Here is a 71,037-nt window from a genome sequence, read left to right as displayed (position 1 = left end):
CTCCAACTCAATACGACTCCCACAGTGTCCCCGCAGCCTCGGCTTCCTGCACGCACGCACGCACGCACGCACGCACGCACGCACGCACGCACGCACACACACACACACACACTTACTTTAATATTCTCAGCGATGATTTCTGGATCGTCACATATTGACTCCACAAAGAAAACCTGAGCAGGTGAGAAAAAAGAAATTGAGGCAGAGTTTTTTCAGGTTTTCACTTGTAAAAAAGGAGAAAAACAACAAACCTTGTAACCGTTTTCTTTGGCAAAGCTGAGGATGACGTCTCTGCGCTCGGTGGTGGTGTTGGTGGCATCGAAGACCTTCCAGAGACAAATGAGACAAATGAGTGACCGAGTCTGTTCGGACTGAAAAATAAATGACCCAAAGCTTTCTGGACTTCAGATGTTTAAAAGAAACTACAGGTGCCTTTGAGGGCCAAATGTGTCAAACTCCATCCATCCATCCATCCATTATCTTCCGCTTATCCGGGGCCGGGTTGCGGGGGGAGCAGTCTGAGCAGGGACGCCCAGACTTCCCTCTCCCCGGACACTTCCTCCAACTCTTCCGGGGGGATCCCGAGGCGTTCCCAGGCCAGCCGAGTGACGTAGTCACCCCAGCGTGTCCTGGGTCTTCCCCGGGGCCTCCTCCCGGTGGGACATGCCTGGAACACCTCCCTAGGGAGGCGTCCAGGGGGCATCCGATAGAGATGCCCGAGCCACCTCAGCTGACTCCTCTCGATGGAGCGGAGGAGCAAAACTGTGTCAAACTCAGTACTTGTATATCAGACTTAGAAATAGGATTTTTATTCCGGCCATTCGATGCGGTTGAATCAAGTGTGTCACAGCCGTCATTGTTAGTGATGGAGCCCGCCGTTCCCGCTCCTGCACATGAAGGATTGATGGGAAACGGTGCAGCTCAGTTTTATGTAACTGACATCAGAAACAGAACTCCTCTGTGTATTAAAACAGTGATGGTGTTTACAGACCGAACGGAGGTTTGTTAGCTGTGAATCTGTGAATACCTGAAGTGTTTTTTAGGTTTTGACATATCGTCACCTCTGAAGTCAAACAGCTGCTTCTTTACGTTTTATCCGGTAATCCCGATCATTCATTTTGAGTCCTGTTTGTGTCACCTGATGAGTGCTCGCTCTCGTTTTGCTCTGTTTTCGGTCTCCTCCAGCTCCTGAGGGAACTATCTGACTCTTTAGGGTTAGGCTGCAGATTCAGCTGATCATTCATCACTACGATCGACTCCTCTCGCACTGGTTTCACTGTGTCATCTCATACATTTCTATTGGAAAAATATTGATTACAGCCACGGGAAGGGTTCCACTCACCGCGACCTGGCCCTGCACTCTGGTGAAGTAGTCGCACACGTCTTTCAGGGCAGCGACAGCACAGGCCCTGGGCACGAAACAGACAACAAACATCAATAATGCAACACACACGGTCTGATTTGCATCCCGGTCTCTCCCCCACACGCTCACACTTCCAGACCCGCTTCCTACAGCTCTGACTGGTTTACGTTCTCAGGAAACCAGACGTGTGCGGTCACACGCTGCCGGCTTTAAGCTGCCGTGGTGGTTCGTACTTGCGTATCTTCATGGCCTCTGTGTTGTCGGCTCTGAAGAACTCGAAGCTGTTGTAGGAACGCGTGGCGTCTCGTCTGTACTGGCCAACGTTGAACACTGCAGAAGAAAGACCAGATGAGCTCAGCTGCAGACCAAAGCTTCCAAAACGTGTGCATTCAAAGCAGAAAGAGGCGGCGTGATGCATTAATGTTGCTGCTAAAATTCACCATTTTTTACCTATTTACACGTTCTCTCAGCATGTTTAGGTTGTGTTAAGCTTCTCACATTCACAGAGAGCAAAATAAGAGGAACATCTTCCAGTTTGATGCAAAGCAGCGTCCATCCTGAGCTACTCGTACTTTTGTGTCTACTCACACACTAACATTTTGCTTGTTTTTTAATCGAACTGGTGTATCTCTGTCACAAATAAACAGTGGACCAGTCCAGAGTCTGCATCGCATGATGGTTAAAGGTAGTGAGGCGTCACGTGATACCTTTCGTTGGAACTCCGATCCAGTTCAGGTATCTGGTCAGCTTCTTGGAGATGTAGGTCTTCCCCCTCGCCGGCAGTCCCACCATCACTATCATGGTCGGGGAGTTGGTGAACTGGGGCACCGATGCTGAAACACACAAACACGCACACAGACGGAGCATTAAAACACCTTTTGTGTGTAGGATAACAACACTGATGGCAGAGGACCTTCGTGAAGCGTCTCAGACGTGTTGTCTGACTGACAGGAGGAGTCTGATGATGTCTGTCAGGTAAATCTGAAGCTACAGCCAGCAGCAGCTTAGTTTAGCTTAGCTTAGCACAAAGACTGGGAACAGAGGGAAACAGCTAGCCTGGCTCCAAATGACAAAATCCACAAAATATGTTCCCGAACATATTCTGATAATGGATTAACTTTTGCTCTAATGTGCTTTTCTTTGTCATATTCGATTGCAAACTGAATATCTTTGAGTTTTGGTTGGAAAAAAGAAGCTTTTTGAGTGCTTTTCCATGGGCATCGTGGGAAATTACAAGATCTCAATTTCTTCTGACGTTCTAGAATTAAAAAAAGATGATCAGTCATAAAAATGACGACGAGCTGCAGCTCTCCTCCTCCTCCTCCTCCTCCTCCTCCTCCTCCTCCTCTTTCCTCGTTTAAAGCCTGAAAACTGAGCTGCCGTGACGTCAGTGACACAGTCTGCACAGTGTGGCGTAATTATCATTTCACACGCTGATCATCAGTGTCATTCATTTCCTGTACTGCAGGCAACACACGCCAACCAAACGACATCAACAACACTGCTGTTAAACCACTTCCCAGGAAATACGTCTGCAAACGTTGAGCTTTTATGAGCTTGTTCAAGCATCTCAAATCTGCAAATTTGCTGGTTTTCTTCTCCATCGTAAAACAAATACCTGGTTTGTTAGCTGGCTCCACCTGTACAGTAAAATGCTGCTCTGATGTCACACAGAGTCACACATCAGACACAGGAAGGACACTTTGCTGAAAACAGACCTGAAACGTTTCATGCATTTTTGCAGAAGAAAGGATCTGAATGCCTCCTCCATCGCTGTTAATCCACTAAGAAACTAATCGTAGCACTGTCACGTTGCATCGCCATCAGAGCTGTATGTACTGATTTGAAAGTGTAGGGATCATCACATGAGCTTCAGCAGAGGAGCGTCCTCGTGCTCTCACAGTGAACCTTTGGGGTGAACGGCCCTCCGGTCTCTGACTGGGACTGAACACACCACCAGCAGTGTGAGGAGAGACGCTGCTCTGCTCCTAAAACTGTCCAACACCTCCTTCAATGCACGAGTATCAACTCGTCAAACTGAAAACGACAGAACAATGTGGCATCCGTGTGTGTGTGTGTGTGTGTGTGTGTGTGTGTGTGTGTGTGTGTGTGTGTGTGTGTGTGTGTGTGTGTGTGTACTCACAGCCTCTGCGCTGGCTCAGCCTGCTTTTCATCCATGGGACCCAGGTCTTCTCCAGAGGATTCTGAGTCAGTTTCCTTTGTGTGTCTGACATGGCTTCAACAGCCAGGTGAGTGTGTGTATAAAACCTCTGTACTGTGTGTGCGTGTGTGTGTTGAACAGGAGGACGAAATAAAGAGGAGCTCTCCAGGTGTGCTTACAGATTTTGAACTTACTCACCTGATGTCAGAGGGGGAGGAGATATGAGTGAGTCAACACACCTGTTTGGCTCCTTGCAGAGAATGGACTGCCTCTGATTGGTCTGATAACTTGTCAGTCATGTCAACTGTTCCAGTAAAGCCCAGGATGAGATCATCCACCAATCACCAGCTCTAAACTTTGCCCCGTCATACAGGAAGTGGTGTAGCATGACAAACCAGGAACAACTGAGCTGAGCCGCTTTGTTAGGATTTCATCACTTCTGATGAAGTATCATAAACCAGCTGTGTGTGTGTGTGTGTGTGTGTGTGTGTGTGTGTGTGTGTGTGTGTGTGTGTGTGTGTGTGTGTGTGTGTGCTGCTCACATGTTCAGATCCAGATGTAAGCAGCACGCACACAACTGTGCATAACGAGTACTTCCACTGTAACTACATTTACAACACTTGTGTATTTTTACTGAAAGCTGTTCCACTGATGACCAACAGGTGGCAGCAACACACCAGGAAACACAGCGATGCGCCAACAAAAGGCAGAGAAGAAGAAAACCACCACCACCACCACCACCACCACCACCACCACCACCACCACCACCACCACCACCACCACTACTACTACTACTACTACTACTACTAGTAAAAAATGAATGTAAACAATTCTGGATTTAAAATACTGAGAAAAAAAATGTGTGTGTGCATTTAGGAGGCTAATTAATGTTGCTTGTCAGTTGCATTATGGGAAAAGTAGGCTCTGGAATTGTTGAGTTGGAGACTATAAATCTGCATTGTTCTGGCCTCTGCTGTTTGATTTCTGATCATTCTTATTTTAATCTGTCAAGGCTGCAGCTTCATGCAAGGTCTCCTTCATATGATGCGTTCAAATACATAAGATTGAACAAGTTTATTTGGGCTTTATTTAGGCTTAATTCTAACCTCTGTATTTATTGTTGAATAGCTCATTCTACACCAATACATCAGGGGTTATAAGATGACTTTTACTGCAGTTTAACTGGAGTGAAGTACAAAGTACATCATTGTACAGTATTTGAGTAGATGTACTTTTCCACTGCTGACTTTTACTTGAGTAAGAAGCTGTTCTTACTCAAGAAGTTTGAGCAAGAAGTTTTACTTGCAGTACTTGTAGCTTGTAATACTTCACTTGAAGTTCTGCCTTTTCCACTTGAGGTTTCAGCTCACATCAGAGTTCACGTCATGTTTCCCCCCCAAAAAGAAAAACGTTGAAAAATGCCATGCAGCGTTGCAAGCAGTGTGTGTGTGTGTGTGTGTGTGTGTGTGTGTGTGTGTGTGTGTGTGTGTGTGTGTGTGTGTGTGTGTGTGTGAGAGAGAGAGAGAGAGAGAGAGAGACAGAGAGAGAGAGAGATCAACCTCAGGTTATTCATCTGTCTGCTCTTGAAGCTCTCAGGTCAAACCTCACCTGTGCTCTCACACCGCACGCGCCGCGGCCGCACGTTCTCCTTGGACTCCATTTGTTTCTTCACGCAGAGAACCAGAAACCACGTGGGTCGCTTCTCATCACAAGACACCCTCCCCCTCCCAAAATACCCGCCCGATAACCCCGCAAGACGTTCTTCACCACGCGGCCACACTCTCTCCTCTCCGGTGCGCCTCCCTCCTCCTCCTCACCGGACCGCCGCTCAGCACGTCCGCGGTGCGCGGTGCGGCAGGAGACGCGAACAGCACATGCTGCACCATATGTTGGACAGCTCCCAAAATCTCATAGGCTCCCGCAAAAATACCACATCACTTACATAATGACGCAGACGTGTGTGTGTGTGCGTGCGTGCGGGCTGCAGCAGCGCGTGTGATCGCTCATGTGGCTGAGTGTTTGTTTTTATCCGCGTCAGCCCGGCCGGAGGGGCGGCGACGACAACCACGCGCTCTGTTCACTGATCAATGACAGTGATCAACAGTTTGCGTCACCGGGCCGCGCACGCGCACAGTGTCTCTCTCGCACATAATGAAAAAAAAAGGAGGAAACGTGCGTCCAAGCGCGCGTGCGGGAAGGTGCATGCTTGTATTACATAACTGATGCTTGTTAGTTAACGTGGTCAGCTGTGTGTGTGTGTGTGTGTGTGTGTGTGTGTGTGTGTGTGTGTGTGTGTGTGCGTGTGTGCGTGTGTGTGTGTGTGTGTGTGTGTGTGTGTGTCGCTGTCACTCACCGTGCGGCCGCTGGAACCGGAGCGTCCTCCCCGCGCCCCCCTGCGTCTCCGTCCCGTCTTGCGTAATCTGCGCTCCGTTCATCCTCCAAATCTATTCCTGGCGGACCGTGTGTGTTATATTAGTATGTGTGTGTGTGCCTGTGTGCGTGTATGTGTGTATGTGTGCGTGTCTAGCATGGACAGCGTGTGTGTCCCTGCCTCCGCTCTGTGGCTGCGTGATGGTCGCCGGTTTACAGACAGCCTCGACAGTTTGTCCCAAAATGTTGGTCCTCCTCATCAGTGAGCTCCCTTCGTTTAGTATTCCCCCGTCACACACACACACACACACACACACACACACACACACACACACACACACACACACACACACACACACACACACACACACACAGTCTGCGTCAGGGAAACTGGTCCTCCAGGTTTAACCCCTAATGAAGCGTCTCTGGAGAGCTTCCTGCTGATGCTGCGCACTCTGTCCTGCGCGTGTGTTTTAGCAGATACACTCACATTTACAGAGATGGAAAGTAACAAAATACATTTACTCTAGTAAAGGTACTTTTTAGTACAGTACTCGAGCACTGTACTTAAGCACAGTTTGGAGCTGTGGCGTCCTTGAGGTCCAGCGGTGAGAAAGGGGCACCAGCTGGATGTGTTGGAGCTGACAGGCTACTTTAGGCTAACCTGATGTACCATCAGAGGGCATCATGGGTACTTTCACTCCGCCACATTTATATCTACAGCTGTCCTATACAGTACACGCATACATACAGTTATCCTGTAGATTCAGTATTTATCCTCCTAAGTCCTGAGCTCAGCTGCTCAGCTGTATATAAAGTTAAATGAGATGATAATCTACTACTTATGATTCTGAAGTGGATCATTCTGCACTCAGTACTTTCACCTTTGATACTTACGGTATGATTTGAGGGTAGTGCTTTTATACCTTTTCCTTTTCAGTGGTTCAGCTGTGAGGACGTGTGTGTTGTTCACAGGTTTGGAGATCCTGGTTCTACATGTCGAGGTGCTGCTGCTGTCAGATCAGGACCTCGTGTGGTACACGTCGGAAAACCCCTGAATGCATCGTTCTAAAGGGCTTGGATGGGCAACTGCTTGTTGGTCGTTTGCTTCATGAGGGTTGGGTCTGAAAGAGGCTTCAGGTGAAGGATGAAAAGCGTCCTGTTAGAGGAGGAAATGAGCAGCGAAGCAGCTCAAAGAAGGTGGGAAGGCCGAGCTTCACGACTGAAGTCCAGCAGGGCCGAAGTCTCAGGTGTGGCTTCCTGTTCCACTGCATTCCACCTTCACACACATTGTCTACCGTTGTGACACACACACGCAGAGAAAAGAGGCCAGGCTCAGGTCCGTTCAGGATATGCGTAGTCCATGTTTATTTATTAGTTGACAGTCTGGGGTTAGTTTGTCGGCTACAGTACAGCGCACAATGCAACAAGCAGGTACAACATCAGCACACCTTAATATTGCAGTACACCTCCCACCCCCCATCACACCCCCCCTCGGTATGTGTGTGTGTGTTTGAGTGCTGAACCCCTCGTCTCCCCGGCCCCCCTCCCTCCACACACACACACACACACACACACACACACATCTCCACTGTTATCACGTCCCTGCTAGATCCTGTGATACTGATTAATTTCATCGCTACTGATGACAATACTGACCGCGTCATCGTAACTGATAGTAGCACTGTTGTTGTTTATTGTATTGTTATTTATACCTAAAGTTTTTTGTCTTTTTCTTTTTTAAGAGTTTTTCTGTTTTTTCCCAACGTGTTTATATGTATAAAAGAAGGCTGCGGCAGAGACGGGCGGACAGACAGACAGACAGACAGACAGACAGACAGACAGACAGACAGACAGACAGACAGACAGACAGACAGTCAGCATCAGGAGCAGAGAGACAGACGGGAGCTGGACTGAGACCTGGGAGACGCTTAACAAGGCAACATGTTGGACTGTGGGTTATTACACTGAAGGAGGCCACTTTCATGGTCCTGTGTCCTTTAGTCTGCCAGTTCAGTTCAAACCAGCTGATCCAAAGAAGGCAAACATCCAGCTGTTTCCTGTCATGTCCAGTTTACCGACCAGAAGACATGACAGGCCCTCCACACTAAGGTAACTGTCGTGTCAGGAAGAAGAAAAGGAGATTTCACAGTGGACTGAAGTCTAAACCCACGTGGAGACACTGTGTGGACGGATAACAGACAGCTGAGTGTGGACGTGATCACTGCAGCTCAACACCAAACACGTCAAACTGCACGAACGCGTTCTTTGAATGTGAATGTGAATGAACGTCTCGGCTAACAAGCCTGAAAGCCTGACAGATCTTCCTCCTCTGAGCCATTAAAACACACCGGTGAGACACACTGTTCCTTCATCACCATGAACACACACTCTGTGGTTTATTCTGACTCGGCCACACACACACCGTCCTCGACAGCACCAAACGTGGATTCATCCACCGCTGAAAATAGTCCCGAACAAATGTTCTATTCCCTTCTGTTGGTGTGTGAAAAGCTGCAGAGAGCAGCTCCGTTTCGAGGAAACGCCTGAATCTTTCTACGAGGATAATTTACAGATTAACGTCTTCACCAGGAGCCAATGGGCTTGGAGCTGAGGGCCACAGACAGGAAGTCCGACAGTGCTGAGCGGCGGACTAACACGTTGTTGGTCTCGGTCTTTTCATGGGATTTGCTGACCACTAAAAACAGAAAGCAAACAGCATCATGAGCTGAACCGCTCTCTGCTCATCAGGCTCGTCTCTCCGGTCCGTCTCTGCTCCACAAACATGAGAGACAAACTTCAGCTCCGGGTCCAAACACAGGGGACGTCCCTGTGTGGAAATCCTGCCTCACACAATCTGTCAGACCGAGTTTGTCCGGCGCGGTGAGGCCACAAAAATAAACCCTCTAAGTATTAAGATTGATTTCCAGTATCGCTGCATCCAGGGCTGCAGAAGACATCAACGCATCTCGCCCATGTCCATCAAAACAGCGCCACCCTGGCCAGGTGTATAAATGTTTACATTTCAGCACTTGTTAATAATCAATATCATCTGCTGCATCTCTAAGCACTATAAAGAAACTCGATGAAGGACGGTGCCTGTTCTCGCTATGATTCTAGTCTTCTCTAAATGTCTCTGGGCTACTAATCGACACGAGAGGAAAACCCAAGAGGAGGCGATGGTGTGGGGCGGGGGCGGGGGCGGGGGCGGGGAGGGGGTGTATGATACAAAGGCTGCAGCAGGTCAGCGAAGGAGCGCCGCAGCACCAACTCAAACAGAACAGAATAAAAAAAATTACAATTTGATCATCTTATAAAAGAAGCAATGGAAATAAAAAATGACAATCTCAAGGTTGTATTTACATTCAGAGAACGCCACGTTAGATTCTCTACGTCTGTCAACTCCTCCTCCTCCTCGAGTTCTTCTGTCCTCCTCTTCCTCCATCCTCCCTCTCTCCCTCAGAGGGTCCTCTATGGTTTTGCTACAGAGTTTCCATAGGCCTCCGTTGTGTGCATCAGTTTACGTGTGTGTGTGTGTGTGTGTGTGCATAGGGGTGTTTCTGTCTGTGGTCACATTGTACGGTGGCCCTGATGGCTCTGTGGCGTTCAATAAACGATGATGTTATTGCAGATCTTTAATTTAACCAGACGACACAAACGTGTGAGCTCATCTCACCTGAGTGAACATTTGCAGTGCTGTGAGCCCTCAGGGCCACCGTAACATATGTGTCCTGCATTTTACCTGCTGAGCAAACACGAGGATGATGGAAAGGGAGTGAGTGTGTGTGTGTGTGTGTGTGTGTGTGTGTGTGTGTGTGTGTGTGTGTATGTGTGTGTGTGTGAGAGAGGAGAAATGGATGACTGACAGGCGGATGGACAGAAAGAGGGCGGAGAGGAGGCTCAGCTGGGCTCTCTTAAGGCAACAGATCTCCCATCGCTGCATGTTACAGGGCAGGGATGGAGAGCATGGACAAACACACGTACGAGCGCGCGCGCACACACACACACACACACACACACACACACACACACACACACACAAAGAGTCACTCTTTAAAAGCACACACTAAATATCATCTCAATGACTGTTAAATGCCTCAGGGAGGGGCATGCATCTTAGGTCTGACAGCCGCGCATGTCAATAAATAGCAGGATCATCCCAGACGCATGCACACAAACAAATAAACAGCTCGCAAACAGCAAATAAAAACAACAACACACAGAGGCCACAAAGATGCACAAAAGGTAAAAACTGAACCGGGAGTGGTTTCTCTAAAATATGACTTTAAACGTGTTACTGAGACTTAATGTTTGCACAAGATGAAACAATGACATGATCAGACAGGAAATGACTGTTTTCCACTTTTCTTTGTCCCACTCTTCACCACGTCAGCCATCATCTTCCTCTCCTGGACTTCGTTGCACCAGCTGTTTGTAAATCCATCACTAACCCTTCTTCAGCTGTTAGCAACTGCTAGCTAGTTTCAAATGAGCCCCGTTCAACAGAAGTCTTGATTAAAGCCTTTAGTAATCTGTAACTCAGCTACTAAGTAACCTCTGTGGCAGTGTCCAATCAGGAAGCTTTCAAAAATGTAAACAAGGAAGTCAACTGCAGCATGGACGCAAACGCTCTGTCTGTTGTCAGCTCGTCCGGTCGCTGCAGCCAGGCCACATGTTGTGTTTCTAATCCTGCAGCAGGCAGATTCTCCGTCGCCTGTCAGCGATGATGAGTTGCATCGAGCAGTTAGTTTGAATGTTTAACAACAGCTGGTCTCCACACGACAAATCTTTTGTGTGGTGCAACCCGCTTCAATTCAGCGAAAACTCGACCGAATAAACGAGTTTAGAGGAACAGCTGGTGCAACGGGCTCCTGTCCTCCACGTCCCTCTGTCTGTCTTTCTGGGAGACGAGTGAAGAGTTATCTGATGTCTTCATGTGTTTGCTTGTGTGTGTTTCTGTGTGTGTGTGTGTGTGTGTGTGTGTGTGTGTGTGTGTGTGTGTGTGTGTGTGTGTGTGTAAACTTGTAGAAAAGGAGAGACATCCTGTAAACAGCTTCACTGCATAAACCTGTGGAATGTATTGAGACTGTGTGTGTGTGTGTGTGTGTGTGTGTGTGTGTGTGTGTGTCTTCTTGCACTATAGCATTGCAGGCAGTGGAGTCAGGAGTGGTCTGTCCCTTTGTGTTTTGCTGCAGGCAGGCAGTGTGTATGTGTGTATGTGTGTGTGTATTTTTTTGGATTGTGGTTATGTGTGTGTGTCTAGCTGGGCCGGTTCAGGATGCTCGACATGGATGGAGCGATGGGGGGAGGCGGGACAGCGTTAACGGGGGAGGCGGGACCAGAGCTCTCATTGCCGTGGGGGACGGGCCCCCGGCCGCTGTACTGGCCGATGAACGAACCGTCTTCGTTGAACTGGATGTCCACGCTGTCTCCGTATTCGGCCAGGGAGTCGTCACTGCCCAGCTTACTGTCCCCGCAGAGAGACGGCTGGCTGTCCGAGCGCTTCTCATCTCCGTCACTGAAAGACGACAGAGAGACAAAACACGTCAGCAAGCACCACAAAGTCTAATGCTGGAGTCTCAAATAAAGGCCTGGGCTGCCGCGGCCAGCAGGAGCAAATAAAGAGTGGTGGATGATCAAGGCACACATGGAAGTACCTGTACTCTACTGCAATAAGAGTTTAATAACACATTTCTCATTATTATTATGTACTTGTTATTCTCACCACTCTGCTGCTCTGTTTCTCTTTTTTAACTGAATTATTGTTTTCAGACTTCTTTTTTAATTTTTTCTGCATTCCTGATCAATGCAACACTACCATCAACAAAAACCCAACACTTCCTGATGTTTTTTCACATTAAAAGCCTCCCAGTAAAAACAAGGTTTAAGTGGAAATGCAAAGTACACTGAATATTACACTGAATTTATCAAAACAACGTGGAAACATGGAGGAAAATGGGTGAAATTAGAAATTCTTTCTGCCACTGACGTCATTTAGTTAAATTTAATGACACACCATCACAACACAGTCATGGGCACAAGAAGCAAAACATGCATGTAAGAGTTAAAGAGGTGGTTAACTTCCTCACCTCTCCAGGGATCTGCAGGCAGAGCGTTAAGAAAGAAAGACAAGTGAGATGAAAAGGACGGAGAGCCGGGAGTGTTAGAGGTTTAAAATAGAGGTTTCATTCCAAAATAAAGTCAGTAAAACATGAACCACTGTAGCAAAATCATTATTATTATTATTATTATTATTATTATTATATAAACCACATGACTTCATGACAAGTTGTTCTGATACTGACAATATTAAAATGGATAAATAATAGTGTGTTATTTTGATATGAAGCCATTGACTGAATGAGGGATGCACTGTTATAAAATCATGGGAAGCAGCACACTGCCGGCGGCTGGAAACGGGGTGGGATTAGGAGGTGGGATTAGGAGGTGGGATTAGGAGGAGCACAGTATGAATGGATGTGTTAGTGAGAACGTTCATCAGAGTCAAATCAGTTCGGGCCTGTCCTCTTCAGAAGCGGCGTCCTCGTCTACGTCAGCTCTCTAATGAGTCTCCTGAGATCCAACCCCACGTTCAGACTAACAAAGCATCATAAACGTCAGTACGAGGAACCCCAGATTAACCCCAAAGAGCAGCTTCAGTTCACTTCGAGAACCACACGTTCAGTGCATCATGATATTGACCACTTAGAGGTTAGTTTACTAAAGTGGTGGATGGTGCGTTTACTTAAGCGTGGTGGTACTTCAGTACAATTTTTGTGATTGCAACCACTATCCTTTCTTTAGGTTTCTGTCTGCATAGATGGAGAACTTGTTTCCATACGGCCAATCAAACCTCATATAAAGCAGTGACATCAGCGTTATGTCATAGGCAGAGCAGACGGTCACACTGAGTCTGACTGATGCTACACAGCACAGAAGCTGCAGACTTTGAACAGTGAGCCACAGTGGCTTTCCAGCTAAAGTCTCCTTCTTATCTAAGTTACAAACATGAACACACGTCTTGTCCTCCGCCTTAACTTGATGAACGAGTGACCAAACAAACATTCACCGGGTCAAAGTGCACTGCTCATGTCAGTTTGCAGGCTAGATACTTAATTAGCTGCTTAGCTGTAGCACATCAAACAGCGTGTATTTGCCTACGGTCCAGCTCGATGCTGGCGTGGTCCTTCAAAACCGCCAACAACACTGTGTCTATCCATGGCCATGACCTCGAGTTTGTTTCTCTCATTCTCCTGCCGGTGCTCAGCCTGCCAGCCGAGTTCGGATTCTCCTCAAATGGAAAAAGACTGCACCACCATCTGCTGGCTGGAGGATGTAACACACACCTCATGCTTCTAAAGCTAAGCATACTATTGTTGGATTAATATTCTATTGTATTCATGTTTATGAGTTTTGGACATCCCTTGGAGACAAGTAACGTTGGGCTCTACGGCTCTGTGTGAGCAAAGACTCACCTGTACTCTCCAAAGGTCTCATCTTTCATTGGCCGAGCTTCAGAGTCCACCTCCTTGTCTTCTTTGTCCTTCACTGCAGGAGAGAAAAAACACATCAAACTCTTGATGCTTGGAGTCTCAAAGTGTCTCTGTGTGTATTTAGTTGTGTATGTGAACGTGTCTGTCTCACCTGCGTATTTGCCACCCTTGCTGCGTTTGATCAGGCAGAGGATGAGCAGTATCAGCACCAGTAGCACGATGGCGCTGATGAGTCCTATCAACCAACCCTGGGCAGCGAACCCACCCGCCACCTCCGTTGGCACTGAGGGGTGGAGAGAGACCAGAGATGACTTCAGAGTCAGAGGCCTTTATTAGAGACAGGCCCTTATTTCTGCCGTCCCCTGCTCCTCAGTCATACCTGGTCCTGTGGTCCACGGCGTCGCTTCCCACTGAGTGTCGTTCTCATGAATGATCTTAAGGTGGTACTGAGTTCCCGGTTGGAGGCCTGTCAACGAATAGAAGCCCTGTGTGGAGTTCACCACCTCTGACTCCTCCCACTGAGCCCCGACTGCAGTAGACACACACACACACACACACACACACACACACACACACACGCACACACACACACAGAGTGTCATAGATTAGTAAAGTTCTTGTTCGTCTGTCGTATTCTGTTTCCTCTCTCTTCCTCTCTCATCTCTCTTTCTTCTTCTCTCTTTCCTTCAAACACCTTTTTCCTCCCTCTTCGCTCTGATAGTTCTGCCTCGGGTTCATGTTGATCTTGAAAGTGTTTCCACCTCATAAAGCAGTCGTGACTGAAACTTCAGCAAACATCAAACACACACTCCTGTAAGCAACGTTCACTTCATAATAAATATCGGCTTCCTCTTCTCTCTCTCTTTCCCTCTCTGTGCTCTCCTCCTCCAGTTTTCTCTTAGTCATTAGGCAGAAAAGCGAATTCCTCCATCAGCCCGTCTCTTCCCTCCACCCTTTGCTTACAGCTCTTCTTGAGGTAGTGGATGTGGAAGCCCTGGTTCCTGTCTCGCTCTCCGGGAACCCAGCTCAGGTTGAGAGACGTGTTACTGGGAGCTATGGTGATGTTGGATGGAGGAACTGGAAGGAGAGAGACAGGAAGAGGTTTTGGAGAAAAGGGAAGGAAACAGGCGGCAGGATATGATGGAAGTTATATAATTTGGATATTTCACTGTGTTTGAGAACACTGTAAAGAAACTACTGTAGTTTCACCTCCTTCAAGCAGGGTGGCGCCTCTCCGTGTGATGGGAGGCCCGTCTCCAGCGGCGGTCCGTGCGATCACCTTGAAGATGTAATGGCTGTTGGGGTCCAGAGGCTCCAGCTGAATGTGAGTCACACTGGGATCGCTGATGATCTCCATCTGCAGGGGGCTGTCTCTGCTCTCCACCTCTACAGACCAAACGCAAGCCAGCGAGCATCAGGCAGCGGCTGACGACTTTCACTCAGCTCCAGTACTGCACTTTACTGCAATTTTCAGGTACTTTACAACTTTGCCTAATTCATTTTCAAGCCACTTTTTACTTCCACTCCACCACTTTTCACAGGGAAATACGGTCCCTCATACTCCATTTATCTGACAGCTAATGTAGAGCTACGAGTGACTTTGCAGATTAAGCTTGTACAAACTGTCCACAGTCATAATGTCGTTAAAACTCGCCCCCCTCACCTGCTGCAACGGTAAAATGTTACTTCCACATTAACGCTTTAATAACCAATCACAAAGGCTGTTTGTCTGCATAACAAATACTTTTGCTTTTAATACTTTTGGAGCATTTGGCTGAAAATGCTTCTGTACTTAATTCAGCTTTTGAATGCAAGACTTTTACTTGTATTGCAGTTTTTTTAATAATATTTTGTTGCTACCTTCACCGATCTGAATACTTCTTCCACCACTGGTTGTCTATCATTTGCTACAGCCAGCAGTCAGTTAGCTTAGCTTAGCATGAAACAAGGAAGCTGGCTGTTTTTGTCCTGAGATATAGCTGAGTATCAGTGACAGTCATCTTTGGACAGAGCCCGGTTATTACTTAGCAGCTGAAAATGAAACTGGCTGCATTTTCACCATTTTGTTATGTTTACCATAAATATATTGTTTTGTTCCAATAATCCAACAAAGATCATAATCATGAAAGCCTTTTTGAGCATGCTGTCCTCCCCAGGCTGTTCATTTTTGTACAGCTCCAGCTGCAAACCTTACCCTGTTGATACTGCACCATGTATCCCAGCAGAATGCCGTTGGGTTCAAGAGGGGGGGTCCAGTAGAGAATCAATGATTTTTCTGACGGGCTGTCGAACCTCAGTGATGCAGGAGGACCAGGAGCTGCACAGTCACACAGAGCACATGCAAACACAGTGAGCACGCCTGAGAAATCCACCTCTTCGTGTGACTTTGCTTCTGATTTCGACTCACCTCCCTCTGGGGTGCTGAAGTGGTGGGGTGGGGAGTGGGGGCTCTCGCCTTTGTTGTTAAAGGCGGTGACGGACAGCTCATATCGGGAATACAGCCGCATCCCTGTCACCTCCTCTGAGGTCTTGATGCCGTGGACCACCACCACCCTGCTCTCCTTGTCCCTCTCCTTCCCGCGCTCTGACCTCCCCTCTCTCTCCTCCTCGTGGTGCAGCTTTCCAAGAGACCTCCGGCCTCGCCCCCCCTGGGGACCCAGCCTCCTGATGTAGATCTGACACGGAGGCAGACAAAACTAAATGAATGTGCGCTTCAACCAGTGGTTTGACCAAGAATGATGGATGTCAGTGGCGGAGCTATGAGACGACCAGTGGTGGCCGTGGCCACCATTGGTCACTCTCTGGCCACCCCCCCAGCTGTGGGATAATTTTGACCAACGTGGCTCTGTGGTGCAGAACATTAATGCTCGGACGCATTTCACTGCTGCACACAACTTTCCGAGGGATGAGAGCAGAAGAGAGCTGCCTGTTGTGTGGAGGAGCTGTCATTAAAACTGCTATAAGGTCACACTAAAACAATTGATAAATAAAAACAACTACAGTAACAATCATAATAATGAAAACAGTCATCTAGACATTTCAGGTATCAGCTTATTGCCACCCCTGTGTGAGTGATGGTCTCACCTTGGCCACCCAATGAAAAATTTCTGGCTCCACCAATGGGATGTGTCAGTGTTGTCTGGAGCTCAAACGATTAGTCGTGACTGAAAACTAATTTGCCACGATTTTAATTAAGGATTCATTGTTAAATCTTTTAGCAGTGTCAGAATTCCAACTTCTTAAATTCTCTGTTGTGTATCATTGTGCACAGAATTCTTTATGTCTTACAAAATTAGAAGATTTTAATACATTTCCACATCAATTTAAAACACATTTTCCATAAGATTATGTGGATTTATGTGTCCATATGTTAAAATATTATTTACCAAACTTGATGAAACTTTTGGAAAATCTGCTCAGGTGGAAATGGGCGGGGCCTTCACTGACAGGTGTGTCTTGAACTGAGGAATCTAATGGAGTTCAGGCCTCCTGGTTCAAGAGTCATGATAGAAAGTGGCCACATGGTGGTGCTATCTGCCCCTCATTGTGATCAGCTCCTCCTTTGCTCATGGCCAAACTCTGTTAATGCTGTTTAATCGTACCTTGTATCCCTGCAGCAGGCCTCGCACATTCTGGGCTTCGTTCCACTTGACTCTGACTGTGCTGTTCATCACGGTTACTGAGACTCCAGTGGGAGCTTCCTCAGGTACTGGGGGGGGGGGGGGGGGCAGCGAGAGAGAGAGAGAGAGAGAGAGAGAGAGAGAGAGAGAGAGAGAGAGAGAGAGAGAGAGAGAGAGGAATCAGCAAAATTAAGGCTTAATGAATTTATCAGATGCATGAACACATGGGCCTGTGCCACCCAATCCTGTCACAATGGCACTCATTTGAATGATTGAACATGAGCGTTGGACCAGCAGAGGGAGCACTCCCAACTCATGGCCGACTACCGTGGAGGTATGAGGAGAGCTGAACACCTGACGGTCAGTCAGTCCTGCTGCGGACACACCTGCTGCACTGTCCAATCACAGCCTGTCAGCCCAAACTAAGACAAGATGCTTCTCATAATAATGGTAGTGTTACACAAAACCGACATGCAGTTAACTTACAGCTGCCTGTCCGTCACTCACTGGCGCTTCTGACTCTTGACCTGAAGACATTTTCCCTCAAACAATCAGTGACAGCAGTTATCACGCTGCTCGTGACGAGCTGCACAGCAGATCATCTGTTTTCCATCATTACGAGATCCAAACAACGACTGTTTGTCACCACGCTCATTCCACAGAGGGACAGAGAGGCTGGCTGATGCAGAACAAGGCTCGATGTGATGCTGCGGGAAGACGTTTTACAGGACGACCATTTCACTCTTTTTATATCCAGACTCCTTTTAAAGAGGGGAATTTTACGAGGGATTTAGCCTGAAGCAATTTAGCACTGTTTTCATTTTAATTGGATGATTTTTGTCTCATTTTTTTCCTTATTGGCCTAGAAGAAGTGAAACTGTGCTGAAAGCGAGAGGAAGATCTAAATTTTAAAAACTAAAAATAAAACTAAAATAAAACTTATTTTGATGGGGGATTTCATGACTTTCCTGTTTCCCTGTCTGCATTTATTGTGTATAATTAATGTACATTATGCTTATGTTTGTATTGTTATTAATTTCTTTCTTTTATTTGCAATTATTTGTATTTTCTATTACTTTTAATTTCCAGTTCACATGGCTTGGGGGCATTTTTAAATATTGCTTTAATGACATTTGCACCTGTATAATCACCACACAAATCGTTTGCTGGCTTTTAGACGTCAGCTCAGAATTGCCACGCACAGACAGTTTGTGCAGTAAAGGACCCTCTCATCACAAAATCTGAAATGAACGATCCAAAGTGTTCAGGTGACGTACTGTCCTCTCCTGAGTGTCCGATCTCGGGCTCCGGCGCTGGTCCTTCTCCGAGTGAGTTGACAGCCTGGACTTTGATCTCATACGCTGTGTATGTGCCTGTGTTGTTTACCAGGAACGGTGGGGACTGGATGTCGGCGTGGTTCCAGTGTACATTCGTGCCGCCGGCCTCCCGCCATGACACCTTGTACAGGAAGCCCTGGCCGTTATGTAAGCGCTTGTCCATTTCCTGCAAAGACACACGAATATAAAATGGATCTGTTGTGCATGCATGGGCACACACGCAGAGTATTTTTACACACAGATACACAGACTGAAGTACTCACATTCCACGTAATGAGCAGAGTCGTTGGGTCTGTGGAGTCACTGCGCACACCAGTGGGGTTTCTGTCAGGGACTGGAGGAACGAGGCAGAGAGACGCACAAAGACAGAAAACATCCCATTTTAAAGAGGCAGTTTGACAAATAGTTTGCTTTCTTGCTGAGAGTTAGATGAGAAGTTTGGTGCCACTGTCATATCTGCCCCATAAGTGTGAAATTACAGCCAGCAGCCCATCAGTTAACTTAGCATAAAGACCACAATCAAGCTAAGTTGGCTGTAGCTTCACATTCAAGACATGAGTGTGGTATCAATGTTCTCAACGAAGGCGAGAACCGTGTTTTCTCAAACAAAAGCCTGGTCTCAAATAATAAACAGGAGCGTAGTCACCAAAAACATAAGAAGTAAAGGATGATTAATTTGAAACAGACACAAGGAAGTGCTGAGTTTGTAATAATGGAATAATGCAATAAGAAAAATGTAGTGTATCAGAAAACATATATGACACAATAAGACCAAATAAACTTATCAGAGAGGGAGGATTTGAATTTAAGGGCTGTCTCTTATACAAGCCTGCATCAAATAAATTTACCTTGAATATATTTCAGAATTATCTTATTTTAATGCAGTCAAAATAAATGTGGGAATCAAAAGAAAAAGGCGTCACGTACCAGCTGGTGGCGTGCTGTGGTGCTCGGAGGGCTCGCTGTGGTTGCTGGAGCCGAGCTCATTGACGGCGATGACCCGGAAGCGGTAGGTGCAGTAGGGGTGGAGTGTCAGCTGCAGGTGGTTGAAGTCTCCGGGCACTCTCTTCCACTCCTCCCACTTCCACTTCCCCATCTCTGTGTGTTGCTCCTCCCGGGCCTCCACGATGAACTCTGAGAGGAGAAGGACACGATGATGGTAAAACTACATCCTGTACCGTGTTAGGACCGTGTCCCCTGAGCAGAAAGCCCAGGGACGAGCAGAGGGACTAGCTGATGAGCCAGGCATGTAACTGTGGACAGGACCCTGGATTTTATGAAGGCGGTACATGTTTTAAGTCCTGCGTGTGTGTTCAGTACCAATGATGGGGCTGTTGTTGGAGTCTCCTGGGATCCAGCTGAGAGTGAGGCTGTGGTCTTCAACGTCAGACAGAGACAGATCTTTGGGAGGGTCCGGCCGTGCTGAGGGTCCAACAGAAAACTGTTAACACCTTTAACACTGAAAGTCTACAGTAAACTCACACACACACACACACACACACACACACACACACACACACACACACACACACACACACACGCACACACGCACAGGGTCACATACCTACTACCGTGATGGAGCCAGCGGCTTTCACGTGGTCCAGCTCAGTGATGACCTCACAGGAAAAAGGCGCGTTGTCATTTGACTGGACATCTGTCACCTTCAGGGTGCCATTCTCAAAGACAGTGTACCTACACACACACACACACACACACACACACACACACACACACACACACACACACACACACACACAGTCATGTATATTTTCAGTGTCAGCACATATTTCACTGCCAGACCTTCTGCTAATAACTAGTTTAACGTATCAGCTAAATCACTCCAACGTGGAGTTTCTAGACATCAACGTGTTTCAGTCTGAAGCGTCTCAGGGCGTTTACTTGTCGTCGGGGGACGATTCCTGCAGTTTTTGTCCGTCTTTCCTCCAGATGATCTGGTACTTGTGCAACTGAGGGTCTTTGTAGAAGTGACAGTCCAGCAGAGCGTTGGATCCTCTGAGCGTACGAAGGTCCTGGGGTCCCGTCAGGATCACTGTTCCATCTGACAGGAAATACAGGACAGGTAACCGTGAGCAGCAGCGATGGCCTGTGTGTTGATGTGCACGTCTGGCACGTGATGAGCTGTAGACTGTATCAACTAATGTAAAAGTTATGGCTGAGACTCACTGAAGACTTCCAGGTGAGCGTTGATGGAGATGTTGGTGTGTTTGACAGAGCAGGCGTACACGCCGCTGTCATCGTGACTGACGTCGGTCAGCTCGATCGTCCCATTGGTCAGCAGGGAGATGCGGGGGTCCGACAGCAGGGGAAGCCTGTCTTCACCCTCCCTATGGAGGCCACACACACATATTGATCATCACACACCTTAACCGCTGCAGCTCTCTTTCAGGGTTTATTCCAACATTAGACACCGAGCGGTGAATACCACAGCGACAGCAGTAAACACTCGATCAATGAAGAGTGTTTCCTGGTCCATCAGTGAATGGATGATAGACAGAAGAAGATCAATAACTGATGGACTAGAGAGCGGGGCAGTAACAGTATGAACACTGTGAGCTGGGAAAAACATGCTGTGCAATGCAAACATTGTTTATCTTAGAGAGGAGAGCGCAAAGAAATCTGCCTCAGTATGGTGGAAGTGAATAATTTAACATTTCACGTCTTTATTTTACTGCTAAAGAAGACTCATTAGTGTCATTTTATTTCACTTTTTATTTAGTTTTAAGATATTTAGTCCAAGAAGAACCAGGATTAGCTTAAAAATGTGTGTATCTTAAAATCTAAACTTCCTTTTAGTGATTTGTCCTTTCATAGCTGAGGAGTTTGGCTGCTGACTTCATTTCTTCAGAAATGGCATGAAACCACTGACGGAGTTCAGCTCCTACATGAGACTGCAGAGTGCTGTGTCAGTGCGGCCACCTGAGGGCGCTGCCGCATCGAAAGTCAATACCTGCTGCAGCGCAGACAGATATGTTAAGATCTGAGATTTCCGCCACAGACTGAGGACCTCTGAACATAACGTGAATGACACTTTACCACATTTCTGCCTGCCATGGCGGCTGATTAACAATCAAGACCACAACTCCCATGATCCCACGCTACTAGATGATGTCATCACAGTACATGTTTTGCTTTCGTTGCTTTGCTTTCACCCTCGGTTCATCGCAAACATTCAAAAATCACCAAATGTGGAGATACATGGCTTTCACTGGACAGGAAGGGCATGAAAACTGTGATCTGAAAAGTAATCAGTCACTGTCAGACAAGTAGTGGAGTAAGAAATTATGAGGGATGTAGTAGGATCGAAGTATAAAGTGGCATACAATGAAAATACTCAAGTACAAGTTCTGTGCCTTGGCTTAGTACTGATGTGCAGTACACATCTTACAGGAGCTACAGCGCATTCTGGAGTGTTGGATGGAGGAAGTGGACAACGGACAAAATACCTGAAAGTGTGTGTGTGTGTGTGTGTGTGTGTGTGTGTGTGTGTGTGTGTGTGTGTGTGTGTGTGTGTGTGTGTGTGTGTGTGTGTGTGTCTCACCATGTGACGTGTGGTCGTGGAGAGCCAAAGGACTCACAGTGCAGCCTGACGCTTCCACCCTCGGTGACTCTGTACACCACCCCATCAGAGGACAGGATCTGAGGGGGGAGCTCTGAGGGACGCAGAGGACGCAAATACACACCGTTACTGCATACTCTGAGTACAGAGAGTGCAGTACAGCAGTACAGTAAGACAGGCCGAGCGGCGTGGACGTACCGACGACGTAGAGGTAGGTGTTGATGAGGATGGAGCCGTGTTTGTTCGTGGCCTCGCACTGATAAATCGCCGTGTCAGCAAACTCGACGTCCCTCAGTATCAACACGCCGCCTGAGACGCTCCGACGAGGGTCAGCATCCACCTCTGCATGGCCAGGAGGAGGAGGAGGAGGAGGAGGAGGAAGAGGAGAAACAGGAGGAGGAGGAGGAGAGCCGACAATACTGTGAGTTTGTCAAACAGAAACTCTGAACACAAAGAAGTTTGAAGAGGAGACGACGTCCAACCGATGAAGCTGCAGCTGTGACAGTGTGACCCCTCGCTCGCTCTCTCTCTCTCTCCACTGTTTAACTTTCTTTCTTTCTGTTTCACTTCTTTTGTTCATTCCCTCATCGCTTCCTCCCTTCCATTTTTCCTCTCTTCCCTCTTTCTTTCTTCCCTCCATCATGCTTTGTACCTTTCCATTCTTCTTCCCTTTCTTCCTTTCATCCTTCATTGCTCACTTCTCTCTTTCTTTCTGTGCTTCCTTCAATTCCTTCTTTATATCTTTCCTTCCCTCTTTGCATCCTTCCCTCCTTTCTTCCATCTTTCCAGCCTCCCCCTCTCTCTTTCTTGCTCCCCCCCCCTGTGGGAGTCAGCTGAGGATCTGGTCTTGTCTCAGCAGAAACATCCCGTCTGATTCATCTGAGCTTAAGAGGTTTTCTATGATGGTGGACTGAGTGGAGCCAGGAAGTGACGGCTGCTCTTCCCTGAAATCAAACTTTGTCTCACGTGATTTAATACTTTACCTGAAACACAAGCGTAAAACCTGCTGATCACTGGAGACTGAAAACAGGCACTCGATTAGGCATCAGAGCAGAACGACTTCACTTCTATATACACTTTTATTTATGTTTGTTTATATATTTATCTTTCAATCTAATTTCCAGTTCAGTTCCATGTATTTATCTGGGATATAATCACACTTAATGAACGGGCGTACCTGTGACCGCCTGACCGTTGATGCTCCAGGTGATGATGGGGGTCGGGATGCCTTCAGCCTGACAGTCCAGTCGCACCGTCTCTCCGGGGGCGTACAGCAGGTTCTGAGGTTCCTTCACCCAGTACGGAGACGCTGCAGACAGAAAGCAAACAGCTGTAGTGCTGCAGCCAAAGAACAGCTCAGTTTGACGAGAAAAGCGTGAGAAAGGAATCATCGATCACTGCCGCCGTGGACGCTGTGCGCGACGAGCTTCAGGCTGCAGGCCTGCGACATCAAACACTGTGCACTGACTAATGTGGAAAAATCATCTTTTTATGCTCCGTCGCTCAGTCGATGCTGACTTATGTTTTAAACACATGAATAAAACAGAATGATGAACTGTAAGATTCTCATCAAAAATTATTTTAAAGTTAAAGTACTGATTCCACTGGCCAGCAGGGGGTGCTGCAGCCCCCTCAGCACCCCCTTCTCACAATTGTGGTCTTCCTAGGCCCCAAAAAACAAAAATGCAAGGCTGAACAGCTGCTGGGCCCCTTTAAAGTTAATATTTGTGAAAACCAAAACGTTTGCTGCTTCCTGTGCAAAGAGTTTTTATGCAGTCAATCGTTTACTGGCTTTAATTTGGCCTTGAGTTTTCTTTGGCTTCTCACAGTCATCACGCTGTGAAGGGCAGCATCCTCTTCACCGTGTCTCAGAGCTAACGTGACGGTCACGTGCTCACGTCCAGGCGCCCGGCGGCCTACCTTCCACTGTGACGGTGAAGGAGTGCGTGACGGAGCCGAGGTCGTTGGCGGCTCTACACTCGTACTCGCCGTCATCTTCCAGGGTGATGCTGTCGAAGCGAAGCCACCGGTTGTGGCTGTCCAGCTGGCCGGTTGTTTCCTCCAGGCTGCCGTCCTTCTTCTTCCATTCCACCTTTGGAGTGGGCCTGCAGAGAGAAGAGAGACACGAGGAAGAGGGAAGAAGAAGAGCAGAGAGATGAAGATGTGAGGGAAGGCCGACGGATCGACGTGGAGGAAATGAGAGCTGAATGAACTCAGACGAACTGTGATGGAATACGAACACATTTCATCGTTAACCAAAATTAAAATGACACTCCATTTATCGGCCTGGGCCGGAGCTGTCAGGGGAGGACAATTAGAGCGAACACAGAACAGCAAGAGACACAAAGTTTTTTAATGGAAAGGATTAGTGTCAAGCCTGTGTGTGTGTGTGTGTGTGTGTGCGTGTGCGTGCGTGCGTGCGTGTGTGCGTGTGTGTACATGGTGTTTCACAGCCAAACCTTAATGCTGATGAAGACACGTGCAGCATGTGGAGTTCACTGGCTGTTAGCTTTAAAGGACTAAACCTCTTTAATTAAAGTCAAACCAGCGGATGCTTTAAAGTGCATTCATCTCTGATATGTCCACATGGACGATTCTTTCAGTACGTGACGTCCTGCAGACACCTGAAGGCAGCAGGACACACCTGCTGATACACGTGCAGCCTCTGATGTGAGAGGTGGCGTCACGCCCACCTGTCCACTGCGTTTACCTTCACTGAGCAACATGCACATGCAGGGCTGGTTTTTGCTAAGGGCAATGTGGGCGACCGCCCAGGGCGCAATCTATGCACCCTCAAACAAAAAAAAAAAAAAAGGATTTCATTCATCAATTAATATAGACCTGTATACCTACATGTCATTAACGGGGTTATGTGAAAAATGTAAAAAAAAAGAGAAAAAAATCTGTGCATACATCTATGTGAACGTGTTTACATCACGTGACGTACAAACGTACAAAAGGTAATGATGTGGAGTCTTCATCTTCATCATGGATCAAAGTAAAAGCCATCAGGTGCCCAGTTCAGAAAAAGAAGAAGAGGAGAAACGGGCAAAAGATGAAGGCATGCAGGTTTCTATGAGTGACGTGAGTGACTGTAGCCAATAGGCTATTTATTAGCCTCCTGCTAATATGTTGCTACTTAGCCACAGAAGACGACTGTATTTGGTTTGTAGTTTTGCTGAACTAGCAACTATTAGAAATGAGGCATCATGTCATGCAACTAATTTCACCCACAGGCAGCCTAGCTAGTTTTTAGTAAGTGCAAGTTCACACTCATACAGATTTCGTATGATGATGTAATTGATGATTTTGCATCAAAGAAGGCTAAAAAAGTCAGGTTTTAGATTGCACTTTACACCTGTTGTTCATGTTAATGCCAGCTGTAAACAGGGTGAAAGACCCAGGTTGAAAAATCTGCTGCAGTCTGAGCACTGAATTCAGATGATGTTAATTATCTGCTGTTTCTCTACGTGCAAAACCGGCATGTGATCGTTTGATGTGTTATCATGACTGGAACAGTTCTTCAGGGATTTTTCGAGCGTGGTTATTAGATCCTCAGACTCAAATATTCAAATGATCTATGCTTATCCATGTGCCAAATACTATTTTTTATTTTATTTCATTCATTTGTATTTATGTGATTTGTGGAATTTACACTGGTGTTCACATACTGTCTCTGGGGTTCACAGGGCGTAAAACTAGCCAGGGCCGCCTCTGTGCACATGACACCCAGCTGCTACAGAAGAACCACACACACATCTGACTGGCCTGTTGTCATGAGGTGCTCTCTGGATAACCAGGCTCATCAGTGCTGTGGGTCAGGACTTCCTTCAAAACGTCTGTTTCAAACCTGAACAGCGCTAATGGTCACGGCCTCGACAGGTCACCTGTCGCTGCTCTGTGCAGACGGGACAGTGTGTCCGACGCCCTGTGAGCAGAACACACACTTTTCACACAAACAAACACACAGTGAGATCCTTACAGGCCTCTGGGGATACATTCGAGGGTGACGGCGTGCTCCCTGAGGGCCAGCACCGAGCTGTGGGAGCCAGTGGGATGGAAGAAGCGGGGTTTTCTGCCATGGATGTCATTACCTGGACAGAGAGAGAGAGAGAGACAGACAGAGACAGAGAGACAGAGAGACAGACAGAGACAGACAGAGACAGACAGAGAGAGAGAGAGAGAGAGAGAGAGAGAGAGAGAGAGAGAGAGCACGTGAAATCAATCGACCCTTTACTGCTCTGTATTAACTGTCAAACCAAGTGATTTGTTTCCTTTGCTACTGAATTCTGCAGGATCATATATTTCCACAAAGCCATGCATCTCCGTCTTCACTGATTTCAGATGACTTAAGTGCACCACATTGATTATTCATGAAGGCAGAGCTGCATTAGTAAATTTAGGCGTGCCTAATAAACTGGCTGCTGCGTGAATAACTGCATCAGGCAGCGTGATGTGTGACAGCAGGGCCATGTCAACTTCACCCTGATGCTCAAAATGTGAAAGAAGCAAGTGTTTAGGAGGCAGGGGGGTTCTAATAAAAGACTGTTGCGTTGCATTATGGGAATTGTAGGATTAAGCCTGTGGACTAAGAGTGAAGACGGTCACTCTCCACGACCGTCTACAAAACACTGAGGGAAGGAAGCTGTTCATCCCTCCAATCCAGACTGCTGTCTGTGACAAGCTGAGGCCGTTACTGTGGTCCTCTTAAATGAGCTTCATCACTTCTAGTCTTTCCTTTATCTGTGTGTGTGTGTGTGTGTGTGTGTGTGTGTGTGCGTGCGTGCGTGTGTGTGTGCGCGCACTCACTGGGCATGACAGTGAGGCTGACGGCGGTCTCGGGGAGGATGGTCCTGGCTGCTGAATACTGGGCGTTGCAGATGTAGTCGTCTCTGCTGTCGCTCTTCAGCAGATTAGAGAAGTACAAGTTGCCGTCCAGGCCGACCATCACTCTGTCGCTCTGCTTGATGTGAACCATCTCTGAGGCAAAGACACAGAGACAGTTCAGGGAGGGGGAGAGAGGCTGTGAAGGCTGCTGCTGGTGAGGACGGGAAGGTGGCATGTTCGTCCTCTTTCCTGAAACACGTCGGGACCATCTGTGCTGCAGAAACCTTTTAAATTTGATGCACTGGTTTTTTGTTGAAGTGGCTCCGAGCCGGGGTGCACTGCAGTGTTTACTTTCACATCTGAGTTAAAGAAAACTCACAACCTGAAAGTCACTATTTCATTATCTGACAGGTAGAGAGGGAGAGGGAATGACAAGAAAAGGAAAAGAGAGAGAAATATAACGAGCCCAGAAACGTCAGCTGACAGCCCTGCAGTCATTAGCAGAGTGGAGACGGTCTGCAGCACAGCGCGGGGACGCAATTCCCTCCAACGGGTCCGCGGCTGGAATGACGGACGCAAACAAAATCCTACAAAGCGGCTCAGATTTTCGACACGTACAGAGAGAGACGAGAGACAGGAAGAGCAGACAGCTGCTGGAGACGGAGCGTCCATCCGTCTGTCACGCAGAATGGAAGCTAATGAGCTGGACAGAAAACAGAAGGAGCCGAAACCAGAAGCAGACTCACTCTTGTCCATCCAGTGGATGAGCGGAGGAGTGGAGCTCTCGGGAGGGTTGCAGGACAGGACGATGCTCTCTCCCTCGTAGGCTCTCTTACGCACTTTCTGTTGTTTTAGAAGAACTGGTTGAGCTGAAACACAAAGCAACAGAGCGTTCGTTAGAAACCTCAGCGCACATCATGAGCAGCATCGGGACAGCTTTCACACTGCGGCCTTTTCTGAGTCACAAAAGCCTCGATCGCTCTCTGCTAACAGGGCTCAGCGTCAGCTCTCTGGTGCATTTACTGCAGTTTCTGTCGCACTTTCGCTCAGTGAGCAGTAAATGCTGCAGGAAGCTGCTGCAGAGGCTGCAGTGAGTCAGTGCTCCTCTCTACCTCAGCAGAGGTCGTTACCTTACAGCTCCTCTGAACAGACTCCGTGCTGTTTGCTGCACTGATTGTCTCTCAGTGGCTGTAACATTATTGATCAAAGGAAATGGTTTAATGGATAATAACTGCAGAGGGGAGGAGGGTTGAACTTTTATGTCTGAGTGCACGTGATGAAGATGGAAGTCCAGCATTCACCAACTCCTGAGACACAGCTCAGATGAAGTACCTGCAGTTTGCTGCTGAGCCGGTGGTGTTCACTGGGTTTATTGGAGCTTTCCGGCTGCTGCTGGAAAGGAGGCTGATGAGAGCAGTGAGACTGAACCCATGTAAAATAACCAAATCAGGGTCGCTCATCATGCTTTCTGTAATAATGGTAGATAACAATGCTAATTCAATGTAAATCGCTGTGTTATAAATCTACTAACACTATAATCACATTGACTTTCTTCTCATATAACTTCAGACATCTCTGTCCTTAACTGCACTGCCTTTGACTGATGCTCAATTCGAGCATCTTCTTAGGACGACAGCGGCTGTAAACGCAGATAAAATCAAAAGCATGGAGAGGAAATCAAGTTACTTTCTCCGCCCTGAACCCTGAGTTCAGACTCCATCCTCGGCTGTTGGAATGTTGCCTGAGAGGTTAAATCCCGGCTGTGAGAGACAGAGACAGTGGACATTGGACACGCAGTCCGTGAACACCCTTTCTTTCTGACTTTCCGCTCCGCCTGGCGTGTGTTTATCGGAGGCTGAGCACAGTCAGGTGAAACGCCGCCTTCCCAGCACCGGCTCACGCTTGGCAACCCCGCGCAGCCTCCCGGCCGAGCGACGTCACGGCTCTGCCTCCGGGAAATGGTTGCCAGGGTAACAAGAGATGAGCGAGCAGAACAGGTGGCCCCAGTCAACCTCCCTCATGAGTCACTGAAGTGTTTACGTGTGTGTGTGTGTGTGTGTGTGTGTGTGTGTTTGGGTGTCTTAGTGTAAATCCTTCATAACGTTTCATTCATGTGACATCTATGAATCAGCATGTGTGGACACACAGTCCGCCTGCGTTTGTGCCTGTTGTTTATTATATTTTGTGTGTGTGTGTGTGTGTGTGTGTGTGTGTGTGTGTGTGTGTGTGTGTGTGTGTGTGTGAGGCTCACCCTCCACGATGACCCGTACGACTTGTGTTATGGCGGTGCCCAGGGTGTTGGAGGCGTAGCAGCGGTAGTAGCCTTCGTACGACGTGAGGGGCTCGTCCTCGTCGGCGACCAGCGTCCCGGATTCTTTGAGGCGCGACCCGAACGCCTCCCCGTCCTTCACCCAGCGGAAACTACAGACGAGAGCAGGAAGCGTTCAGTCAGGTCAAACTACAGCACGCAGGATTAAACACAGATATCACGGCACAAAACAAGGAAGTGAACTCATGGGCTGAGAAACAGGCTGGACCAATTCCACCTTTTTCTTAGTGTTAAAAAGACTAAAACGGCCTCTCTGACTTCCTGTCTGGGGCTCTCAGCTCCAAGCCCATTGGCTCTTACTGGGGACGTAAATCTTTAGAAACACCTCACAACACAAAGGACCTGATGTGGATTAATCCACCGCTGCAAATAGTCCCCAACAGTGCACTATTTCACTAAAAGCTGCAGCGAGCACTCTGACATGAACACAGAAAATCTGCAGCCAGAGTCTTTAAGATGACAAAAGAAGCTTGAACTGAGGAGGAGAAAGGAGGAGACTGATGTAAGAGACGACAGAGGAGGAGGGAGGGCAGGCGGGGAGGAGTGGGAAGGAAGGAAGAGACGAAGAGACACGCAGAGACGGACATGATTTTATTATCGCTGTGATGTTATTAGAAAAACATTTATCGCCAAGCCAACGGAAAGGCCAGAGGGCGGAAGACAAACAGCATGTGTCTTATCTGTCATTATGTCTGTGCACTCACACACACACACACACACACACACACACACACACACACACACACACACACACACACACACACACACACACACACACAGCAGGTGAACAGGCTGCTGTACGTACATGGGCATCGGGTTACCAGAGGCCTCACAGGGCAGATAGATGTCTTCTCGAGAAAAGGCTGTGTAGGAAGTGGGCATCTCTGTCATCACCGGAGGCTGCGACACTGAACACACACACACACACACACACACACACACACACACACACACACACACACACACACACAGAGTAATGAAATACTGCCCAGTTCAGGCAAACAAATAGAGGAGTGCAGATCTGCTCCGTCATCAGGAGGCCAGACCTCCACTGATCTGCAGGATCTGCAGGAACTTTTCAGTCTGACAAACCCCGACAGTCCGGCCAGGTGACCTCACCTGACCTTCATCAGTCACACCTTCCAGATGTGATCATTTCAACTGATTTAAACCTGGATGTGATTTAACGCTGTGATTGTGGCAGAGCATCATGTTCCAATACTTTCTTCAGCTCTTTCACTGTCATTTCCATTTAGCTCAGCCTGTAAACATCCATCCGTTACATCTAGTCTGACCTGTTGATCCATCACTGTTAGCTAACTGTCTGCTAGCTTCCACACACTCTCAGCTGCCATGCTGCAGCATTCAGGCGTAAAAGCTCACTGTATATCCTGTTTTGTCAAATGAATGAAGTTCCTCCTGACAACTGCAGGTACCGTGAAGGTGCACGAGCTCGTGAGCGCGCCTGCTCCACCAGCTGCAGACGAGCTTGATTCGTCACGGCTCGCTTTGTCCATCTACTGAAACTTGCTGGGCTTTTACAAGCTTGTCAGAGGGGCTAAATAATTCATATCAAATGTTTCCTAATTTCCACATCGTACTTAATGATGACAGTCCAACCTGCAGAGCGAATAAACAGCATATAATGGACTGGAACCACATCCTGCTCTGCTGAGTGCCTTGAAAGCCAGCAGGCTTGTTGGACGTGTGGAGGACGCGTCACAGCCAGCGTGCAGGACAACGTGAGGGACGCCGCGCTCGTCTCTTCTGTTTCACTGACCTGTCCTCCTGAGTTTAAACTGGCAGCTGCCGACAGACCTAAGGTGTGCATCAGAGGACAGGTATGCCGTCCTCTGCACCTGCCAGCGATAAGAAGTCCTCAGAAGTCGTGCGGCTCAGGTTCGGCCTATTTGGCCACGCCCAGTCTCAGAACCCATTGGTCACCTGTCTGGGTACAGCAGCCAGCGTTTCCGCTCAGTGGATTTCTGGGACTTCCTGCTCTGTGCGCAGGTCACTGTTGATAGTCTGATTCACAACTTGAGACAGGACGGCGACATGTTGGCTAATCTCTATAAACAGATATCTGCATATGAATATGAGTGTTTCAATCCATGCAAACACAGCCTGTTCAGACGTGCTTGGTCTAAAATGGAAACCTGGGCCTGTATTCACAAAGCATCCTCAGGCTAAAAGTAGCTCTTAGTGACGTCATTTTAAGAAAAATCTTGGAATTCCTCGAATTCTACGAGTTTTCTAAGAATTTTCCCTTGTAAGATAAAAGTTACTCACAAAGCGTCTTAGGCCTTAAGAGAGCTCCTCAGGAGAAAAGCTGATAGGAGGAGGGAGGAGGACTTTTAAGAAGCCTCAGAGTGTCTAAAACAGACGAGATGCACGGACCAGCGCTTCTCACACTGGTCTGTCGCTGTGCGTAAAAGGCGACGGAATGACGCATTGATCTGCCCGGGACCCAGTTTCTCTCTTAATACTGTTTTATTTCCATCCGCGAGCTGTGCCAGCAGCTGCTCTTGTGTCCAGTTTCTTCTTCTCCTTTTATCCATTTTGGTCGTTGTTTTGGTCATTCTGCCAAATCAAACCGCTTTTTACAAGGACGCCAGCAATCACAGGAAGTGCTGACAGCTGAGTCTGCGTCCACCTTTCATATCAAATACATTCAGTAGTAAAATTACCAGCATGGACAGTAAACATAACAATAAGCAAATCAATATAATCGGCACGTGAATGAGGTACGTTCAAACACAGTTATTCACTTTCTTGCCAAGAATTAGATGAGAAGATACCAGAAGTCCAGTCTCATGCCCGTCCGTTCATTCCTCTCTAACACCAGGACTTGGGTTTTTGGCCGACACTGACACATTTATTCATCAATGAGCTTTGAAAGTGCTGCTACACAGTAAGGCTAGCTCTTTGGCCAGTTTCAGGTCTTCATGCTAAGCTAAGCTAACCGGCTTCTGGCTGTAGCTTCATATTCAGTGTACAGGCATGAAAGAGGTATCAGTCTTCTCATCTAATGCACAAAGAGAGAGGAAAGCAAAAAAGCCACTTTCCCAAAATGTCAGACTTTCCCTGTAGTTTCAATTTCAATCTCAGTTTTTTCCCACTCGACATCAAGGATTAAATGCATGTTCTTACATCAATAAATATGTCAGTAAACCTGTCATGTAGTGGACAATTTGGAGAAAAATGCTTATTTGTTCTGGACAGCAATGACTCATTTTTAACTTTAACGAGGCCGACAAACGTTCTGGCATTGGACGTCACTGTCTGCTCTGTGTCCCTGCACGGACGAGTGACGGGGGACAACGAGGCAGAGATACAGCAACAATAAGACAGATTGGACCGACGGCCTCCGTCCGTCGTCTACATGACAGGTTTGTGGGAACGAGGCATCGCACACGTCTTCATTGTCACAACAAGGAAGGTCACTTACTGTTATGCACTTTATCTGAGAGTCCACATGGAAGCAAGGAAAGGAGAACAGAGAGGACACACTTAGACAGGACGCTGCAGAGTCACAGTCACTGACATGAAAACACTGTTTTCAGAGCTGCAGCACTTTCATTCTTTCACTTCATTCTAAATAACGCTGACGTTATAACGGCTTGTCTCAGGATTTGCCTTCTTCTCGGCTCTCTGGCTCAGACATGACGGCGTCCCGGATCAGTTTACATCTTTTCCCTCTGCGCCTCTTTCTCGACCCTTCCCTCCCTCCACCCTCTATTCTTCACCTTCCCTGTCCTCCTTCATCCATCTTTCTCTCCATCACCCCCCCCATTTATATCCCCTTTCCATCCCTCTCTTCTTCTCGTCCCCTCTGTCTCTTCCTCTCTCTGCCACACCCTCAAACAAAGGTCACTGGATGAAGGTCAAGCTGAACCCGACTCCTCCTCTCCTCTTCCTCTCCTCTGGGACCGTCATGGCAAAGCCCGCTGACCTTTGAACTTAACCTCGGGACCAGAGGCCATTCTGAAGCCGATTGTGTGGATAAGTGTGTTTGTGTTTGTGCTTATGTGAATGTGCTTAAACCAGAAACCAGAGCAAACAGACACACGAACATGATGAGAAAAGCAACACCAAAAGACGTTTCTGGTTTCGTTTGAGCGTCATATGGAAATTAACTTGCTGACATTTTGATCTTTAAGCACTGAAAACAGCGGCGGTGATAGAAATAATGAAAACTGAGGCCACAACATAAACCTGCAGGCTCGCTCTGTGTCTCTGTGTTCGTTAACTTTGAGGACGTCGTTGAAGGAAACAGCTGAAATCGTCTATTCACAGTGAGATGTTACGGAGGAGCAGTACTCACAGTCTTTGGGGATGTGGATGGCTCCCTGAGCGAGCGGAGGCGTGGACGAGAGGAAGGACAGGGGGAGGAGGAGGAGGAGGACGAGGGGGAGGGCGGGGGAGCGCGGCCCCCTACAGCCCGTCCACCGACACTGTGACACACACATCTCTCAATGTCCCATGAAAAGTGACACAGGACGCCCACACACTCATCAACACATGGAAAACACACACCCTCCCAGCTTACGCACACAAGCAGACACACACTCCAGAGACCTGGCAGACCCTCTGGAGAGCACAGACCAGGAAACAACCGTGGTTTAAAGTGTGTGTGCTGCTCAGGTCCAAATCCCTGCTCCGGCTGCAGAGTGGAGGGGGGAAGGAGGAGCAGGGGGGAGAGGAGAGGGGAGGATTGACCGAGAGAACAAAGGAGGGATGACGGGGGAGGGAGGGAGGGCACGCAGGACAGGGGGAGAGGAGAGGAGAGGAGAGGAGAGGAGAGGAGAGGAGAGGAGAGGAGAGGAGAGGAGAGGAGAGGAGAGGAGAGGAGAGGAGAGGAGAGAGCAAAGACATCATTAATTTCATCAAACAGAACAAAACAAACATGAATCAACTCCGACCTGAAGACTCCAGAGCAGCTGATGGAGATGAATTTTAATATTCAAACACAGTTTTTAATCCAAATATTTATCTAATACACAACAATTAAAGACGATGGATGCCTGTGTGTGTGTGTGTGTGTGTGTGTGTGTGTGTGTGTGTGTGTGTGTGTGTGTGTGTGTGTGTGTGCGCGTCAAACATGAAGGGATTAGGTCATCCTGATAAAGACAGAAGATCAGATCAAAGCAGCAGGAAACATCTTCTCAGCTAATGACATTACAAAGAGAAAGTGTGTGTGTGTGTGTGTGTGTGTGTGTGTGTGTGTGTGTGCGTGTGTGTGTGTGTGTGTGTGTGTGTGTGTGTGTGTGTGTGTGTGTGTGTGTTTTCTGCCACATCGGCTGCATTTCCATTCATCTAAACATCTCCTCTTTGTCCCTGGCCACTGACTGAACGCTGACCCGTGACAGCAGGAGTGTGGGGGGGTGACAGCACACACAGATGGATCAGGCTTCGCCCCCTTTGTTCCTCCGCCTTCGCCGTCCAGGCCGAAAACCTCAGCGCTCCAACTTTGGTCATTTTCTTGTTTTAACTTGAAGTGAGGGATCACACGCTCCTCCGCGGGTCGATCTTAAAGCTTGTGAAATCCTTTGGAAATCCGCTCTGCACTTTTAAAAACTCGCCGTCGCTCTAAAAATAACCCAGCGCCACTTCAAAGCCCCTCCAATCAGGCGGCGGCTCCATTTGTGGGAATACTTTGATGAAACAAAAGAAGAAATAAATTCACGGGGATCCCTCTGATGAACATGCTCAGACTACAGGGCTGCCTCTGCTCTTCTAAAGCCGCTTTGTCTCTCAGGAATTACATTTATTCACTGCAAACAATAGCTTCTGCCTCAATCTTGTTTTTGTGCTTGTTGTCGGCTGAATGGTAAACAACAACAAGGTAACAACCAATGAGCTTTCACATTGACTAAGGTCAGACTGGCCGTGGTTAAACATTGCTGGCACTGGGATGAGGTTAATGGCAAACAGTCTGATGAACTGTGGTGTGACAACAACACAAGTACAGAAGAGTCATTAAGTCACCAAACTGTCTAAGCTAACATTAGCAACCACATGCTACCAGCCACAGGACACCAGGTGAGGCCACAGCAGTGAGACCTGAGCGCACCCAGCTGAGCTGAGGCTACTTTTAATTCAACTTTAAGAAGAGAACATGTCAGGATGTAAAGATGTTTTTGTTCTGTTGTGAACATAGGCTAACGCGCTCACAATGATTATGCTAATAATGGTAGTTATGCTAACGGTTTACCATCTTCACCATCTGAGTTCAGTGTGTTAGCATGCTAACGTCCACCTAAAGTACAGCCCAGGCTGATGGAAGCAAAACTAGTGCAAAAATGGAAATGATGATGATGATGATGATGATGATGATGATGGAGGCAGATTTTGAAGCAACTGCAGAAGAAAATGAGCGATGAAGAAACTTCTGAAGCGACAGCAGTCTGATCCGCCGGACTCCTTCAAATAAGAACAGACAACGAGGGCAGACGAGGTTCCACAAGGTGTCATAACCTATCAATCTGTATGTCCTCACACACACACACACACACACACACACACACACACACACACACACACACACACACACACACACACACACACACACACACACACACAAACACACAAAGGGTGAGGGGCAAGGAGTGACAGCTGGCTAATGTAGACCCCCTCCCACATCTAATAATTACGCAACCTGTCCCCAGCACACATCTCTCTCTCTCTCTCTCTCTCTCTCTCTCTCTCTCTCACACACACACACACACACACACACACACACACACACACACACACACACACACACAGAGGAAACATACATGACCCCCGTTTCAGCTCCTATTGTTGTCAGATCCCCACCAATCTACTCTGCTGTTGTTGTCAATTATCACTCCTGACTCACACACACATCTGCCCAGCTCCATGGTCACTTAAACACACACACACGCACACACACACACACACACACACACACACACACACACACACACACACACACACACACACACACACACACACACACACACACACACACACACACACACACACCTGCTGTTACCTGCCAGGCTTATTTACAAAATAAATGATCCAAACAGAACAGTGGGACATAAAGTGTGTGTGTGTGTGTGTGTGTGTGTGTGTGTGTGTGTGTGTGTGTGTGTGTGTGTGTGTGTGTGTGTGTGTGTGTGTGTGTTGGCCATTAACAAGGGACAGATAACGACCGGCAGCGGGGGTTCCCCTTGTGTAACGAGCGCAGACAGAAAACGTAACACACGCACAGAAAATGAATGATGGGAGGTGGAAATGTCCCAGCATGCTCCAGTTCTAATGATAATATCCAGTATACGCTCATACTGGTTGGTACTTATTCAAATGGACTTCCTTTCATTTAAATATTCATGGACTCCTGCTGCGAGGTGGAGTTAAACAGGGGGGAGGGCTGCCGCTCGTTAACGAATTAAGTCTTAATCTAACGATGGCGGACGGCGTCCTTTCAGACGTGGAGTGTGTCTGCGTGTCTTCATTCAGGCTGCGGCTTAGAGACACTTGACCTCTGCTGACAGACAGTCCTCTCAGTTACAGCTCGCTGCGGACGAGGACGTTTAATGCACAGTGTTCATGGTCCCCTCTTGAAGTCAATCAGACAGGGAGCCATTAGAGGACAGGAAAGTCCATTTAGGCTTCAGAGACGAACAATGGGCAGGACGAGTCTTCAGATCCATCAGCGCTGAAGAGCGGGAGCTTCCTGCCCGGCCGTGCTTCCATATGTGACGATGCTGCATGCTCGAAGTGCACATGCATGTTTAGAGCCGGTGACACGTGGTTTGTATTCTTATATACGGAGCCCAAAATCCAAATAACTCAGGAGTATTATTACATTTGATCATGAATTCATGAAGTCAATTTTCAAGCAACAATGAAACTTTTTCTGCTTTCAGCCTCTCAAATGCAAATAGGTGCACGTTGTCTTTTTTAAACACAGAATATTCAACATTTTTAGATTTTTTAGGAACAAAAGATATTTCAAGATGAAGTTTTATTCTCCATCTTATTTAACATCAATTTTTTACCTGTTTTTATGTCCGTTCTGTCTTTTCTGTGTGAAACGTTCACTTCATGTTCATGTGATTTCTTTGTTGTAAAGCATGTACAAATAAAGTTCATTGTCGATATTACTGTAATTATTTGTTACCATTGGCTCTGGGGAGTTTTCTCACCCTTTTCTAGACTAAATAATTAATTTATTAAAGGAGAAAATAATAAGCAGGATAGTGGAAAATAAAGATAATAATTCATTGCTGCCTTTAAATGAGACTGAAGTTCATGGGATGATGGTGAAGGAGAGGAGAGCCGCAGTGCTTAACTGTCTCAGTAATATTAGCTTTAACATCAGCCACCCTAAAGCTACCAGCCGTCTCTTCATAGAGATGTCAGACGTCAGTGTTTCTGAGTATTTCTTGCAGAATTTGGAAAAGCGGTCAAGTGTCGAGCTGATTAAATAACGTCAGCTGAGCGTTTTGGGTTGTTAAAGACAGACGCAGCTCAGAGCCTGCAGGCGGCCATATTTCCATTCTGTACTGCTTAACATCGAACATACTGTACCAATTTCCTCCCTCTGTCCCCCCCAGCCCACGTCCTCCAGAGTCCTGAGCCGACCCACAGAACCTGAGGGGCTTCGGGGGGGGGGGGGGGCAGGCAGACCAGCCGGTCCACCGGGAGTCGTGGAAGGGGGCAGGGAGGCAGGGAGGGTGCAGGTGGGACGGTCTGCTAGGAGGCCTGAAGCAGGAGAGGTGGGGGGGTCGGGGTGGGGGGATCACAGAGTGGCAGTGAGGGGTGGGGTGGGCTGGGTGCAGGTGGATGGATAGTGCGCGACAGAGCGAGAAATTAATTCATTGATAGATTCCGATCTGCAGGAAAGAAGTGGGAAGTGTGGATGGAGATTAAGCAAAGGCGCACACACACACACACACACACACACACACACACACACACACACGCACACACACACACACACACACACACACGTAGATGAGGAAAGAAAGAGCTATTCCCAGTTTGTCCCTCCCAGTTGACTGTGTGACCTAAATTCACCTACATTCATTATTCATTACATACCTTATACACACACACACACACACACACACACACACACACACACACACACACACACACACACACACACACACACAGTAAATGAAATCACCTGCTCACCCCACCTCTTTGCTCCAGGCTGTAGTATGGTCAGCTTTTCTGTGCGTGTGTGCATGTGTGTGTGTGTGTGTGTGTGTGTGTGTGTGTGTGTGTAGATCACACTGCTGATGTCCTTCACATCAGGCCTCATGAATATTTAACAGAAGTGTCATTTTAATAAAGCACAACTGGGTTAAACATGTCTGTGTGAATGGGGAGGCAGTGTGTGTGTGTGTGTGTGTGTGTGTGTGTGTGTGAGATATATTATGAATCAAACTCCACAAACACTTGATCCTCCATTTCTCCTAATGCAACACAACACACACAAAAACACACCCAAGTCTGCCAAACACATTCAGGCTTTCTGTGAAAGACAAAAGTGTCCCAGGCCAAACCGGGCTGACCCTGATGACATCACGATGACATCATAAGGTCCTTTCCTTAGACATCAAAAAGCCCCTTTACATCCCTGTTTAAACTCTCCGTCCTGAGAATACTGAAACTGAAAGACGAGCTGTTTAAATACTGATTTCTGGAACAACGTTTGGCGTCCTCACGTCTGTCCTTTGGTCTTTTGGACGCTCGCTGCAGACGCGCGCATCGTCGGCCAAATCCGAGAAGTGATTTCAACACATCCAGCACTCCGTCCTGAGGCAGCCAGCAGCCTTTCTGGTAACTGACGCGTTGCATCGCTTCCTGCTTCATGACACTGATGTCATCATCATGTCACCATCACCTCCACACACACATACACACACACACACACACACACACACACACACACACACACACACACACACACACACACACACACACACACAGAGTCTGTGTTAAGTTGCCTTTGTGTCCGACTCTTACCAGACTTGGAGTCCCAGTGGACGAGAGGAGATGAATAACTCAATAAACACGAGGAGCTTTCTGACCCTGAACAAAGCACATCAACTGACAGGCCTCCAGCCACCCGCGGCCGTCCTCTTCTTCTTCTTCTCCTCTTTCTTTGTTTTCTTTCTGTTTGTGCGTTCTCCTCAGTCATTTCCTCTCTCTCTGGCTCTACAGCAGCGCTGCTCTAGGCGAGGCTTAAGCATGAAAACTTGCCCTCTTATCAGCTCCAACCATAAAAGAAAGGCCGTCATAGAGAAAAGAGCATCCAACCATTAAACGAGTCTGTCGATTTGCCCACATAAAGCTGTGGTGATGAATGTAATCACTGGCAGAGTGCTGATTGGTCTGTTGGTTGGCTCACCACTTTGGTCCAGGCTGAAATATCTCGACAGCTATTGGATGGATTCTTCTGAAATTACCTTCAGACATTAACGATCCCATCAGCATGAGTTATGCTAACCTTGTTGGGTGGCCATATAGATGAGGAAACCCCTTCCTCAGACTGTCACTTCTCATGTGAACTACCAAGCGCGAGACTTTGAATGTCTTCCAGGAGACAGTGTCTGAAAATGTGCTCAGTTATTGAACAATATCGCATCTGAAGATCACAAACACGAGGTCTGAAAACATGTCGTACGAACTCCTTCTGATTTTGTTCAGTCTAAAAACTCAAAATCTGGTCGAGCTCAACATCAATTTGTTGGAATCTGCTGAGTGTGCGTCTAGTACAGCTGCATCCATTACTGGTTAATCTGCTGATTATTGCCTTGATTGATTAATCAGTTTTCCTAAAACACAAAGCGACGTCTTCAAATAGCTCGTTTTATCGGACCAACAATCCAAATCCCAAAGATCTTCAAAGCAGCACGGCTGAGAGGCTGCAGCTAGTGAATATTTAACGTTTGTGCATTAAAAGTTTTTTATTATTAGAATTAATTTGCACCGTTTAACTAACCTGACTGATGGTTTTGGCTCTAGTGTATAGATATGTGTGTGTGTCTGTCAGAGTACTGAATTATTCCATTGTGCCATTTCTCTCTATTTGCCTTTCAGATGGGATGGGGGGGACTCTTCACCTGCTGGTCCCATAGCACAACCCAACGCCTTTCACATTCAAATCAGCTCTTATTGGCGTGACATTGTTTAGCCACCTCTGGATTACCCCTCCTCCAACCACACACACACACACACACACACACACACACACACACACACACACACACACACACACACACACACACACACACCTCTGCAGACACAAAGCCAGCGTCATGTGCTTGTTTCTGATTTGCCTCTCTCCACACGACAAACGAAGCGACTGCACAGGAGCGCATAAATCTGTCATTAGTGACGGTATGTTCCTGGATAAACAGCGGCTGGCCCCCGCGCTGGGTGGCTTCCTGGCCCGGCTGGGGTCTATTAGATTTAGCTGAGGGGCGAGTGGCACCAGCTGTGAGAGGCCACGGCGTAACAGAGCGCTCAGGGCGGAATATACAAGACCCACGGCCATACATCCATCACAGCAGAGAGGAGGCAGAGGCACACAGTAACCAGCCATCAGTGAATTTAAGCAAAATATCAACATGAAGCAGATCATATTAGAGAAGGACGGTGATGTAATCCTCTTACAAGACAGTAATTGATTCATCTACACTGATGATATTAGCGGATGAAAGCATGAAATCATCAACATTATTAGTGATGAACTCAGAATAATGCTGTCCAGCCTCGGCGCCCTGCTAACAGTGTAAAGTGTCCAATGGGACAGTAATGTCAATCAATACACGCCACGATCGTATATCACATGTCCGTGACGGGCCAGTTAACCAGCGCCATTAACACACTGCTGACCTGCAAGATCCCTGTTTCTTCTTCTTCTTCTTCTTCTTCTTCTTCTTCTTCTTCTCCTCCTCCTCCTCCTCCTCCTCCTCCTCCTCCTCCTCCTCCTCCTTCTTCTTCTTCTTCTTCCAAGAAAGGACCAATCAAAAACAGGGTTGAGAGCAGAAATGCCTCAAACACACAGAGTGAGACGTTGTATGATTTATCACAAACTGCAAAATGCTGCAATTCTTTCCACGTCGTCTTCGTCTGATTGTGTCTGTGTGCACAAAAGTAATACAAGTCAGTGAGCTTTCATGAGAAATTGACTAAATTAACATAAATCTGATCTTTGACTCATGAAATCAGCTGTATAAAGAGCATAAACGCTGAAATCTGAGTTAGCGCCTGTTAAAGGAACACATTTTACTGCTACTCGTTAATTTGAAGGGAAATCAAAACTCCAATCTGCATGAACTGATTTTCTGGCCACTTTGAAGCAGCAGAGAGAAGCTGTGACACTGACGTACTTCAACCTTTGAAGCCACGTTAGCATTCGTCTGGAGACCTGTTACTGGCCACGTTATGAAGTCCATTATTCACCGTCTTTTCGCTCTATTTGTGGTCTCCACCAACTCCTGAGGGAAAGATCCGGCTCTTCAGCTGCTAAATGCTCCACTAACGTGTCACTGACAGTGTGTGTCTGCTATTTGCTGCTGTGCAGGAAGTGAACAGAAGCTCTCTGAAAGCTTCTTGCTGGAAACAGCGATGATGAGAGCGAACCAAAACAATAAGCTCGTACAGTTTAGGGAAGCTACAGTCACTTTGCGTGACAGATTTAATGTACACATATTAATCTGATCTGCTGTTAATATAAAGATATTGATTATAGCATCTCTAAATTAGCATTTCTAACTTCATAGTGAATGAAAATAGTTTAATTGGCCGTTTGAAAGCAAGGCTGAATAACTTTGTGAGGCTTGAGGCAAAAAACCTGCCTAAAAGAAAATTACTGCACATTATGAAGATTAGCTCCACTGAAATAGTTTCACCAATGGCACCACCATCACACACACAAGCATCCTCCTGCCTACACACACTTCTCTCTGCAGCCTACCACATCCACCCACCCATGCACACCCCCCACAGCTCAGAGGCTCATCTGGCTCTGAACCTGTTTCTTTCCAGCTGCTGCCAATCCTCAGAGAGCCACGAATCCCAGCCGCTTCACCAGCATCACATCGCACCTAATCCCTGCTGGCAGCTAGAAGACGCTGGCCCACGCTAACGGGGCTCTTCACTTAATAACCTCATCCTCTTCATCTTCAAGGTGTGAGGTCAAGCCGGCGGCCGCTCTCCAGCTGCAGACAGTCCAGATTTGATCATTTTAGGCACAAATGTGCTGATATTAGTGCTGCATTGAATTATTGCTGGCTTGAACGCAAAGACACAGCAGCCCTGAAAGCTTTAAGCTCTGCAGCTAGACAGCACACGTGCAGCATTTAGCCTTTGCTCATTACTAGCAAACCGAATCAATTAATGATACATAAATTCTGAATCTTGCCATCAGCTCGTTTCATCTCATGCTGTGCGACTTGTATTTGTTTTTGTTTTGTTTGCATTTTCCAAGTTGCATATTTTTGATCTCTCAGGGCCACCATACAAATTACTTAAATAACGTCTCTCTGGATGCACTTTCGAATCAGCATCTGCTGTCGCATCTCTCCGCCTTTCATCCAAAAAGCCACGACTGTCTCCAAGTTACCGCACTCCCAGGTGGAAGATCACATTTCTTCATCTCCTCTCGGCTCAGAGAGCCTCTCCCTTTATCTCCCCTTCTCCTCCATCCTTCCTCAGCATCTTCTCCTCTCACCCCACCCAGAGAGAACAGGAAGGATGCTTTAAATTAAAAGGGGATTTGATGCTTATCATATTATTCAATCAGTCGCTGAAAATGTCAATTTGCATTATGTCTAAGTGTGTGTATGCGTGGAGCCGGTCTCCGTCTCTTTCTCCCATCCCTTTCTGTCTTTCCCCCATCACCATGGTAACCCCCTGACTCCAGCAGCACAGTAATATTTCTCTCCCCCATCCCCCACGCTGCCCCTCCTGCTTCTCTCCCATCCCCCACTCCATCCCTTCACACCTCTCCCTCGCTGTCTCTCCGGTGCCACTCCCTACATCTCCTCGATTCACCTCTCCCTCTCTCTCTCCCTCTCTCTCTCACACACACACACACACACACACACACACACACACACACACACACACACACACACACACACACACACACACACACACATGCACACATTCTCCTGCTATTGTCTCCCACCTGCCTCTCCTCCTCTGGTCTGCACAGTGTCAAAGCAGCCGTCTGCTTTTGTGAAACATTTCTTTATTTTTTCGCCTTTTGTGCATTTTGTGCAGCTTCTTGAAGCGCAGCAACACAAACACTTCAGTGTCCCACAAATGCGAGGAGGCAGATGGTCGGCTGAGGGAGAAGTTACAGCATCAGGGACTTACTGCAGGTACGAAGAGGCAAATAAAAGCAAAAATAGAAAGTGAAGGGAAGGAAACAAGACTCTCCGGTGTTTCTGCCTCAGGAAGGTTCTGCTCTTTAAAAAGATGCTCTCACAGTTTGTATTATAACCGACATTTTATGTCTGAATTCATCAGCATGGCGTCAACCAGACAACTGATCCACCAGTAAGCATTTTTCTAGTTGAGAAATCTTTTTGTGAGTGTGAGAAAATTAAAAAACAGATGCATTGATTTGAGTTTGTTGACGTAATGGAGCTGCAAAGGATTATGCTGAATGAGAATACCCTTCCCTCAAAATACACAGATTTATTTTGGAACAGATATCAGACACCTTTGGCTTTCTTTCTTTCAACATAAATAAATGAAAAAAAATTGAAAAAGGCTAAATTATTTATCAAATAGTTGCGGATTAATTTTGTCTGCCAATCAACCGATTAACTAAAATGACTAAATGTCTAAATGTTTAAATGTCTAAAGAGTTTAATCATTTCTAAGATAAATAATATATCACGATAGATTCACATGTTCAGCACAGATTTAAGTAACCACTGCTTTCTTTATCAGGTGACGTCTTCAATTTGTCCAACCAACAGCTCAAAACCCAAAGATATTAAGTTTACTGTAATAAATAAATGTTAAATCAAGCGACAACATGTCATATTTGAGAATCTGGAACTAAAAAATGATCAGAATACTTTTGATTTGTTCAGCTAATCAATTCTTCTCCTCGTGCTTTTTATTGTAAAACGATAAATATGGGTTATGACAAATATTGATCGGACTCATCGCAGATGAGACACGATCATCTTATTGGACAGTATTTCACAAAGATATGGATGAAAGTGAGCTCCTGATCAGAACCATCTGCAGACCCATTGATCCCCGTCCCTGAGCCCTGTGGTGAGTCAGACGTCAGTCAGCCGCTGGTCGCTGTGCAGCCTGCGATGCTCAGATGTGCTGCGCACCATGTGGTTATTTGTCATGATATTTTATCAGTCAGATATTTGACTGATAAAGTGTCCTCTGTGCTCATGAATGGACTCTTTTCATGGTTCAAACACACTGACCAGAAAAACAGACACAAGTCACATATTTGCAGTAACACAGACTCACACACATTTGTGCGTGTGCGTGTATTACTCATATCCTGGGGGGCAAATGTGTTTACGCAGTCTCATTGTGGGGACTCGCCCTCCTTATGGGGACAAAACAAAAGTCTCCACAATGTAAATTGTTCATTTTCAGGGTGAAGACTTTTTTAAGGCTAAGGTACGTCTACAGGAAATGAATGGAAGTCAATGCGATGTTCTGAATCCATGGAAATACGACTCAGTGTGTGTGTGTGTGTGTGTGTGTGTGTGTGTGTGTGTGTGTGTGTGTGTGTGTGTGTGTGTGTGTGTGTGTGTTCACACGTGTGTGCACTGTACATGTTAAGGCCATTGAAGTTAGATTAGCTGTTTCTGAGGAGATTAAAACCACAAACACAGAGGGGCTGTTACGACCCTCCTACAGTCTCTAATCCGAGCTAATGGATGCACCCCAACCCAACACACACACCCACCCACACACACATACGCACACACCCACCCACACACACACACGCGCGTGCACACACACACAAGTTCTCACAAAGATAGATGTACAGTTGTACAAGTACACACACGAACGCCCACCCACCCACAAACACATACACACACACAGAAGCACACACACACAGAGGAGAAGGACTGAAGGAGGGAGAAGACATCAGGAGGAAGAGCTGAGAGTAAAACCAGTAAAAAGAGGAAGAGGGGGGAAACAGAGGAAGGGGCATTCCTCTCATTTCTTAACACAAAGGCCTCATTCTGCTGAGATGAAATGGAAAAACAAGGGGGAAAGAAAGAGAAAGAAAGGCTGAACGAGCGGAAAGATGGATCAGAGGGGAGGGAGCGGGGGCGTGAGAGAGATGGATGAAGATGAATTAGAAGAAGCACAATGAGAAACACAGAGGAAGGCGGAATCAGAGAGGCAGAGGAACTGAGAAAGAGCAAAAGTCAGACTAATCTCATTTTCTGGGCTCAGACTTCCCTCTGACCCGCCGTCCCACATCTCAGACCTTTTAGTCTGGCTACAAACTGCATCCTCAACCCCCCTCCTGGGACTGTTATTGACTTTATAGACCTGCCGGGACAAGAAAATTCATGTTGTCCTTTCACTCCGCACACGATTGTACAAATCAGATGCTGCCAGGAGGTCAGACAGCTGACCAGGTTCGCTGTGATGCTCACAGGGTCTGACAGAAAGCACCAAGGAGAGAGGACATTTTACTGGATTTATACTGGTTTCTGCTTGTAATTGTAGGAAATCTTTCTCATATCAGTTTCCAGTTTCCTATTAGACAATTACATGATTTAAAAGGTAGCTTCCAAACGTCACTTCAAAATAAATACTAGTGCCTTCACCATCAAATATGATTTTTCTGTGCGCCACCATCCCTTAAATGCTCACGAGGGAGTCTCAGTGTTCAGAGTTTGAGACTTTTATAGAACGTGAAACACAGGAACAAGATTATGAGGAGTGGATTAAACAGTCTGTGTATGCAAACATTAGCAAGTCTGGCGAACTAGTTTCCTACCTGCAGTAGGCTCGTAATGCTAATGTAGCGTTGCTTCCGAAGCCATAGAGCATAGCATTAATTCAAGACATTATTTTATGGTGTTACAGGTCACGTTAGAAAAAGCCTCCACATCTATTATCTGAGAGCTTTACCTACATGCTGTAATATAAGAGTTTACGTGAAGGTTAGCAGCACTATCAAGCTTTTTACTTGGTTTGTGGAGGCGTGCACTTTAGCAACCACAGCTAAACTAGCTTTCTCAGATTGTTAGCCATACTCATCGCTAAGTCCTGATCCTCAAAACCTTTTCTTATATTAAAAGTGATATATACTGTTTGAAAATATAGATAATAAAGTGCAATCTAGCTTCTGCTTTTTTATGGTAACCTAAGCAGCCTAGCATGTTTACATTAGGATGAAATAATGGTTTAATCATTTTACCTTAGCATACTTATGATGCTGACATTTTTAGCTAACGTTAGCTTAAATGGCTATCTTTCGTCTACCTCGAGGACTCACCGTTGAAAAATGGTTGACCACTCTGTTATGAGAGTAAATGTGCGTCATGTGTCCTCTGGTTTGTCAGTCTGGAGGTTGTGAAACACAAAAGAGCGCTAACATAAAACACCAACAGATGGTTTCAGTCAACTTGACGACTGCCAAGCATAAGAGGAGGGGGGCGAGGAAAAACTGGACCAAAAAATCCTCCTACGCCAGATCCCAACTTTCCCTCCTCCCCCTCCTCCTCCTCCTCCTCCTCCTCTACCTCTCTCATCCTATTCCCAGTCCAGACTTTATTTTCATCTTCATCGTCCCCATCCTCTCCTCCTCTCTGCTCTTTTTGGATCCAATCTCCTCTGGGCTAAATCCTTCCTCCTCCCCTTTAATAAACCTCGACTTTCCTCTTTTAGCCCCTCTTATATCTCCTCCATTCGCTCTCCTGCTTATCAACTTTCCTTCACCTCATCTTCTCCTTCAGTGTCCCCCCTCTTCCTCTTCCTCCTCCTCCACCTCCCCCTCCTCTCAGGTTCAGGCCTAATTTGAGGCATTCACTGCCAAAGCAACCGCGGTAAGAAAACCCCACAATGCAAATGACAGAAGGGAAGCCAGAGACGGTTGTGTGTGTGTGTGTGTGTGTGTGTGTGTGTGTGGGGGGGGGGCTTATATGATGTTGCTATGAGTGAAAAGAGGAATTCAAGAGTCAACAGGCAAACAGAAACCTGGTGGAAAGTAACACCAAGGGACAGACACGAAGAGACAAAGTGAAATGAAAATGAAGGTTTTACTGCCTTTATGTGAAACACTTCGTCAAATCACAGCTGCAAAGATCAGTTGAATGACAGAAAACTGATAAAAAAAACTATTTTGATGATCAAATAATCCTTCAAGTATTTGTTTTACAGCAAAAATGCCAACATTTTGAATATTTGATGCCTCTTCTTTGATCACATATGACAATAAACTGAATATCTTTGGGGTTTTCACTGTTGGTCGGATACATAAGACACTTATTACACTGTTTAAGAAAATGACTGGCAGATTAATCAATAATGATTATTGTTTGTTGCAGCCCGACATCCAATCAAAAGAGCTGACAGGTGAGGAAGTCCGAGTCACTGTTCTGTGGTCCTCTCAAAACACAGTACAGCAGTCAGTATGAACTGAGCCAGAGAAGCAGGACACACATGGTGCTGCTTACAGCCTCGATTTTATTTCTAATACTCGGACTAAAAGACAGAAATCACACCTGACAGAAGTCTGCCCAGAGAGTTCTAGCATGACAGGAAGCAAGCGACAAACTAGCCGTGAATAATTGAACACGGTGATGTTGTTTAGTGCAGCATTTCATTTAATATTGATATAAACACGCCGCTGCAGACGACATGTCAGAGAGTGAAAGGCTGAATGAAGTCAGGCGGACACTCCCTGCAGACTGACCGTCTGCACACGGACGAGCATCAATGGTCATTTCATGCTCTATGTATTTTTTAAGTCAAAAGGGGGCAGACAGCGAAAGCAGACAGAAGGGGAAGGAATCACATACACCCACACACACACACACACACACACACACACACACACACACGTACAGTATGTACAGTGACAGACACACACACACGCACACATCTGAGAGCACACCCAGCTCAGTTGTTCATACCTGCCATCGTATTATGTAAGACATCATTGCAGCCTCCGGCCCACTGACACACACACACACACACACACACGCACACACACACACACACACACACACACACACACACACGCGCACACACACACACACACACACACACACACACACACACACACGCATACACACACACACACACACACACGCACACACACACACACACACACACACACACACACACACACACACACACACACACACTCACACACTCATGCGTGGAAACCCAGACACAAGCAGCGTGGTGGGATGCCATTGTTTTCATCTTACCTCTGCAGGTGTTGCGCCTCTCTCTGTCTCCACTTTCCTTTTATCCCTTTTCTCTCTCTCTCTCTTCTCGCCTCTCTCGTCTCTCTCTCTCTCTGTTCGGTCTTTATTTCTCTTTCCTGTCCACCGAGTCGTCTCTTTTTTGCACTGATGCTGCAGTGGTACATAAAACACACCCTTCTGAGCTCTGCCTCTCCTCCCTCCCTCCTTCCCTCTCTGCTGCTCTCTGATTGGCTGCTTCACATAGATGACATCAGCCCCCTTCATTGCAGCCTCTCTCCCTCTCTCTCCCTCTCTCTCTGTATTCCCCTGGTACCTCCTGCCCCTCCCTTCTTCTTTACCTCCATGCTGCTCCCCCTCCTCTATTTTTACCTCCCTCCTTCCTTCTGTGTCTCCTCTCTGTTCTGGTTTTCTTGTCTTACTGGTGGCCGGCTGATTGGAAGAACATCACTGAATAAAAATGACGTTTAACTGGCTGCTGACATGGTGCAGATCACAATGAACAAGTAATTAAAGCACAAACGGTTTCTTGTATAGTTAACAGCGCATGTAAAATCCTTTAAAAAACACATTTTGCCTCTTAGTCTGTCTGTTATTGTCTTTTCTTGGTATCATCTGTCCTCTCTGTCAACAGAAGAAATCATTTCATAATTAAAAACAATAGAATTCTGTTATATTTGCTAAAAATTCAGCTCCCCTTAGAGAGTATCAGTATACAAACTTCTCCTTCAGTGTACTAAAAGCTGAACGAGTTTCATAAATGGAGGAAACTTATTGGACAAGCTTCAGGTTTCTGCAGGTCCAATCATAACCGTAATGATAATAATAAAGATATAATATTCAGCATCATAAAAAGGATAATTGCAAATAATGGTAATTTTGTTGTTCAGTCAGTATTGATGGACTTCAGGGATGAATTGCTTTATTTAAATTCAATGAGAGACTGCTGCACCTTCTGCTTCGTGAGCCTCATACAAACATTTTCATTGAGGTTTTCTGGCTAAACAAATTCATGAATTCAATAAGATTAATCACAGCAGTACAGGAAGTTTTAGTTTTTAGTTTTAGCCTCTGTAGCATTGCAAATCACCTGACAGCATCACATGACCATTGTGACAGCATGAACGAGGCGGAGCATGGAGCTGTCACTCTCCACAGTGCTTCATGGTGTGGTTGAAATCTACACTTGACTTTCATGTTGGAGAAGCTGCCTCACATTTAAGTTCATTGTTAGGTGACGACCTGTATTTACTCCACTTACATGACGGACTTAAGTTGTGCTAATGTATTTATTTTAACCCAAACAATGATCTTTTCCTAAAGCTCACAAGTAGTTTTGCTGTCAGTAAAGAAACCTTGAAGCTGTGAAGGATGTCGGCCTTCAGGTGAGAGCAGATAAGCAAAACCAGTGAATTCTGGAAAATGCTGGTATCCAAAATTAACAATCAGCCAAAAAAGCATCTTCTCTTCAACTGTCATACATGATGTTTTGGGATTCATTTACCTATTCAGTCATTTAGAAAGAGGACACTATACAGAACATTACAGGAGACATTCTGAAACCATCCTGCATTGCTCACCACGAATTAAACACTGTTCTCCTCCTTGAACACCTTATTGTGTTGGAGGAGTTTGAGCACCCGAATGATCCTGGAGGCTATGTTGTCTGGGGCTCAATGCCCCCGCTAGGGTCTCCCAAGGCAAACAGGTTCTAGGTGACGGGTCAGACTAAGAGCGGTTCAAAAGCCCCTTATGAAAGAAAAGAAACCAAGGAAGCGTACGTAGGAGCCAGGCCTGGGGTTGGGGCTCGCAGGCAAGCGCCTGGTGGCCGTGTCTTTGCCCACGGGACCTGGCCGGGCACAGCCCAAAGGAGTGACGTGGGCCCGCCTTCCCGTAGGCCCACCACCCGCAGGAAGGATCAGAAGGGGCCAGGGCTATGCATATGGGTGGCAGTCGTGGGCGGGGACTCATCTTCGTCTTTTAGTTGCTGAATGTTGAACCTTCTTCACCAGGTCATAGCTGATGTTGTCTGTCCAGAAACGGGCCTGATGAGAGCTGTGAGACTGAATGAAACAACAAGCTAAAAGAGGCAAAAAGAGTGTGACAATGCAATATTAAACAAATACCTTCTATGGCTGATTTTCTTGAAAGCATGAATCTACTGACTGACTGAATCATGCAGATCAGCTCAGTCCCAGCACTCAGACAGACGCAACCCACACTGTCTCCTTCACCGTCTGTCTCTCTGGACGCTTTTCCCTCTTGGCTCCTCCTCCTGCTCCTCCTCCTCTTCCTCTTCGTCACTAAAATGGAAATTCTGTTCTGTCGCACTCTGTCGACTGTAAAGGCCAGGGACACAAATGTGGCATTTTAGTTATCAGGGAGCCTAAACACCCCCGCTCTTCCTCTGTGTGTGTGTGTGTGTGTGTGTGTGTGTGTGTGTGTGTGTGTGAAACACAGACAGAAGATGTGTGAGAGGACAGATGGACAGAGAGATCGTCTGTGTTTAAGGGTTTTTCTTTGGCATCACTGTCACAGTGAGCAGTCTGTGCGTGATCGCTGTTGTTGTGGTGTTTCTTCGGCTGTCCCTCCTCTTCATTACTGATTAACACAAACCAGTTAAACAACAGCAAACTGACCTTTGAAGTAAAAGTCTTCACGTGCATGAACTGATTTAAAAAACAAGAGACCTGATCTGAAGACATGACGATGATTTAACCTGATCCAAAAATCAACACTGCCGCAGCCTGATGCGCTGAAGCAGCTGCAGAATGAAAGAGCAGAAACATAAGAGCAAAGTCGTACGAATAAAAGTAAAATCGACAAACAGATGCAACAAATTTACCAAAAATAATTTGTTTTTGCTTCAAATAACTGAAAGGACTATTTTCAGCTGCAGCACCACCCATAAAACATGCCAACACGCTGAAAAGTTTACCATGTTCGCCATCTTAGTTTAGCATGCTAGCATGCTAACATTTATTCTAATTAGCACGACGTACAGCTGGGGCTGATGGGAATGTCGTTGGTTGTGTTGTATTTTGCAGGTTAAGCACAAACTTTCACCTGCAGGTGGCGTTAGAGGAAAAGTCCGATTCATCCTGTAGAGACCATGGATGTCTTTCTTTGTGGAGCAAAGTGTTGGGCTGTGATAGAGACAGAAGCGTCTTCCTGAATCGCCCTTTGTTTCACTTTCATCTCCTGATCTCCTTCTGCTCAGCAAATTGAGTTTCCTCTCAAGCAGACAGCAGTTCCATTATCTCCTCCACCTCCTGCAGGTTTGTCTCACTCTCCTCCTCCCGTACCTTCCCTCTGCCTCCACCCTTTCCTCCATCTTCCCTCACTTAAGACTCAATTCACTTAAGCTGCATGTGTGTGCGTTTGTGTGGGCTGAGATGCACCGATCAATACAGCAGATGAGGATCTTTCTTGCATGTCCTTGTCTCATGTCTGGCATTGTCTGGGACATGTCATCACTCACACACACACACACACACACACACACACACACACACACACACACACACACACACACACAGCCTCATTCCTTATGGACACAGTTTACCGTAAGTGTGACTCAGCCTCTGTGACTGGAATACAGAACACCAAGAAACTGCAGTGCACACACACACACACACACACACACACACACACACACACACACACACACACACACTTGTACAGATTAAAGCCACCCTGTCACCTCCGTCATCTTAAGCGTGCGGGTGGAGTGGGAGACGGAGCAGCGCTGATGGAGAGAGAGAATGAGAGGATGTTTAAGGGTTAACGGTTTCATTTCATTACACATCAATAAGTCCTGTAAGACAATTAGAGCCATTAGGCTTATGAATTCTGCACCCACCGCTGCCTTTACTCTCCTTGTAAGACACACACTGCTGCATACAGATGGTTATACTTTTATTCATTTCCTAATGCCTAACCCGAACCTGATCCCCAACTAACAGCACCTAATTCAAATTCAAGCACTGTGCTAAGCCTAGATCCTAATGACAAGTGACTTTTTACCCTCAGTGTAATCCTGATCGAATATAAAGATCCTTAACTTTTATGCAAAATTAAAATCAATAGTTAGTCAACTCTTAAAAACTCTAAACTTCAGCTTTAAAACCGTCGGGTTTTATCTTCAACCTGAAAAGTTTGACATTTTGGGAAAATATGTCGAGATGCTTTCTTTCTGAGGGTTAGATGAGGCCGAGAAGCTTCATGTCTGCATCCTAAATATAGCTTAGCTTAGCTTAGCTTAGCTTAGCACAAAGACAAGAAACAGATGGTCTGCCTCTGTCCAGAGGTAACTGCATCCACTGACCAACACCTCTAAAGCTCACTGATTCACATGCTGTGTGTAGTTTAAAAAGAGAAAAGAAGCATTTTTCTCAAAATGTCAAACTTTTCCTCAAACTGATGTCGGCTCATTAAGCAACACTAAACTGTCTTCTCAGGAGCTCCAGTTCCAGCCAATTTTCACATTAATTCTGATTATTTAGTCCAGTTGGAGGCTGAATGCTGGTCTCTGTGAGGCTGAAGGCTACTCAGGCACAGAGGTGCTTTGAGCTAAATGTTAGCATCAGCATGTTAAAATGCTCACAGTGACTAAACTAACATGCTGATGTGGTTTTATTAGCATGTTCATCTTAGCGTACTGTGTTAGCATGCCAACGTTAGTATAAAGCACAGCTGAGGATGGTGGGAATGTTTATTTGTTTTCAGGCGTTTGCTACTGACAAAAGTATTAGATTCAAATTTTGACCTGATGATGGCGCTGGATGGAAACTTAGCGAATGATTCAAGGTGGAGCATGAACGTCTGAACCAGATTTCATGCAAACAATCCATCCAATAGTTTTGAGGTATTTCACTCAAAACCACAAATGCAAGAACCTCACTCGAGGGAAAGTCACATGATCACCAGGTTCAGTAGGATTCATCCTCTGAGGACCAGGAATGTCTGTAGACAACAGTTCCAACATTTCAAGGCAATCTGACCCACAGACGCTGCTAGCTTGGCTAAAGATGAGCGACGTGCAGCAGGTAGGCTGAGCTAAACACACACAACACGGACGCATCAGCTGCCCTTTAGACGAGGGGTGTCAAACTCAAATACACAAGTCGAGGGCCGAACTGGTTCCATGTTTATTGAAAACTGATTGAAATGACCATATTGCACATATTGAACCTGGAGCTGACAAGCCTGTAAGTTACTGCCTATAAAACAACATTAATCATTAAGAAATGAAAAATCGGTTGCATTTATTTCTTATGGCTTTATCTGCAGCGTTCCTTAGTAGTTTCAAAGGAAAACATTTTCCTGCAGCCAAAAAATCAGTTCCTTCAAACAAACCGCCCTTTTTTTTTTTTCAAAGTCCACCGTCCGTATCCAACAGGCTGCTGATGGACGAGTGGGGCAGGGACTCGCGCTCGCGGGCCTTTGATTGATGTGCCAATGCACTGGCAGTGCATTGTGGGACTTGTAGTACTAGTGGTGCCACCACCAGTAGTTCTAATAATGAGTAGATATTATCATGCGGGCCAAAGATAATTCCAACGCGGGCCATGAGGTTGACATATGTGCTTTAGACAGACAACACAAAATGTTTAAGAAATGAATGAAGGCAGTGCAAAACAGTAAGAGGACGGTGCTGGTGATGATAAAAAAAGTCTGCTGAAAATCAAAATCTTTACTTCTGCACTCAAACTATGGCTGTTCTGTTCCATCACTGCATGTGTGCCTGCATGTGATTCACAGATGAGTTCAGCAGTAAATCAGTACAAACAGTAAACTGTCAATACCTGCCGACTGAGGGAGGACAGATTCGCTCTTCACAAAGTCTGCCTCACGCACACACCGACCAAACATCGGCACAGGTGGAGGAAACACTCCGAGGAATCGCATTGAGGATGTTTATCCAGCGCTTCAAGACATTTTGGTTATTGACTGTATTTGTTTACAGTGTGTGTTACCGGTACCCGATAAATAAACTGCATAAATAGTAATTAGTTCCAATTCTGTGTTAAGATTAAGATTTCAATGATGCAAAAACATTTAAGTGTTGTGTTTTGAGCTGATAAAACGCCATGAAGCCATGTGAGAAGTTAGAGTGGAAATGTCTCTGGAGAGTTTCTGTGGAGCTGCTTTCTTTGAGGCCGCTTCATTTGACATGAACTAGAAACTGTGGATGCAAAGCAAACGTGGTGAAGCAGTAATGAGTCATTATATGTATAATATATAATGAGGTGGAGGGATGGACATCACATCAGCATGAATGAGCTGAGGCAGAGAGAGAACCATACCACACTTTGCCTCATTCAGAGAGCAGCACGCACCTGTACCTGCAGGTGACGGGCTGATGCAGGTGTGGGTGGTGCAGCATGATGCAGAGCTCCTGCTCAATCTCAAAAATCAGTGTTTGTCCGGCAGCTTCCATCGTGACCTCCAGAACTAACACAGAGGTCAACTTACAAGCTTCTTTCAGCTGCGTCTGTGTTTTCAGCTGAACGAACGAATGCAAAGAAGATCAGCGAAACATCGGCTGAAGCTTTTATCATGATCACTAACAAACATTTCCATATCGCTAAATACGACCTTGATACCACTCTCTAATAAATCACACTTTGAAAGGAATAATTAATGGCTTCATTAATTACTGCTTTAAAGGTCATCGGTAAGTCTTTCCATAGACTAACTTTTAGTGACAAATCTCTTTCGCTGTGCCACCAGCAGGATGTTTTATGCACATTTTATGCATTTCTGCACAGTATCTGGACCAAAACCTATTTAATTAACAACTTATTTGCATTTGCTTTTCTTAGAAAGCGTGAACCTCACAAGCATTTCAAGGGTAAACAGCAGCTGCTAACTGATCTATAAAGCTCGTGTAAATGAGGGAGAAGGACTGAATAACAATGCTGCTTCTGCTGCAGCTTTGTTTCCTGGAGTGTAATGAGCATAAACTCTTTTAAGTAAGAATACCAACAGAAGAAAGTAGAAACACTCACACCTAAAGTCCTGTAAATACAGCAAAATGTCATGAAAGTACCTAAATCAGAAGTGGCCCCTGGGACTGATATAAATTGTATGTTGTGTTATTGACTTTGATCTACTGATGCATCTGCTCATGGTGGAGCTGATTCAGCTCTGGTTTCTGGTTTATTTGCAGTGAGGTGCAAAAAGAGATGAATTCTTGTGCTCTCAGCCTTCGTTTCAGTTCCACCGTCTCGCACCACCAGAGGTCCCCATTTAAATCAAATCCTTCCGTTTTGCATTCTTTCCAAAAGGGTTTGAAAAATATCTCTTGCAGGAGAAACATAAGTTGAAGGATTTGCGTTAAACAGGAATCCCAGGTGAGCTTCCAAGATGGTGGCGAGCTGAGTGGCCGTGTGCTGACCCGCTCTGCTGCCCTGTTGGCTCAATCCTTTCTTAAATCACATCTGAGCCAGCGAAATACCCACAATTTTGTGAGTTCAGCTCAGGGCAATGCTTCCTTCTGTCACAAAGGAAATTTAACCAGTAGTAACCAGTAGTGTTGAACAACACTGCCCCCACGTGACGACATTGAGAAGTGCAGCGAGAACATCCAGTCAGAACATTGAAGTGAGAAAATAAAATTGAATAACTTATTTCAGATGATTAACTGTGGCTTAGAGTAGAGTGTGAGAGGAGTAACTGTGCCTCTAGAACAAGGCTTCACTAAAACCTGCAGCATCTCGGCATTAAACTGCACTCACAGAACAATCTGCACTGCTTTTAAAATGTTCCTTAAACAATCATGAATGTACGTGTATATCAAAGCCAGTCAACAGGAAGTGAAAGTAACAATAATAAGAATCGATAGAGGCACAGATCAGATATCAGTGGAATACATGCACATTCAATACTCCTCTCCCTCATCTTCCTCTCCAACACTATCAGTACCAACCTCCTCCACCGTCTCCTTGAAAAAGAGTTTTCCAGTCTCAGTATATTTTGAGCAAATTGCCTTCACTGCCGAGGCCTGAGCTCGCCTTGACCACAAGTTTGATCTGATGTACGCCAAGCGTGCCTTTGTCCACTGGTATGTGGGTGAGGGGATGGAGGAGGGAGAGTTCTCCGAGGCCAGAGAGGATATGGTGGCTCTGGAGAAGGAGGATGGAGAGGAGTATTAAAAAAATAATAAAAATGAAATAAAAAATGTAAAAATATTGCATGTTGTTAAATGTTCTTGTTTGTTGTTGTTAAAAAGTTCAGTTATATATATTTTTTAATTAAAAAAATGAAAAAGATACAAACCTATAACCCTGATAGACGCGATTTGAATATTGAATAAATCAAATTAATAAATAATTTTTTTTTTGTTCAAAATGTGAGTTTAACACAGTTTTAATTGTTTTAAATTTGTTCAAAAATGTTTTGTGTTTGTGTTTTTTTGTTAGTGTTAAAAAGTTTAGTATAGAAAAGTTTTAATTGGTGTTTAAAATTTGTTTTAAAACGTTTTGTGATTTTTTTTATGTTTTAAATAAAGTTCTTGAAATGCATTATGTCTTCAGTGTTGTTCAGGTAACTTTTTCTTTTTAAAGAGTTAAAAATCTTTATGAATTGTGAATCTTCATGTACGTGTGAAGCTGCAGGTCTCAGCCGAACCAAGCGAACGCACAGGAAGTGTCTCCTCTTCCTCTAAAGACTCGTGCAGTTGAGTTATGAACTTTGACTCTTACTTCACTCTGACTGAATGGAACAAGACTGACACAAAACGTGTGACAACACCCGCCCACTGCTGAGCACACCTGTGGTGCAATTTCCCACCGATCAGCTGTATGAAGAACAAGCTGTCCTGTATGCACCTGCACCCAGAATCACTCGTCCAGTGCCCCCCCAACCCTCTGAGCTCAGAAACACACACACACACGCACGCACGCACGCACACGCACGCACGCACGCACGCACGCACGCACGCACACACACACACACACGCACGCACACACACACACACACTACTTCATTTAATGCTGCATTGAAGTGCAGTATTTCTGTTTCATGCAACTTCATACTTGTGTATTTATATTTGTCCGACAGCTTCAGTGACTGTTCAGACTGCAACTTTCATCGCCTTCCTTTCCTGAGAAAACCACGTATCTCCAGATGTCTCCATGTTGAAAATAATAGTAAAACTCTCCCCCTCTTCAGCTAAATAAACTCTTTAAAAAGCCTCTTTTGGCCTCTTCTGGTTTCCTGAGCTCGTTAAAGTTTAGTCGTCACAGGACGGCGATGCTGCAAAGACGTGATGAGCTCATTGAATTAGATGCAGTGCTGTAGATTAAGGCCCTCTGAACATACACGTCCACCATAAATACTCAGCTTTTAACAACATGTGACCACATCACAGCTGCTAACAGACGTCACACACTGGACATGATGCTTCGTATTCATTTATTTATTTCTGTTTTTGAATCATTTCAAATGTGAGTAAATTGAGGTTTAACTTTAACCAACGCGATGAACCCTAATTTAACCAAATAACCTACTGTGCTGATAAGGCCTTAATGACGTATATGATAACTGGTTTAATAAATTTACCTTAGAATCAGACTCTAACTGTTGAGTCAGCAGATTGGTGTTTATGCCACAGAGGACAGAAATAACATCTTCCAGGTATTCCAGGCTTCTGTCTTATTGCTCTTCAGACCAGCAGCACTGCAGCTAAGTGACAGCAGAGCACAAAGGTGGATCCTCTTTGGCTCGTCTGCTGGCAGAGCTCGCTTTTAGCCGAGGCACAGCGTACACGACGTCATCGCCCTTTCCACAGAGGGCGCTGTTGTGCGTCCGGCTGGAAAAGTTCAGCTCAGAGTAGGTGAGTTCACTCGGGTCGTCTTCAGCCTGGAAAAGAAGAGAAAGAGGGGTTAACGTCCTAACGTCCGTCAGACGCTGACATCCATGTTCGCTGGCTGTCTTCCTTTGCTGCAGTCAGCAGGTGTCAAACTGTCCAACAGCGCCGAATTCACCAACGTGTCTTTAACATCTTCAAGTCCAGTAACTTGTTTTGTTCAAAAACCTCCAGAAAGAACATCATTTTCCTCTGGTAAGCTTTTTTCTGAGCCCACAGATGAAGTTATTGGTTTCTCCTGCGTGTGCTTTGGTATATGGGAGAGTTTACCTCAGGAGATCTGATCTGTCTGTCCCCTCCGATGTCCTCGCACACTCTGTTGGTCTACAGGAGAAGACGGTTTGGTTTGTATTCACATCAGCTCGATGCTTAAATGTCCAAAATGTTCTGAAACTCACCTGTGAGACAGAAGCGTACTCTGGTTCCTCAGGAGGCTCTGAAGAACACAGCAGTCTACAATCAGCCTACAACCTCCTGATCTGAGCTTTGAGCGGCGTTTGGGTTTGAAACGTTAATTTCACGTGCACAGAAACGTCAAACGTTGAAAGTTTCCTGTCTCTCACCCTCGGGTTTAGCAGAAATCTTCCTGCAGTAGATCAGCACAGCCACTGCTAACAGGACGACCAGGACAGCCAGAGTCAGACCCACATAGAGCCAGACGTCTGCAGAAGTTCGAGTGGACAGTTTGACATCGGCCAGTTTACTGTGACACGTCCTGCTGGACTCTCAGCTAAAAGACACATTATATACCTGTGCGATCACACCTTGCCGTGTGCAGTTTGATGTTCTTTACCAGCATCGTACCCTGGCTATAGATGATACTCATTACTGCCCGGTGTCCAATAAAATCATAGAACAGGACACCTCAAACATACTTCAGGCCGGCTGTGGCTCCGGAGGACAGCGACCACAATCAGCTCTTCCTGTCCACATGTCCAAGTGTCCTTGGCTAAGGCGTTAAATGTAAGATGAGTCAAATATGCAGAATAATAAACTCTGATGTCTGCACAGTGAATATGACGCTACAGCCAGGAGCCAGTTAGCTTAGCTTAGCCTAGCTTAGCTTAGCATAGAGACTGGGAGCAATAGGAAAGGGATCGTCTGGCTTTGTCTCCCTGCTAACACGTTGTGTGGCCGGAGGACCAGTTACCTGAGCTTCCTGTCAGCCATAGACTGTCATCAGGGCGTGGACATACCTGCAGCTGGCGTCATGTCAGGCTGCTGCTGGTCGGAGCTTAAAGTCTGCGTTGTTGCTGCTGTGGGGGCTGAAGCGGTCGAAGCTGTGAACGACAGAAACACGAGAGACGAGATGCTCGTGTGTGTCCGAACCGTTAGCTTCTTCACTCTCGTTCCACTTTAAACTCACCATCTGTGACAACGAGCGTGAACTCCCGGAAGTGACGTGACAAACCTCTGAGCGCAGCACACCTGTACCGCCCCGAGTCGGACGTGTTCAGCTGTGTGATGCTCACGTACACAAATCCTCCTGAAGAAGATGCTTCTACGTATTCAATGCTGTATCTGCCTCTCTGAACTTTGACCCCGATCGTGTTAACAAGAACGTCCTTTGGTTCACATCTGTCCTTGCAGAAGTAGGTCACGGCTGCAGAGCCAGTGAAGGAGCATTCGACCACGACGCTTCCTCCAGTTTGTGCATAGAGGGTTTTTTCTCCTGAAGGATTTTCATCGTGCAGCGCCGCTGAAAAGACCAATGATCGACAGTTTATTTTGATCCTGGAGGAAGATTTTGACATTTCATCTCATTCTGTTTCTTTGATGCTTTAATGAAACAACCGGCTTTGAGTTTAAGTTGTAAAAAGAAGATTTAGCTGATAATTAATGAACAACTTTATGCAAAAGTTCTGCAGACGCTCAGGTGTTTTTGATAAACTCTACGTCTGACTCTCAGTCTTTAGCAGAGAGCGACTCAACTGATCTACAGTCAGCTCAAACTCTTAAACCTGTCACACAGATGTGTGTGTGTGTGTGTGTGTGTGTGTGTGTGTGTGTGTGTGTGTGTGTGTGTGTGTGTGTGTGTGTGTGTGTGTGTGTGTGTGTGTGAGCAGCCGTCAGCGCTCACAGCGATGATGTCACTGAACAGTAACTTTGCAGACGAGGTGGAGCACTTTCTTCCTGCCTTCTAGTAGAAACTCACCATCGATAACGATGATTTCCACCTGCTGCTTTGAGAGTCTGCCGTTGGAGCCACAGCTGTACAGTCCTGAATCAGACTTCCTCAGCTGTTTGACGGTCACAACAAGCCGTCCTCCTCCAGACGCTCTTCTGTATTCGATGCTGTATCTGTCTCTGTGAGCCGTGACACCCGTTGTTTCAATGAGAATGTCCTTTTCGTCACAGCTGTCCCTGCAGAAGAACGTCCCGCTTCCGGTGCGAGACAGGGAGCATTCGACTGTGACGTCTCCCCCTTCGCTCCCTGAATAGACGATGATCTGGGCGTTAACGAGACCCCGGTTTCCACCCTGCAAAGCTTCAAAAAGACCAGCAATGATTAGTTTGTCTGTCAGATGCTGCAGGCTGATCACGTCCCGCTTCACGTTAACGTGGACTTTGTAATGTCCTGAGAGGGAACAGAGTTCGTCCAAACGTCCAAACAGCCACAAACCACAAGAGACTTTCAACATTACCTCCTGTTGCACTCTGTCTTCCTGTTTTTAAGAGCTGCTGTCAGTCCACAGCCTTCACAGCGTTTCCCACATAATGCTGAGAAATCACTCATCAGCTGGTTTTGTTTTAGGAAAAATGATTTAGTGTCTTTTACATTCATCAAACGTTAGTGCAGCTTTCTTTGCTCTTCTGTGCTGCAAAGAGCTGAAAAGATGAAGCCACCAATCAATTGATAGCAATTATGTTGATAACGTTTTGTCTTTCAAACGAGGACGTCAAACTTTTGGTGGTTCCAGTTCCCCAAACATCAGGATTCAACTCTTTTCTTCATGTATAACAGTAAAGTGGGTAAACTGAACATTTGTGGGTTTTGAGCTGATACTGATTTTTATTAATTGGCAGATTAATCAATGATGAAAATAATCGTTACTTTCAGCTGAAAGCAACCACGTAAAAAACAAACAACCTTTAAGCAAAGAAGAACTGAAATAAAAAACTCGTTTCTCGACAGCTGTGAAGTTTTAATTGGCTTCAGTTAGTTTGACTTCAGAAAGTCGGTTTAGGATCTCACTTCTGATGAACTTTATTTTGAAGGATCACTTTTTCTGAAGTGTGTCCTAAAGCAGAACCAGACTGTCTCACACGAACATCTTGTTCTGCTGCCCACAGTGAGCACAGAGAAATCCTCAGAGCGTCCCTCCACAGAGCAAACACCTGAAACTGAACTCTGGACGAGGCTCTTTGATCTGAACACCTCAGACTGCTGAATTTCCATTTTCACACTCAAAGACACGAAAATGAAGAAAACGAGTGAAGTGAATGCACTCACAGAGGAAGAGGAAGCAGACCAAGGTGTGCTGGACTTCCATGTTGAAGCTCTGATGGTTTATGCTGCCACTTCCTGCTTCACTGGTCAACTAGGAAACGGTAGAGTCCCTCCTCCAATCACAACGCAGCCACTGTTCCTGCATACCAACGCACGTATGACTGTTCACCGACACTGGCATTAAAAACAGAGGGAGAATGCACTGTCTCACACACACACACACACACACACACACACACACACACACACACACACACACACACTCACACACACACACTCACACACACACAGGATCTGAAGGCTGGACCCTGAGACGAGCAGCTAGTCCAAAAAAAAAAAAAAGACTTTGTTTGAAAATCAGAAGAAAAAGAAAAACGCTGCCTCTGATTCCCTCAGAACAGATTCACAGAATGTAATTGTAACTTCTCAGAGATAAAGGCTGCTTTTATGTGATCAGATCAATGTGTTTGATATTTCCTCACAATATGAACATTTTTCTCTTTCATTATTATTATGAAGTTCGTCATAGTTCATCATAGAGCAGGAAGTCCCAGGTGTGAACACCAGGGGGCAGTCAGCTCACAGAATCATGGTGGTGACTTTCTTTACTTCATCAGCTGTGTCTCAGAGCTGGAGCTCCTGGTCCTTCATACTGGACTGATTAATACCACTGTGTTATGATTATTATGGGTACATTACTGTTTGAAACGACAGCTATGAGGACACACTCAAGAATATTAGACATATGAGACAAGAAACTGGAAAACCAAGATGCCGTCATCGTAACTCTGGCTTGGACACATCCAAAATGGCACCACGTCCAGAGGAGTGAGCGACAAACACGACATGGCTTTGACCTGCTGAAGTTCAGTTCATACTTTCTCCTTGATATTTTTGATTGTGCGGTAATGTTAATAGTTTCTCTTTGCGTTATATCTTGTTTTTCATGCTCTTGATGCACAGACGCACAATGGAGCTGATTTCTGCTTTGGACAGCTGTATTTTGGGGAACAGCCTTTAAATTTCAATGTCCATTGTGTGGGATTTAGTGACACCTAGTGGTGAAGTTGCAGAGTGCACCCAAACTGACACGTTTCTCATGAAATTGATTTAAGGCCTCTTTGGACAGGAGGTGCTGCTCTTACTGGAACAATGTGGACCCGTTGAATCTAAAAATATCTGACTCTGTAAAAGGCTCTGTGGTGGAAAAAATATTTCAAGTGACATCAGGTGAGCTTTAACAACTAGTTTAACTTTAAATGCAGCCTGCAGCTTCATATCCTGACCTGTTCATCTTTGTACCTTCCTCTGTTTGACCACACGTTTTTAATGTGCAAACATTTGATTTTGCTGTGCAGAATATGATCATTTTACTGCTGTTAGTTTTATTTTAGGTTAGGTTGGAAGATTTAAGTCATACTGAAACTCAGATTCAAAGAGAGAGACACAGCGTCCCCGATTTGGCTGATGAAGTGGACCCTCAGGAAATCATGTTATTAAATGGAATCATGAATATTGACTTTCGTATCCTCAATTATGTGGGAGACAAGGCTCCTGAGTTTCTGCTGAGTCCACATTTAGCCAGTTCTGACTGTAACTGCTCTGCAAAGACAAGCAGAAGTCCTCCGCAGACACTCAGACATGACTTGTTCCTTGACAGGCTGTTTTACAGAGGTCAAAAGACTACCAAGAGACATTAAACAACTACAAAGAGACACAAAACAAACACAAAGAGAAGCAAAACAAACAAAAGAGACACAAAACAAACACAAAGATGCAAAACAAATTAAAAAAAGGATACAAAATGACTACAAAGTGGCACAAGACTACCACAAACAGACAGGACAAGTCCACAAACAATACAGGTTTCTGTCTCCTTGTGCCTCTTTCAGTCCAAGTCTTGTTCCCATATATCGGGGCTGGAGGTTAGAAATGTGCTGAGGGTTTTCTCCATCCATCCATCCATCCATCCATCCATCCATCCATCCATCCATCCATCCATCCATCCATCCATCCATCCATCCATCCATCCATCGTTGTGAGTTAATGCCACAGTCCCCAGAACTTTCTGTTCCAGGGTTAGCAAACAGCGCTTCCTGTGGCCAGCCGACACAAAGCATTGTGATGAAGTCATTGAGGGTGCCAGTGAATTAAAGCGTTCATTGGTAATTCAGGGTCCGTGAACTGGCTGCAGTTTATCAGGTTTCACTCTGAATAGAAAGATCTGAGCGGCCACAGACGGCTGACGGTCACATGATCACAGACAGACAGCCGTTTAAAGCAGAAAACCACAGACGACGTGGAAAACTGCCAGTGAACATGTTCATGTTGCTCTGAGCCTCAAACATAAAGACAAGCCTTTGATGGGTTGAAATGCTGCTCAGCTGTCTGAAATGAAGTCAATATTCATAGAAAAAGATGGAAACTTGCTGATCTTCACTAAACGTTCACTTTGCCTCTTCAAGTCGAGATGAAGCGGATTTAAAGTGACCTCCATCAGGTCTGTTCTCGCTGCATCATCAAGTTCACATTTTTTCTAAAACCACTGCAAGATGTTCTTGCCATTTGCAGCCTGCACTTCTCTTTTCACTGAATTCTAACCAAAGAATAACTTTGAAGTGTCAACATTATCAGGCACAATCAAAGTCACACAAAGCTCACAGTTGTCACCCTTTGCTTGGACACTATTGACACATGCTTAGACCAAAGAAACAAAACTTGAAGTTTTTGTTACTCTACCTCGAACACAGTGTAAGCATACCCTCAACTAAAGTGCTGCTTTGCACTTTAGTTGCAATTCTGCAACACATTTGCTCCTGCACACCACACACTATTTCACACGTGAGACACCTGGTTCATTAATGAAATCTCAGGGTACCATTGGGAAAACACATCCAATCCAAATACAAAACACTCAAAACTGAACACCAACCAGCCACAAATAGGCCTCAGCTAAGCAACAGCTGGCTAACGCTCCTTATGCAACAAAAAATGGAAGTTCTGGTACATACAGTAAAGTACAGGATGTACATTACTATAAAACTGAACCAAACCAATAACAATTAGTGGTTGCATTTTCCTACAGAATGGCTAGAAGACCTTCTGGGGTGGAAGGGTTATTTTTGTTTTATTGTCTCTTAACTGCATGTACTGTACTCTCAAGTATAGTACCTAATGTACAGTACTGAATAAAAACATTGAAAATGAAAGACTGCAGTGTTTTATAGAAAGTACACTAGTGTGTTTCTGCTAATCTGAAAGTGTATTTGTGTGATGGAAGTGTGGATCATTTTGTCATCAAAGTGACATTTTGACAAAGGATTGTCTTTGTTTGCTTGTGTGTAGAGTTTTGACACAGCGAGCCAAGTTTTGCAAAATGTGCTCAACAACGGGCAAAAGCTGTAAAGCTGCCCGGAAACCTTTCGTTTTACCTGGACATGACCGCTGACCTTCACTCTTTGCTTCCTTTTCATTGGTGGTTTGATGGTATTTTCAAGCAGAATTGTTCCATCGTTTTATTTCACTTGCTGTGTCACAGCAGCTTTGTCTTGAAATCTACACTAATTCATATAGCACTTTAGCTTCGTGCATTCATCATATTGTGGGGGGCAGCTAAAGCTACAAGCTGACACTGAAAGTGGAAGTGCGATAGAGGAAGGAAATGTTAAAGCAGATTGAGTTTTGCTTGATCAGACTGACAGAGAGTGAGGAGTGAAGTGACAGAGGTGAGCTGATCTCCATCAGAATGAACGCCCGCCGCCTTCTCTTCTTCTGCTTCTTCTCAGGTGAGAATGGCGTACCTGAGCCTCTCCAGCGCTGCTGTGTACGTTCGTCCAAATGACGCGTGCCGTGTGTTTTTCCAGGTGTCCTTCTCTGACGTCTTCTGTTTCTACTTCCAGCTGCAGCATTTCCACAATCTGATCGAGTCTGTGATCAAATCTAACCCGATTTGATTTTAACAAAAGTGCAAATCCTTTATTTGCTGTTGCTGCTCATTTAAACAGTCGAACATTATAAAACCCAAACGAAAGTTAACCTGCATCATTGTCCTCTGTTCATCTCCTCAGCAGCACTGAGCGGTGGAGACTCCGGGCTCGTCAGCGCAAAACTCAACATTTACTCAGCGGCTAAAGGAGGAAATGGTACAATTAATTGCTACTTGTCTCTGTCTGGAGGCAGGAAGTTCTTCTGCAGGGAGGAATGTGAGACAGAAGATATTCTCATTAAAACAGACGGCATGGTCGCTCACAGAGACAGATACAGCATTGACTACAGAAACGATTCTTCAGGAGGAGGAATCCTGTCTGTGACCATCACACAGATGAGCCAGTCTGACTCTGGACGCTACAGGTGTGGTTTGGGCGGAGGTTCGCTTCCAGAGTCGTACACTGACTTTGAGATCAGAGTTTCAGAAGGTGAGTTTCTGATTTATTTATTTACCGCGTTCAACATTTTTTTGAAGCATAAGAACGAATGAAATCAAGTCAAATTGTGGGAAGAATCTCATTTTATTGATGCTGTTTCAAAGCGTTACCCCAGCAGTCACGGGCTGTGGTTGAACTGGGCAGCTCCCAGTGGAAATGTTGTGGTCAGGACGCAGCGTCTCATAGTAACTGCTGGTTTTTTCAACAGCACCGTTGGTTGGAAACTCTGGTTTTGTCCGTTCAGTTGCTGAAGGAGACAGTATGACGCTCGGATGCAGCAGCACCGTCTACAGGAAGCAGAAGTTTTTCTGTAAGGGTGAATGTAAGAAAGACGAGGACATTCTGATTGAAACAGATGGAAACGGCGCTCAGAGCGGCAGATACAGCCTTGAATATAAGGAGGGATCTAAATTTGGACTGTATGTGACCATCAGAGAGGCCAGCAGGTCTGACACGGGACAGTACAGCTGTGGTTACGGCAGAGCTTTGTCTCCAGACTCAAACAGGAAGTTCCCCATCATTGTCATCATCGATGGTGAGTTTGTGTTTAACTGAACGTCAGAAGAATGTATAAGTTCTGCTCAGTGCACATTCATTCAGAGAAGAGGAACTGATGATGAAAACTGATTCACTCATCATCAGACATCAATACTGATTCAGAATCTTTGTGTTTCTTCAACATCTTCCAAACCAAACTGGAACGTTTCCGTCACCACACGCCAGCAGCAACGCCCAGTTTAAGCTCCAGTTCAGGAAGTTTCACGCCTCCATCGGTTCTGCCTGGAACCAGCGACCAGTTTGCAGGTACAGTTCACACTGAGACACAGCATAAGAACACCGTCCAATGAGAATGAAGAGTTTCCTCCAGCTTCTGTTTCAGCACAAGAGACAGGCCACTTCACCAAAGAGTTCACATTCATTTTAACAATAAATATCTTTTCTATTTTCTCCAAGTTGGCATGATTCATTATTGATTAAAGACGCTACACCCGTCCTGTGTTTTTCATTATAAAAGACTTCTTTTTAGAAGAAGAATCGGAGGACGATCCCCTTTATCTGTCACACAATCACATACATGCAACACACGCCATGCAAACTGCTGAAACTTGTCCTCCACCTTTAACCGCTCCTGGTCGTCCTTCCTCCGAGGCAGACCAGGAGCGCTGGGCTGCCATCCGACCGGCGCCCAGGGACCCAGTCTCTTTCGTCACCATTGGTCAGGTGGTGATCTTCTTGCGTGTTTTTAGTGGGGGTATTTTTAAGGAGGATACCCCAGGTGAGCATGGGGAGAACATGCAAACTCCACACAGGAAGTTCCTTTTTCCTCGAGCAGCAGGCACTGAAGGCATGGTGGAGGACATGTGATATGAACACAAAACACGTCAAGAAACATCAAGACCAAAGCGGCTCCACCCTGCAAACGTGACTGAGAGATGAAGCGACACTATTGGTCGGTTGAATGTCGGAGTTTCCTCATTGGCTGTTCCTTTCACAGTCAAAAGGTGTGAACGTTAGACGTGTCCTGTAACTCCAGATTATCGGTGTATTGGTGAAGCCCTCTAAGGTCATAGCTTGTGGGTTCACGCTCACACAGGACTGAAAGCTTGGAGTCGACGCCCACTGAGGGCCCCGCCTCAGTCTCACCTTGCATATAAGTTGATCTGAGACCAGCCAATCAGCTCCCGGCATCCAACAGTTTGGCCATGATATAGCGCACTGACCACACGTGGTCCAGCCGTGTGCTGCTGCACTGGGTTTGTCTTTGCACATCACTCTACCTGTGAGTCAGTAGTGCCAATATCAATAGTGATCAATAGTGATCAGCATCAAACGTGTGTGCTTGCATGAGAACAAACACAGCAGGAAGCAACATGCAAAACTTTGCTCTGCAGCACAGCGAGTGGTCAGAGACTCTGCAGGGCTCCTTTAAGCTCCCAATACAAGACAAAAGATCCCGTTCTATTAAAACTGCATGTCTCTCTCTCTCTCTCTCTCTCTCTCTCTCTCTCTCTCTCTCGCTCTCTCTCTCTCTCTCTCTCTCACTCTTCTTCTTTTCCAGCCCCCTCCTCTGCCTCTTGCCCACGTTACTTCTGGTATCTGGTTGTATTTGTGCCCATGGGTTTTGTACTGATGGCCGTTGTTCTGCTGCTCATCATATGGAAGACAAGGAGGACCCCGAGGACCACCAGAGCAGGTGTAGACGGCGTACGCATGACGGTGACTTCCTTTAGCTTGTTTTGTCTCTGCTTACGTGGGTGTCGATGATTTCTGTATAGCTGACATCTTAGTGTTGCAGGTCAGGTATCAGTAAGTTTCTCATGTCTGCAAAAACATGCACAAACTTTAGAGTTCCAACCTGGACTTTGGAGCAGAACAGCGTGCACGGCTGTGACTGCCAGCTGCTGCACAATCGTATCGTTTATGGCCTAATACCTGCAGAGCCTGACAGTCGGCCTCAGCTGTACTCTGCATGTGGTGGTAATTAGTCGTTAGCATGTTAGCATGTTAGCACTTTGGTAGCTGCGGCTGCCTCCATCGTCTTCAGCGAGAACACAGTGTCGGCGGTGCTGTCGAGCCGTCTGGTTTAGCTTTCAGGGTTGATGAAAGTTCAACCTTTTCAGCTTCCCAGGTCAACTGTGGCCACGACCACAGAAGCTACAGAGAGGGAAACGATACAGGAGCTCATTTTCCTGCCTTTTATCTGAATTTCCTGAATGATTCTCCACAGACAGATCCGTGGAGACAGCCTGCGCGCAGCATCAGCTTCAGATTAAACAAGGTTTACGAATTAGCAAAACTTTCTATCTGACTCACGTCACAGCCAAACATTTCCTCTTCTGGAGGCACAGCCTGCTCTGTTGAGCCGCCTGATGAGATCATACTGGTGGACAGCAGCAGCCTCTGGTCTGCACGCTGGTGACACTGGAGGCAGCTGGAAACAGACATAACCAGGCGACACCTGAGGCGGCGACGGCTCGCTGTCCCGAAGCACCTTCAGTCTAATCAATCAGCTGATCAAAATATCAACCTGAGCCACGACGACGTGCTTAAAATGTCATTTATCTGACTTTGTTATCTGTTGACTCTTTACGTTTATATCTGGCTTTATAAATCTTAGATTTGTTTGCACTAAAATGATAGATTTTACTTCTTTTATGCAGCTTCTTTTGGTGAGATCATCTCTTCTCGCTCTAAAAGTGCAGTTTGAATGAAGTTTTTAGACTTCTGTCCGTTTGAACTGTTGTCAGTTTCCTCTGAACGACAGACTGTGTTTCAGGTTTGATGTCATTGTTGTTTGTTTTCAGGCATCTTTCACTCCACCAGCGTCCACATGTGAAGACTCCATCTACCAGAACATCCAGTGAACCAGAGAGGATCAGGACCCAATCTACTGAATCTGGATTTTGTTTTTATTGTGCAGCTGTAATGTTTTCCTTTTTATTCCTGTTTTGTCGGATATTATTTTAACATGATATTTTCTTCAAAGTTGGTCATTTTTCAGAGGGTGTTCAGCATCTCCTCACTTGATGAATGTAAACGGTCCAAACATCAGGTGTTCCACTCTGCTTTTCTTCTAAACTTTGAGCAGCACATAAAGAAACCAGTGCAGTCCAGCATTTCCCAGTCGTTCAACCAGAGTCACTTTGTGATGAAAGCAAACACAAGTCAGATTTGTTAATGTTTTGGTGAAATTATTGCATCATTTTATGTCACACTTCATTTGGATTGTTGTTTTTTTGTTGAGTTTCCTCAAATTAGTGAAACAGCGCCCTCTGGGTTCCAAACCGTGTAAATGTCGGTCGATCTGTCTGGTGATCGATGCGCTCGTACATTGAAGACTGAAAGATACCTCATCAATTCTTCAGGATCACTAATCTCCTGCTGTGGCTGAGTGTATGATCATGGGCTGCATTTGCCAAATATGTTGTACCTTCAGGGGTTCTTGTGGGTTTTGGATTTAGCTCAATATCATAAAATAAACCTTCCGACCTTTGACCTTTGACACCAGTCAGCAGTCAGGTATCCTGTTCACTGTGTGGGATTCAGGGTTGCTTGTCGTGCAGAGGGTCCGGCTGATGCCTTTTGTATTTTAGGAGTGATTATCTTGAATAAATATCCCTGCCTGAATCTTTGTATGCAGCTTTTGCTCCCCGCTAGAAAAACCAGCATAGACCAGCAAAGCTAGCCACCAGCAAAACCAGCATGGGGTATGCTGGTTATACCACCATGATGGTGTACCAACATAGCTCTGTTGACTCGCCAGCTAAACCAGCATCAATCCAGCATAAACCACCATAAACCAGCATGGAAATGATGCTGGTCTGTGCTGGTTTTTCTAGCAGGGGTGTTTTTTGTGGAAGGGAAAACGAAACAACAAGCGATCATTCTACAGGAAAAGGACATTTTTATTTTTTTGAAAACAAACACAGCATTTTTCATACAACTGATACTGCTCATGGCCAACTTCCATATCCACAAAAAAAAAAGAAAAGAATCCAAACCCAGTCTGGAACAATTCAAGCAAGAAAGGCACCGATATGCAACGTCAATAAAAAATAAAAAAGCCATGAAAACAAACTGTATCTTTGAGAGGCTCAATATAGTCCGACTCTAAGAACAATTATAACGGACGCTATGTATGAGCATTTCTGGCAATGTCTTTTTTTCTTGTCTGTTTGTTTGTGTTTTGTTTTGTTTGGTTGTTTCTTCTTTCTTCTTCTTTTATTTAAATATGTCCTAACCCTTGATTTCCCCTGGTTTTTGCTGTG

General features: G+C 46.0%; 3 protein-coding genes and 1 long non-coding RNA gene across 11 annotated transcripts in view; 1 reads left to right on the top strand and 3 right to left on the bottom strand.

Annotated features, from left to right (window-relative positions):
• LOC139334991 (6-phosphofructo-2-kinase/fructose-2,6-bisphosphatase-like) overlaps positions 1-6,281 on the bottom strand; it is a 12,836-nt gene extending 6,555 nt beyond the window's left edge. The window contains exons 1-6 of one of the 6 annotated variants that reach the window (XM_070968332.1): positions 5,878-6,281; positions 2,071-2,196; positions 1,597-1,693; positions 1,343-1,409; positions 252-326; positions 117-173 (exon numbers count right to left, since the gene is read on the bottom strand). In XM_070968332.1, the coding sequence (XP_070824433.1) occupies positions 117-173; positions 252-326; positions 1,343-1,409; positions 1,597-1,693; positions 2,071-2,196; positions 5,878-5,959 (504 nt within the window). In that variant the 5' untranslated portion in view covers positions 5,960-6,281. Of the gene's footprint in view, positions 1-116; positions 174-251; positions 327-1,318; positions 1,410-1,596; positions 1,694-2,070; positions 2,197-3,506; positions 3,959-5,132; positions 5,705-5,877 lie in introns of those variants that run through there. The other 5 variants (XM_070968330.1, XM_070968333.1, XM_070968334.1 and 2 more) reach the window with 5 other exon arrangements.
• Positions 6,282-10,841: 4,560 nt separating this feature from the next.
• Positions 10,842-48,695, bottom strand: LOC139334986 (neural cell adhesion molecule L1.1-like). Of its 3 annotated transcripts, none has more exons than XM_070968320.1 (27): positions 48,523-48,695; positions 33,398-33,740; positions 29,883-29,985; positions 29,000-29,169; positions 27,495-27,617; positions 26,731-26,901; positions 25,904-26,015; positions 23,842-24,026; positions 23,099-23,230; positions 22,120-22,263; positions 21,904-22,015; positions 20,529-20,689; positions 20,244-20,403; positions 19,909-20,036; positions 19,665-19,766; positions 19,272-19,478; positions 18,608-18,678; positions 18,285-18,510; positions 16,990-17,096; positions 15,795-16,062; positions 15,582-15,704; positions 14,597-14,773; positions 14,351-14,464; positions 13,767-13,916; positions 13,539-13,670; positions 13,370-13,442; positions 10,842-11,412 (listed from the first exon to the last, which is right to left on the bottom strand). In XM_070968320.1, coding segments are annotated over exons 2-27 (3,711 nt in total). In that variant the 5' UTR covers positions 33,399-33,740; positions 48,523-48,695; the 3' UTR covers positions 10,842-11,153. The 3 variants fall into 3 exon arrangements, with proteins under 3 accessions (XP_070824421.1, XP_070824419.1, XP_070824418.1); XM_070968318.1 differs by lacking the exons at positions 33,398-33,740; positions 48,523-48,695 and adding exons at positions 11,984-11,995; positions 32,526-32,544; XM_070968317.1 differs by lacking the exon at positions 48,523-48,695 and having other exon boundaries at positions 33,402-33,708.
• Positions 48,696-58,147: 9,452 nt separating this feature from the next.
• LOC139335178 (uncharacterized) lies at positions 58,148-61,035 on the bottom strand. Its single transcript, XM_070968659.1, has 7 exons — positions 60,549-61,035; positions 59,760-60,092; positions 59,590-59,673; positions 58,957-59,055; positions 58,792-58,829; positions 58,664-58,717; positions 58,148-58,386 (listed from the first exon to the last, which is right to left on the bottom strand). The coding sequence occupies exons 1-7, from the start codon at positions 61,033-61,035 to the stop codon at positions 58,210-58,212; spliced, it is 1,272 nt and encodes a 423-aa protein (XP_070824760.1). The 3' UTR covers positions 58,148-58,209.
• Positions 61,036-66,993: 5,958 nt separating this feature from the next.
• LOC139334686 (uncharacterized) lies at positions 66,994-69,683 on the top strand. The gene is made up of 3 exons (XR_011602393.1): positions 66,994-67,072; positions 68,328-68,485; positions 69,574-69,683. It is a non-coding gene; the product is annotated as an uncharacterized lncRNA (long non-coding RNA).
• The last annotated feature ends 1,354 nt before the right edge of the window (positions 69,684-71,037 follow it).

Source organism: Chaetodon trifascialis, chromosome 8 (genome assembly GCF_039877785.1).
Source record: "Chaetodon trifascialis isolate fChaTrf1 chromosome 8, fChaTrf1.hap1, whole genome shotgun sequence".
Lineage (NCBI taxonomy): Eukaryota > Metazoa > Chordata > Actinopteri > Chaetodontiformes > Chaetodontidae > Chaetodon > Chaetodon trifascialis.
Note: the sequence above shows the minus strand (reverse complement) of the source record. Positions and strands in the feature narration are given on the sequence as shown.

Coding starts and splice junctions, on each gene's coding strand:
- LOC139335178 (XM_070968659.1), bottom strand. CDS start 61,035: ATGTTGAAAGTCTCTTGTGGTTTGTGGCTGTTTGGACGTTTGGACGAA. Junction 60,093..60,548: donor GGAAATCATCGTTATCGATG/GTGAGTTTCTAC, acceptor TGGTCTTTTCAG/CGGCGCTGCACGATGAAAAT. Junction 59,674..59,759: donor CACGCTCGTTGTCACAGATG/GTGAGTTTAAAG, acceptor TGTCGTTCACAG/CTTCGACCGCTTCAGCCCCC.
- LOC139334986 (XM_070968317.1), bottom strand. CDS start 33,546: ATGTGTGTGTCACAGTGTCGGTGGACGGGCTGTAGGGGGCCGCGCTCC. Junction 22,016..22,119: donor CACCTACCTCTACGTCGTCG/GTACGTCCACGC, acceptor TGCGTCCCTCAG/AGCTCCCCCCTCAGATCCTG. Junction 14,774..15,581: donor CATGGTGCAGTATCAACAGG/GTAAGGTTTGCA, acceptor TTTGGTCTGTAG/AGGTGGAGAGCAGAGACAGC.